The sequence below is a fragment of the Gastrolobium bilobum genome, unplaced genomic scaffold, assembly GCF_033153095.1.
Source record: "Gastrolobium bilobum isolate Gb01-03AN ecotype WA unplaced genomic scaffold, APGP_CSIRO_Gbil_v1 utg5066, whole genome shotgun sequence".
Classification (NCBI taxonomy): domain Eukaryota; kingdom Viridiplantae; phylum Streptophyta; class Magnoliopsida; order Fabales; family Fabaceae; genus Gastrolobium; species Gastrolobium bilobum.
The window spans coordinates 173,421-227,226 of NW_026896494.1; the positions used below are offsets into that span (position 1 = coordinate 173,421).

Here is a 53,806-nt window from a genome sequence, read left to right on the forward strand (position 1 = left end):
TCACACTTGGATTCCTCAACATCTCCCCATCAAGTGTGAGTCCAAGGCCTACATTCTTTTCCCCTCAAGGAGAAGCTTCGAGTATTCATGGGGTTCATCGATGCTTGGCTTCTCATGGCCTACATTCTTTTCGAGAAGCTTCGAGTATTCATGGGGTTCATCAATGCTTGACTTCTCATCAAACATTGGCTCTTCCATCAAGGCTTGGTTGCACTTATCAAGACCTTGACTTCCCACATCAAGACATACTCGAATCACCACATGCCAATCCACCATTAGCTCTGATATCAATTGTTGGGCCGTGCACGGGAAGCTCATGGCGGGGAGAGACCGCCAACCATAGGCCAAGTGAGCAGCAACATCAAGTGGGCTCGGAACACCACAATCAAACTCAAAACCTTAAGACATTAGGTGCATGGGTCCTTCCACTTATATGGTGCTCACTTAATCCATTCTTAATCAATGTAGAACTTTTTCACTCAATCACTCAGACTTGGATTCCTCATTCATCTCTAAGTTTTTAATGTGGCCAAATAGAACGACCCTGTTTTTTTAAAAACAGAAATTTACGTTAGGTAACATATCAAGATGGAAGGCTCGACAGCTTCTTTTCTTATACATATAGCAGCTAACATGACAAAAAAAAAAACATCTCAAATTAGTAAAAGTTTGATGTAATTCATAATTGTTTTTAAAAAAATACGATTTTGATCAAAATTCCCAAATATGCCAGTGTATATTCAACTCAATAATAATAATAATAATAATCAAATGTCATTGGTACAAGTAGTTACTTTTTGTAACAACAAATACAACTACTATTTCAATTATAATAAGCAATGACTAGGCTCCACAAATGTAGCCCAGGCCATATCCAAAGTCCAGTGGTGAATTCATAAAACTCGAATTGAACTGGGCTCGTAAATGTAGACAATCCCAATTGTGAATTTCAATTGTCTGTAGCCAATTTAGTTGGACCACAATAACAAGGCAAATACTATGAATTTTCGACTCGTATCTAGCACTACCAAAGTATCACGACCATTTGAGCAAAAAATAAAAATAAAATCCCAAAACCACATCCGTATTCTTATTCCTCCTAATGTTTCCAGTTTAATAATAACAAAAGAATAGGTACAAATTCAATAATCATTTCCCTCTTTTTTTTTTGTGTTTTCTAAATGTAAAGGTATCTTAGAGTCAAATTTTTCATTAATTAAAACTAAATATCTTTGTAGACAATAGTAAAAAATTGTATACTCCGTGTACTTAATGCATTTAGGTAAATCAATTTATTAGATAATTCTTTAAGTTCTGTGTATGTATCTATATATGTGCATCACATTAATTATTTTAAACTTATTCGTATGTCTTTTATAAAAATAATGTAAAAATAAATATATCTAAAGGAAAACTGTATTTAAGCTAAACAATTATTAAATGTTAAACTTGGGTCGTGGATATCTCTCCAAATCTTAAAAGCACGAAACTATAAAGTCATTAGTCAGTTCAATATTATAATTGTGTTAAAAAATTAAAAGTACACGCACTTCATTTTACTTTATTCTATTCTATTATTATATATAAATAACTTAAAAGTTGTGATCAACCCAAAGAAGTTATTTACTTAAAAAAAGAAAAACCCGTCCTTACTCGCATTGAGTCGTCTCTTCTTTCAATTGGTGAAATCATAGCTGAGACTGAATTTGTCAATTCAATTTGTGTATACTATACTAATCATTTGAAACATCTTATATATTATTATATACGTACAAATTGTGTTCGAAAATTATTATTAGTTGCGTATCAAAATTATAATAAAATTTAATTTTAATACATTATTAGAACATAAAGTTTTACATTATCGATACCGTTCGACGATATGTTACAACATCATTTAATAAATTTGACATTTCGTATTGATGCAGCTAAAACTTGGCCAGACATATGAAATCGAACATCAGTGTTCGTGGTTTGAATTGGATTGATTTTGAAGTAAAAATTATCTAATTCAATCTTTCGGTTTGATTATTTAATCATCTGTTTGGTTTGAATTTTTTTCCAAATCAAATATAATTTTATTTAGTTTAGATTGGATTAAATCAGTTTTTGATTTTTTAAAAAGCCTAAAATTTCAGTCATACAAATTATTAGTTATATCAAAATAAAACCATACAAAATTGCAAATCATGGAAAATTCAAGTCTTCAAACAAAAATAAGTCTCAAAACTCATGAAAAGTTAAAATAGAGTAATAGACAATAAAAAACAAAAATAAGATAGATTGCTACTAATAACATCTAAGATTGCAAGTCACCATCTTACTCTTCCATACTTCACTCTTTTAGCTTGCTGAATGTTTAATATGTGGTCTTCAAAACAACCAGCAAGATAGCAACTTTCATGAAAATAAGAGATTAAGAGAGGGTTCAAGTAATAACAAATTTAAAATAAATACATGAACAATTGAAATTAAAAAATAGCAACTTATATCATCAACTTTTAATTAGAATCTGCATTAGAATTATTATTAACTTATGTATTTGGAGAAATCTCTAAAATAATTATGGGGGGAGCCCCTAGATTCTGGGACAAAAATGGGTTCTTCAGACAAAAGAGACGCGATGCGGGTGGATATGAATTTAAGAATAGTCTACTCTAGTGTTTGAACTAAGGAAGTAACTTAGTAAGGGTTACTGAATTAGAGAAAATAGAGAAATTTTCAAAATAATAAATACATAATTCATTAGATCGATTTTGATTGAATCGATTTTTACCAATCAAATTGAAAATCAATCCAATTCAATCAAAATATGTGACTTTTTTTTTTATTTTTGACTTTTTGATTTTGGTTATCGATTTTTTGATTCGGTCACTACAGTTTATATTGATTTGGATCGGTTAATGAACATTCTTAAAAACGAGTATCTGAAAAAGAGTGAGGTTATATGCTTTTTTGCGATCGTTTGAATAGATTTTCATGATAATTTTTATTTTCAGTGATATTTTTATAATTTTAGTATATTTTTTATTTAGGAATGTTTGAGACGTGAATTATTAATAATTATATATTATACTATTTAATTGTTATTTATGAGGATAAAAATATTTCTTTATCAATCCTACTTATTACATTTAGATATAATTTTCTGTGAATTTCGATACTATATATATATATATATATATATATATATTGGTAATCATTTATTAAATAATGTACAATATAGAAATAAATAATAATAATTTATCACCATACACTCTCGTATATAATATATCATTATACTAGAAATAAGCGACAATGATAATCTTAATTACTGCGTAGCACACGCAATATACTTGGTCTATAATTAAATATAATATCCTTATTCTGCGATAATTTTGAGAAGTATGAATGATTTAACATAATTATTGAATTAGATAATCAAATTATTCTTAACCACGCCAGTTAGTTTTGTCTTGTTTCCTGCCTGAATTAATTTTCTTTTAAGATAAAGATTCTCATAATTATCATATATATTATGTATACTGCACTCTCTATTGAACACGAAACAATTTTATTTCCAAAAACTTCATTTTCTTTTCAATTGTTTAAGAATTCGTATGACATGTGTTCGTAGATTAGTATCTATAACAAATATAAAAAGAAAGACAAACATGTAAGAATCATTAAAATAATTTGCTTAGTGCTGGTATGGAAGGGTCAGTGCCTGCCATACGATGCATAAATATATGTTTTTTTTATTAGAAGTTAGGATTATTATGAATGATAAGTAAAGCCATCAAGAAATTAATATTAATTTGGGGACCATTCCAATTAAGACCAATCAAAGGAAGGGTACTTCATTGGACCGACTAACTATATAATTTTTCATAATAGTTTAGTGGATGATTAATACTCCTAATCAAGTTGGTTTTTATTCTATTATATATTTTGTAATATTATTTAAAGGGTCTAGAATGATAGCGTGGGATACATTCCATTTAAAAAATGTGACTAAAATTGGAAAGCAACTTAATGGAAATATTTTTTAAAAGCCACCCATCCTAACTTTAGCTAGGAGAATAATTCAAACCAAGTACAAAACATAGTCTTTTGGCAGGAACCACTTACTTAAAATAAAAACCATAATAAAAATTGTTTAATTAGTGAGCACTATATATCTTTTTCCCCCCCAAACAGATAAATATAAAATTATGCATGGCTATGTCTATAATCTAATAATTTTTATGGTTTAGGACCTCTCATTTAGATAAGTGGGTCATATATATAACCAAACGAAAACCCACGAATTGTATTGTGATCCAACATAAATATTAAATTTACAAAAAACAACCTTGACCCGTTTCATTTGTCCAAATTCCAAAAATTTAGAAACAAAAATCATAAAAAGAAATAAAATAAAATAATCAAAGAATCATTACTTTGGACGAATTTTCTGTGACTTTGAAATAGTTAAAAGCCGTCCACAAGTATTTAGCAAAAATATTACGTTGTGGGTAGGGGCCAAAATGTAGAAGTATACGTCCTTAAATTATGCCGTCATGAATTTAATATCAGTTAATTAATACAAAAATTATCATGAGAGTACTCTTACCAAAAAAAATAAAAAAATGAGTGAAAGGTTAGTACGTCTGTAACCATTCAAAATTTTTATTTAGTTTTTTTAAGTTCTCTACGAAAGGATGAAAAACAATAATTTACAGAGAATTTAAATTAAGAACAACAACTAGTAGTTTCTCACATCCTTTTACACCACGAACTCATACCAACCTTATTTATACATTAATATAAGCAGAAAATTATATGGTATTTTAGTTTGGAGTGTAATTTGACACATAAAGTTATTTTCTAAAATTGATTTTGACCAATATCAGAATAAAACAATTGTTTTATATAATTTTTATTAAAGCATGATATTTAAGATAAATTAAAAAATAAACATGCACCAACTTAATGCATACGTTTCAACAAATTACATAAAATAACAGTTTTGCGATTTAATATCGCTACTAATACAAATTGGTGATGTCAAATTATAATTATTTACTGACAATTCATATACGAGATATGGATATGACAAATTGAAAGGCTTTTTGACCTTTTTTTCTCTTCATTAATTAATTAATAATTATTTTATCCTTTATCCAAAATTATTTATCAATCTGTCCTTCTTTAATCGATTAACTTGAAGATTTAATCGATTAAATGGTCAAAACTGACAAAAATAGTTAACTTGAAGATTTTTTTAATCGATTAAATCTTCAAGTTAATTGATTTAATCTCCCGACAGGCAACAAAGGTCAAATCTCCTCCATAAACAAAATTAGATTCCATGCATATGAAGCAAATCAACAAGCATGGAATCCTCGGAACGATGACTTGAAGATTTAATCGATTAAATATCCCTCCTAATTGATTTAATCGATTAAATATGCTCATGTCATGGAATCTGCTTTTAGTTATCTATACTTGTTGATTTGCTTCATATGCATGAAATCTGGTTTTGTTTATGGAGGAGATTTGACATTTGTTATCTGATGGGAGATTTAATCGATTAACTTGAAGATTTAATCGATTATATCTTCAAGTCAATCATTTTTGTCAGTTTTGACCATTTAATTGATTAAATCTTCAAGTTAATCGATTAAAGAGGGACAAATTGATAGATAATTTTAAATAAGGGATAAAATAATTATTAATTAATTAATGAAGAGTAAAAAGGTCAAAAAAACTCAAATTGAAAAAATAATAAGATTCTATAATGTTAAACATTCTAGCCTGCAATAAAGCACTTATGAAAAGAGGCAAGAACATAATTAGCATGGGGCCCTCACCTTTAGATGTAAAGGAATCTTATAAGAAAAAATAAAAATAAAAAAATGTCCCATTTGGATCAACATAGCTACTTAATGATTTTATTTTTTAATTTTTGGTTTTGAGAGTACACGATCAAGGTGTAAATTTTTTCGAAAGCTTATCATAGAGAAAAATACACTAAAAAAATATATGGATATCATCTTGCAAAACAAAAAGATATTAAGCAGAGGTTGATGATTAGTTCATTTATTATTAGCGACTATTCTATATTTATTTATTTCGGTAATATATTCTCTATTTATTTTACTAATTCAATTGCTTGAGGTTGAAAGTACATCAAATTGAACTCCAATTCACATTGTCATTATTGGAAAAATTAAATGTGTATACTTTTATTGATTTTGGATAAACACTACATACGTCGATGCTCATTTTTAAATTATTAACATGAAAGAGTTTATATATATATATATATATGGCTTAATATTAGAAAATACAAATAATGATTTCAAATTTTAAATAGACAACTTTCATCTACCATATAGTTCTACCTCTCCCGCGTTTGCTTTGATACGAACTTAAATGCATATTCAATGAGTGTAACTCAGTTGATAACACGAGCTAAAACAATCTCGAAGAGAAGATGAGTTTTAACTGTGACTAAACCCTATCTCAGGATTAGTTTTTTTTTTTGATAACATCTCGGGATTAGTTTTAATCAACTCAAATAATTGAAGTTTGTGAAAGATACTAAAAGATCCGTCTCAAGGAGATAATTCAGGTCGCTATAAAAAAAAAACTTAAATGCATGAAAAGGGAACGTAAAAAATTGAATGAGAAGTTGAATAAAAGTGCCATAAAATTCTAAATTCATAATCGTCAAATTCTACGAAGTGTTTGTAGTTAGGTCCTTTTCCTCGTAGGGCCATATATTGCGTGTATTTTATTGAAATTTAATTAATCATATGTTGGAGGATATTGTAGTTTGACATATATTTATTATGTAGATGTTTTTTTTTGGGTAATGTATTATGTAGATGTTGCTGGGTGAGCTCTATTTTTATGAAAAATATTTTATTTTTAAAAATGACTTTACGATGCAGTACAAAACCTATCATTGTCATTGAAAAAAGAAAACAAATCTAAGGATTTGATTTGAATACTGTAAAAAAAATTTATACTTTCATTTAATTTTATATTATTAAATTATTAAAAATATGTGATTATATATCACTATCATTACTTAATAATAACTTTCCAATGATGTATTAATACATCATTAGATTGCAATGTTAAAAACTTTAAAAATTTAACTTTACATGCTACAAGTACAACCCATTTTGGTTCCCTGTTTATTTTTTCATCTTGAAAAATTATTAATCCTGCCTCTCAATTCTCTTGATTGGATTTTTAGTAAAAGAAAATGAAAAAGAGAAGGATCCATCATCTTTTTTCTTTTTGGATACAAGGATCCATCATCTTTTTAAACTTCTTTTCAAAATTATGTATATAGTCAGTGCTTGTAAACTTAACAGGACATAATTTTTATAGTTTGGTTTTCTAAAATGTGAAAAAATTGTAATACGAGAACCTTTCAGGCGATCACATAAATCCGTTTTAAGCATAAATATTTAAATATTATTAGAAAGAAGTGAGAGAATTGCAAATAAATAATAGCATTATTAAAGAGTTTCTTTCCATTATCATTAATAAATAACTCGGCAGTTGTTCATCCAAAAAAAAAAAACTGCTTTACAATCAAGCAATTAATTTTTTATTTTTTTTAGCCGGGAACAATTTTTTTATATAAATTAAATTCAACTATCCTGTATGTATTCTGTTGGAATATTCAAGTGTGATGAGTCTCATATTGATTGATAATGAGTTAAGTGAAATCTATATAAGCGGGAGGACCCATGTATGAATACAATACCTTAAAAATTTGGATTGAGACATGGTGTTGGAGCCACTTGGTATGATTGGCCTAGCTTAGCTCATTGGTGGTTATCCCCCGTCACGGGCTGCCTCCGGACTAGTCTGACTTTGGTATCAACGCTGGGTTGGGCTCGGACTACCCATGTGTTTGACAAGGAAGTGAGTTGAGTACTTTGGGTCTAGGTACTCGTCTGAGGGGGAGCATATCAATGTTGAGTTTCATACTTACGGAGAGATTGTTCAAGTCCAACATTGGAATATCAATGTTGGATTTCATACTTAGGGGGAAATTGTTGAAGTCCAACATTGGATGATAATGAGTTAAATGTAATGTATATAAGTGAAAACATTAAATAGATTAAGACTCATCTCATTTGAATATTCCAACATATTCAAATACATTTGAAAGAACAGACGTTATAGACTTTATTTCAATCTCCAAGGTTTTCATTAACATTCTCTTTAATTAATCAAAAACTTATAAATATTAAGAAATAGGGTTTTATTAATCTAAATTAAAGGAGATAAGTTATCTCATGTCATAAAGACAAACTTATAGGCTCCACCACCTGGAAAAATAAAAAGAAAAGAAAAGAAAAAAATGACACAGTTATCGAAGGATGTGTAAGGAGAAAAACTTATCTTATGTAACATGAGAATAGTTTTTTCTTAAGAAATGTGTGGCTGCTGATTATGAAATGGATTAAGAGAGCTTTATTTTGTCTTCTAGTGTTTGACAATAAGAAAATGTGTGTGATAGTGGGATATGTTATTTTATAGTTAAAAATAAATTATTACAGATAGAGTTAGGAGAGCGTCTTAGTATTTAATTTAAATGCTGACTAATTAAATTACGAATGTTATAGTTAATTGGTTTGTTCTGTAACAAACATGAATGCTGCCAAAATTTCATCGAGGCAAATACTCAAATCAAATTCTATAATAAAAGCTTAGACTCAGGTTTCTTGTTCTAGTGGCACATGGAACCTGAAAATAATGCATCTTGTTGATTTGCTCCACCCTATAGTAATAGCCCCAAATGCAATGAATCAGACTTTAAAAACACGTAAAATGTGTTTTAATATCAGCGAAGAGGAGGGATAAGACAAAAACACAATTTTTTATCACTTAGAAAACAATTAGAAATATCTGCCAAATGTGATGGACTTTATTACAATAAGAGTTTGCTTGTGATAGTTATTTGATGATGAATGGGGAGAAGAAGAAAGCATTAAAATATTAGGACATTTAAAAGGTACATATGGTAAGCCAAAAAGAGAATCCAATATGGGTTAGATGAGGATAAGCACCATGATAAAAAGAAAATGATATTTTAGAGCCTATCAAACACTAAAGTCAAATTAACAGTAAAACGAATGCAGTTTAAGTATTTTATTTCATATATTTTTCGTATTATCAAAGTCTATAGAACTATCTATAGGTAATCACTTCTTGGATATATCATGAAACGAAGTTGCCTACATGGTGCCAAAAAGGTAGATATGGTAAGCAAAATAGAGAAACCTATTGGTAGAAGATTTATCATTATATAAATTAAGCTACAAACTCTATTATAAATGGAGTTGACACCACATCTTAACCTAAAAATTTAAAGCATTGGCTCATGAATCTTTTTACTAATATGATTCTCACTTAACACATTTATAACTAACGTGGAACTTCACTACTCACACTAAGATTCATATTTCCAACAAAACCAATATAGTTTAGATGAGGATAAGCACTATGACAAAAAGAAAATGATATTTTAGAGCCTATCAAACAGTAATGTCAAATTAACAGTAAAACGAATGGAGTTCAAGTTTTTCATTTCATATTTTTCATAATATCAGAGTAAACAGAACTAAGTCATAAGGGTAACCTCTTTTTGGACATATGATGACATGAACTTGTCTACGAGATGCTTTTAGTAAGATTTTAACTCTTATACATGACTTATAATAATGGGGTGAATGAAAATTGGGAAGGGGATTCAAATTAAGTGTGATAAAAATGATTCTTGATGTTATAAAAGAGATTTATATGATAGTTTCTTTCCAAAATTACAATGCTTGAGACATTTGAAAGGTCGGGTATTGTTGGCTGAGTTTATTTGATGATTATTGTTGTATATATATTGTGACAGTTTGCAATAAGAGATTTGAGATTCACCACTGTGCCAAAACATTGTATTGAGCAATTTAATTTCATTCATTGGTAAACTTGTTTTTCTCAATTAAGCAATTTCACAAGGGAAATTATATCTGAAGTAAGATGAGATTAGGATATAGGTAATGATACAAGTACCTTGTCACCAAACATCAGAAATTTCACATAAAAGATCATTATTATAACAATTGTATTAGTCTTCATTATCCTCCTACCTCCTAACAACTCATGTAATAGAGAAACCAAATTTTTTATCCTAGGTATTATCTCATTGTTCCAGCTTGAAATATACCTATTTTTTGGATTGGATAGCCGTATATTTTCATTCAGTGTGCCTCATTCAGGTTCCCTTTGGAATTTGTTTCACACTCCCTTGACATGCAACATTGCAACTAGAAGAACTTTGGAACTGGGTAAATGTTCCTTTATGTAAACAGTACTCACTTTACCCTTTTCTCTCTGTGTCTCCATGATTGATCCTGTGAAGATAAATTTGTGTCTGACAAAAAGATAACTGAGAGAGTAAAGGAAAACGGTATCTGAGAAGCTTGTAAATGTGTTGAGAACGTAGAACACGTGTTCTATTTAATTGCCAATGGATATATGCTATAAATACACTATGATTTGTATATATTGTCTGAGCGATCATTTATCAGGATTCTTCAGTAATTGGCTCTGAAGTGGCCAGGGCCAGCCAACTCTAAATGAATTGTGAATTTTTTTTTTCTAACTTTTCTCATTTTCTTTTCCCATATGCTTGAGAATTGATACATTTAAATAATTCAAGGAAAACATAAAAACTGTTAATTAATCTATATGTCCTATACTAAATTAAGGCCTTCTTTGAGAGCTTCTTGTATTTGATTGCATGTTGAGGCCTAATTGAAGATCCAAAGCTTTACTATGGCTCTGGTTTGAAGCAGGGAAGTGACGAGACTTGAAGATGAAAGGCCTATTATCTGTAAAATTATCTGTATTGGAGAAAGCAAACATGCAAGTTTGTTGTTGGGGAGGAGTGTGGGATGGCAAAGAATACCAACTAGATTTCTGATCACCAGTACTAAAGTTGGTATCTTGATAATTTGAATTGAAGCTAATCTGAGACTCTTCACACAAGGTGAACTCAGAGTTATAGGAAGAGGGATCATAGAACCAAGGAGTATTAGAGCCATGGTAAGCAAAGCCATGGTTGCTTTGAAAAGGTTGTAGGTAGCAGTTTATGCTAGCTTTCCTAGCTTGAAGCTGCAATCTTTTCTTCTTCATTCTTTCTTTCTTGTGGGCATTTTGGTGGCCTCCTAATGCTTGTGAGTTTGCAAATTCTTTGAAACAGTATTGGCACTCAAACTTTCTCTCTTCTGGGTCTCTGGCTGTGCCCTTCTCCTCAGGAGTTTTCTCTCCTCCTGATGAAACTGAGTTAGAGGAGTTCACACTTTCATCTCCTTCAGCAGACTCTTTGATACATCCCTCGTTATTCTTAGAAGGGTTTAGCTCAAAGCCAAATAACCTGAGCCTTTTCTCCACAGAGTTTCCATTATCACCATCCCATGTAGGGGAAAGATCACACACATCCTTTTCCATCTCTATTAGGTAAGAGAAAGAAATATTTCGAGTTAGAAATGTACTGATTAGTTTTGCTAGACATCTCTTCCTTTTATAGTAAGCTCTTAGGTTCCAACATGCATTGTATCTATTAAAATAACTAGCTTTATATTACATGAACAGCATTAGGGAACCCAAGAGTCAATAGAATAAAGATTTAAAAGAAAAGTCATATAATAGAAAGCCGTCTCTCATGCAATGTTTGTCATATAAAAAACAAACTCTTTCGTATTGTAGTAGATACACCTCAAACTTTTCAATCAAAAGAGGATTCACTGTAATTTATTTAAGGTGGAATTAGATGGTATATAAGCACTTAATAATATTTATAGTTCCACTTGACTTTGTCTTTCATTAAAAAGAGATATATTCCATGCTTAAGACATGATTAAAGTTATTAAACTAACTGTAGCTGCAAAAAGTCAAAGAAAGAGGATGGGATCATCTGGAAGGAAGGGGGCACTAACTTTATAACATATCTACTACTGTACTAAAATGCATATCTAAGATTATTTTACTAACCAGCCAATGACTTTACGGCTTTATGTATTGTCCTCTACCTATACTTATCATATATTATATATAAAGATTGCCAAATTAATATTACTGTAACGGATGCTAAGCTATAGCCTAGTGCCATCTCCTAGACTTAATTCAATTTGAAGTAATTTATAAAATGCTAACATCTGTAGAAATGTGATTATTCAGCACTAAATAAAGCTTCTTTGTAATTATCCCTCCACCCACAATCAAATTAAAAGGGATATGATATTTTTCGTAGGAGATAATTTTATCTCTTACATATATATAAAAATATATGAGTTCCATGTAAGGTCATGTAAGAAGAAGAGAGATTAAAAAATAAATTGAATTTTATATACTTTTATATATGTATAAGAGATAATTTTATTTCTTACAAGATAAACACGTTAAATCCAATTAAAAAAGACCCTTGATCTGTTTTTCTTGACCATGTTTTACAAATGCTCTTTTAATAGAAAAGAAAGAGTAGTTGTAAAATAAGGAATATAAGAAAGTGGGCAATGATGTAAGCATATATACTAATAAGAGTCTTCCATAAGATCTGGGCATATCTTCTTAGAGCAGGCAAAGCCTATATTTTATACAACTTATATTTTCAGGTGAATCAAGTCATCAACTATTATATTATTCTACAAATAAACTGAGCATTTGCGTTGGACAGTTGTTCTAGTTGGACCCACACTATGATGCTTTTGGGACAATTTAGAAATCATAAGATTGTGTTTTATTCCATTGTCTCATAACTAGATCTTCCATTGGTTGACTTCTTCCACCAATAAATTTCTCGTGCCCATGAATTCCCACTCCTTTTCTCTATTTTCAATCTTATTCACTTTTTTTTTTCTTGCTTTAAGAGGAGAATTCCAAGTAGGCATGCTGTCATCTAGCAATTCACTATCCTAACATGTGGAATAAAAAGAGGCCATGAGGAAGGAGATTGGGTTATGGTGGTTAAGTAAGTGGGTGGTTTGGCTGATTGATTGATTTTAGCTAATTCCATTTCATTACACGTTGGTTTGAGAATATCAAATCAAACCGTGGTCCCTACCCATCAACTGGCCCAAAACCTTGCTCTCCCACCACTTGGTATTGCCTTCACTTTAGGATAAATCCAAAGTGGGGTTTCTAATATTTTATATGACCTCATAGAATGCCAAAACTGACCAAGGAAAAACTATATATATAATGGAATATGATAATGCAGTCATATGAAATAATGAAATGAAATAACAAAATATGTTACTTCGGAGAAAGAACATATTAAGTTGAAATGTCTGCTTATTCCTAATACTGACACATCAAACGCACTTGGGTATTAAAAGCTAATGTAGCAACTAGGAAGATTCAACCCTGTCTCTGTTGCTGATTTGCATGGTCGTAATTTGTAACGCTAATCCCTCAAGCCTCTAGCTGCAGTAGATCAAATAATTCATGGTCTAAAGTGTTTGGACTCAAATTTATAGGGTATTATGCAAAATATGACATCATAAACAATTGTGAATGAAAGTAGTACGGTAAAGAACATCAAGAAATTTAAGCCATGTAGGGGCTAAAATCGGCGGATAAGGCACTTTAAAATAATCTGGCTTGTTGGTAACGATATTCCTTCCTTTTAACCATTTTCAATTATGATTTAACCAGAGGCTAGCTTAGGTTAAAAAGCAATATGGAAATGAATTCTTTTGTATCTTGTTTTAATATGAGGCCGTGGTAGGTAGGTATGGAAAAACTATGCGTAACTATTAGAGATGACACACAGCTCTAAGCTCATGTTTTGTTTTCTCTTAGTACAATGGCTCTAATCTAACGCGGCCACTCGTTTCATGGACGAGTGAAGAAATCCTATAAGTGGGTTTATTAAAGGGTAATATTTTCGTCTTTCACATGACACAATCAATTTTCTTACAGACATATAAAGGTATGCGATCAATTCTTTTACTTTTTGTTTATTTTAAAAATAGTGGCCTTCACAATTGATTGTCTCTATGACATGACCAAATTTTTTTCTACAACATAATACTTTTTTTTCCTTTATTAAATTCTACTTTTATTTAGTAGCTCAAATTCTAACGAATGAAAAAGGCCAAAAACTATTGTAATATGTAAAAAAAAAAAATCTGAATTAATACAATTTGATTTACATTGAGAGGGGATATATATACAAGAGTAAATGAAAAAAAATGGAAATAAATTCAAATCCCTATTAACATAAAATTAAATCTCTAATTCATAGGCTATAAATCAGGGATATGATTGTATCCCAAATAAAAAAGAAAATATTCTAATCCTGATTTTTTACACCCCCTCTCAAGTTGGGAGGTAAATGTTGATCATTCTCAACTTGTCAATCAGGTCTTCAAATGTTGGTCGGTGTAAGCCTTTAGCGAGGATATCTGCAGTATGCTCTTTGATATAAATATATATCATATACACACTTCCATCATCTAATTTTTATTGGAAAAAGTTCAAATTTGCCTTTGAATCACTTATCCCCTTATGCTTTTTTTTATCATTTACCCTCGGTGCTTTTTTTCATCCAAGTCCCTCACTAACAGAGTTAGTTTCTAATTAATGTTACGATTTTAACTTTTTTACTAAAACACACTTTTTTTTTTTGTAAATACTAAAACACACTTTAGCGTTTCTAATTTCATCTTCTTTTCCAATCTCTGCAAGGATTTTGAACCATATCGAATTTCTCCAGTTTCACACAAAATTTATAAAGTTATTGTAATAAGGTAACAGATTTTCTTTCTTATTTCCTCTTTGATGAAATTTATTTTCTAGAATTAGTAGATACAGATACATATCCAAAATTTGTTTTTGTTCATAATCTTAATTGGATATGTGTGTTGTGTCTGAGTTATGATAACCCAAATGAATGTAGATGCTCATGCTTTATATACATATGTATTGTCACATTCATAACCCACATATTGAGATAAAAAAATGGTTGTTCCACATGATTGGTAACAGAAGCATCAAGCATAAGATGTGTGTAACAATGAATCTTCTGTCATTTAAAAACAATTGCAATAAGAATATGAGATAAAATTTACAAAAAAAAAAATAGTCAAATGTCAAAGGCCAAAACTGTAGATTTACTTGATGAATCTATATCACATTTTTATCTTGAAATGAGCCAAATGACAAAAGGAAAAACTAGAGATTTACAAAAGAGAGTCAAATACCAAATTGCAAAGGCATCAAGTATCATTTTATAATAATTACTAATACAATTTTTTTAGAAAATAATTAATCTACTTACGCACAACCAACGCACAGACAATGGCCAAGCAGAAAAAACAGTTTAGCTTCTAATCTAATTTATTTTTTGTTTTTAAAAATAAAATAAAAAACACTTAATCTTGTCACTGATTGAAATATACAATTCTTTGCAGATATTAAAAGACAACCAGAGCTCTTTGTATTAGGATAGATTCTATGCTCACTTTTTGTTTTATGACATCCACTAACCCATGCTCTCCTACCATTGTAGGATTATATAGTTTGAGTTTCACAGTTTATTATTCTTATTATTTTCTTCTCATTGCAATATCCACTGACCCTATTTCATGCCTTTGACATTTGATATATATAAATCTATAATTTTGGCCTAAGCCATTTGTATGATGTTTTATAATTTTTTGTGAGAAGGGTAAAATAGGCATATTAATTAAGTTCTTAACTTTGTTAGTGAGGGACTTGGATTGGAAAAAACACAGAGAGTAAATGATAAAAAAAAACACAGGAGGTAAGTGATTCAAAGGCAAACCACATGTGGTATTTGAACTTTTCCCATTTTTATTTGATGAAGTGGCTATCAACTTCCATGTTCTTTGTTTGATCATAGTGAATTGGATTTTGAGCAATGCTGACAGCTGTCTTGTTGTCACAATATATTTTTATTGGTAGGGAATATAAGATCTTCAACTCTTCAAGAAGTCTTCTCAACCAGATTCCCTCACAGACTCCATGGACTAAAACTCGAAATTCTGCTTAAGCACTGCTTCTTGCGACCACTGTTTAATTTTTTGCTTCTCCAAGTTACTAGATTTTCTCGCGTATAGGTGCAGTAGCCTGAGGTAGATCTTTTGTCCACTGATGAACCTGCCTAATCTGCATCAGTGTAGATTTCAATCGTCCTACTATACCCATTTTTGAAGAATAATTCTCTATCTGGGGAGTTCTTGAGGTATCTGAGCACACTATAGACTGCACTTAAATGTTCTCCTTAGGTGAGTGCATGAATTGACTAATCATACTCACCCCAAAGGTAATGTCAGGTCACGTGTGGGATAAGTATATTAGTTTGCCAACAGTCTCTGATATCGCTTTTTGTTCACTTGTTCCCATCTGCAATACCTAACTTGGTGTTAGGCTCCACAAGTGTCACAACAGGCTTACATCCTAAAATTCTTGTTTCCAGCAAGAGATCTAGAACATACTTCTTTTGTGTGTGAGTGATGCCTACCTTACTCCAAGCAACTGCCATACCAAGGAAATATTTAAGAGCTCCAATATCCTTTAGCTCGAACTGAGCTGCTAGATACTCCTTAAAGGAATTCAATTTCTCACTATCGTCACCTATAAGAACAATAACATCCACGTAAACAATAGAGTGTTTGTAGAAGAGAATATGATTAGTTTGTGCTTGGATGAAACCTCTTCTTTTGACAGCTTGTATGAATTTGCCGAACCATTTTCTAGAGGATTGTTTCAACCCATAGAGAGACTTCGTCAGTTTACACACCAATCCATTTCCTTTCTCAAAGCCAAGTGGACAATCCATATAGACCTCCTCATGTAAGTCGCCATTTAGGAATGAATTTTTCACATCTAACTATTGCAAAGGCTAATCTAGGTTGGCAGCAAGAGATAAGAGAACTCGGATGGTATTGACCTTAGCAACTGGAACAAAAGTTTCATGATAGTCTATCCCATAAGTTTGGGAGAACCCCTTGGCAACCAATCTTGCCTTGTATCTGCTGATGCTATTATCTGCATTGAATTTTATTGTAAACATCCATTTGCGTCTTACTGCCTATTTTCCTTCTGGAAGGTCACTGTCTCCCAAGTTCAATTTCTTTCCAGTTCATTCATTTCTTCAAGGACAACATCCCTCCATTTTGGATCATTGAGGGCCTCATGTATATTTCTAGGTATCTTTGTATTGTTCAACGTATTGTTGAAAGCACGAAACCCTAGGGACAACTTTGCATACGAAATATAGTTAGAAATAGGATGAGCAATACAAGATCGAGTACCTTTTCTAAGAGCAATGGGAAATTGTATCTTGGCACTCAAGTGTCGGGGTGCTGGAACTAGAACTCAGCTGACCAGGCAGTGTAGAGGCTCTAAGTTACTCACACTTTGAGGAGTCTTTCGCCTGCTATAAACTTGTACCCACTTTGAGGTGGCTCTCCCTGTCTTTGTAGCTCCCTCTGTCTCCAATAGTATAGGTAACATTGTGGAATCAGTAGGCTTCCATGATTGATCTTCATCTGCTCTTATAGACTCCCCCTGAAGAGAAGTCAAGGGAAAAAAGGGTTTGGTCTCAGAAAAGGTGACATCCATTGAGACAAAGACCTTACGAAGCGAGTGAATAACACTTATAGCCCTGTTGGGTAGGAGAATAAACAATGAAGACACACCGGAGAGACTTAGGATCATGTTTGGACCGTTGATGAGAGGGAATATGGACAAACACGACATAACCAAAAAGCTTGGGAGGTAGGGAGGAGATGCCTTGGAAGGAGGGGAAGGTGCGAAAAAGGCTAGAAACAGGAGATTGAAAGTTGAGAATACAAGAAGGAATTCGATTGATAAGATACAAGGCAGTGACGATAACTTCCCCCCAAAGGTATGTAGGGACACTCATAGTAAACATAAGAGCTCGAGCAACTTCAAGGAGATGTCGATTTTTTCTTTTAGAGACTCCATTTTGTTGGGGTGTGTCAGGACATGAGCTTTGGTGAAGAATGCCATATTAAGAGAGATATTCCCCAAAAACAGAGTTGAAATACTCTTTGCCATTGTTTGTATGAAGAATTCATATAGCATATTGGAATTGAGTTTGGACCATGGCATGAAATTTTTTGAAAATTGATGCAGCATCAGACTTATCCTTTAAAAGGTATACCCAACAAACCTGAGAGTGATCATCAATGAATGTAATGAACCATCAAGCACCTGAAATATTCTTTAGTCGGGTTGGGCCCCATATATCACTACGAATTAAAGTAAATAGTAAAGCTCTAGAGGGATAATGAACCATCGAGCACCTGAAATATTTTTTAGTTCAAATACTTGAGAAGTATTCTCTATATCAGACTAATTTTGCTAAACAACATCCCAAATCTCCTTGGAGGTGTCTAGAAACAAATAGGTTTGGGTGATCTGGGGTTCTATGGAATTGAGCAGCCACACTATTACCAAGGAGTTATCAATCTCCCAATCTTTATAATCAAGAGTTGGCAGGTTGTTTTGTCTTCCCATCGAGATAACCCATCTTACCCTTTGCCCGGATGACCAACTTAACAAACTGAAACAATTGCAGGAAATTCTTACCATTCAACCAGTGACTAGTGATTTGCATGACTAAGTTGTCTCCAGAGGATTGAGTATTGGGGGCAGATGGGAAAGCGGTAGAATTGAGTGAGGAAGCCATGAATGAAGAAAGAGGGTTTGACTGTAGACCCAAAAATAAAGTTATTCCTTCACAAATCTGACCACTGAACAGGTAGAGGAGTAGTCGACGAGTGGTTCTAGGAAAGTTGCAACGGTAAAAAGGGCCAATACGGTGGTGCGTGGACCACACGCACCAGAGAAAGGCCGCACATGTGGAGGCAGTGGGCAATCAAACAGCAGTGGGTCTGGCGACGGTCAACTCGTCGAAGCTTTCTAAGTTGAATGGCCACATCACCTTCTCGATTTGAGGCCTGTAGAGTTGTGATCAAGTTGGTTGGATGGTGTTTGTACGGTATGAGAACACTGATTTCAGCCTTAAGGATGGTTGATCTAGGGTAGGAATGAACTCGTTCTAATACCATATTGTAATAAATAAAAAAGGATTTTCTAAATTGATACAATTTGATGTACGCTGGCTATATATACAAGAGTAAATGAAAAAAAAAAACTCAAATCCCTATTAACAGAAAATTAAATCTCTAATTAATAGACTATAAATCAAGAACATGATTGTATCCTAAATAAAAACAGAAAGGTTTTAATCCTAATTTTCTACAAAAACAAATAAAGAAAACAAACTATCAATGGCTTTGTTCCTATTAGAGTAAAACCTGAGGTAGCTCACCCATTCTAATCATGGCAGCATGCAACTTTTTAAGTGAATCAATGGAAATTCCTATTAACCCAAGCCCTCTTTCTTAAGCAATTTAAAAAAAGATTTTTCAAGAAAAATAAACTTGCCCAAATTCATAGCCTAAAAAAATATAAGCAAAATAAAGCACGACGAGAGGAGCCAATTGTACAAAGCACAGAACAGTTTTTGAAATTGCATTTTGCTAAAGCAGCAGTTCAAGTGCTTAACGCATACAAAAGTAACCGAACAGCTAGGGCAATTAACTGAATCCAAATCCGTTAAATTTAACAATAAAGACATTGGTATTTAGAAATACCAAAATTTCACCCTAACCATAAAAAGTCACAAATGCCTTTCACACTAATCTTCCTCAACAAAAACGTTGTTTATACAAAGCATCTTAGCAACTAATGCATTCGGTGCACAAATGACTAATATGATCTATATTTATAGTTTATCAAGTGCACTATACAAATTTTATATTTATAGAACGCGGTGCTATATCCAAATCTTTCCCAATCGAATTCAAGAACGCACTAAATTTTATATAGTGCCGTAACATGTAACGCACCTAAAAAGACAAGCAAGACATTTATTCTAGAAACCACATGAAAAATAATTTTATAACGTGTAACAAACATTTTCTAAAGAAAGAAAAAAGATCCAACACATTTTGCCCACACAACGAAACTTTGCTCAATGCAAAGCACTTTCGTATAGAAAATGTTACCTATCGATAAACATTGGCTCGGGATAAATTCATCCCATTTCCTATTTCTTTCGATAAAAATAAAAGGGAAAACCATAGACATAATATATTACAGATCAATATTTCCACCTAGAAAAAAATTTAATCGATACTCGTTCTTGAATGCAAAATGCGACAGTGGATACAAGGGAAGCTTGAACCCCATACGGGAGAAAGCATGTTACACTGTAAGAATTCTCAGATGTGTACTTTACCATCACTCAAAATAAAAATAAAAAAACAAAAAAAAACCTGGTGATTTAACCAAGTGTCAGTTTCGGTATCAAGCAGGATAGATAGCAATCACTGTTGACGTTTGGTACGAGGTAAGAGAGCGAGAAGAATTTTTTTCCTTGGACCCTGCAACCCAAGCAGCCTCCATAAGACAGATAACACCATATAAACATTGTCCTCAGGACATGCACATGAATAACACACATTTTTTGGGTACACACACACCCTCGTCTTAATCTTGTCCTTCTTGTTACGGGCCACTGTTGGAGTAAAGTCACAAGAACATAAAAAGTGAAAGCAGCAAGAACAAGAAATAAAGACAAGCAGAATACCTAAACTATCAACTTTCATAAGGTTCAGATTGCAAAATTTACAGGATAAATTTAGTCTTGACTGAGAAATGAACTTTCATGCATTTTTGGTAGACTTTCTTAGACCGTGTAAGATTTAAAAAACATATTCACTGGCTAAATGTGTAAGTACGAGGAAAAATCCTGTCTTTCAGCAAAACAGCAATAAATAAACAAGTGAAAGAGAATTTGTTGATACAAAATTAAACACAATTTAACTGTAAATTATAGTTGAAATGGAACCAACAAGTGGGAGATGGATGGTACAGGACAAGACATGTTAAATCGCATCTGAGACACTATATGGTGTAATATTCAATTAAAACTGGAAGCCTCATTGAACAATACCTGAACATATGCCACAAATGAAAAGAAAGAAAATTACCATAGGAATTCCAAGCTCTTTGAGGTCATTTTCCCCCATCTGCTTCAATGCAGTCATATCCACCTGCATGGACATACCAGTGTATAAGATAACTGCCAGTGCCAAATTAGAAATAACCTAATTCATAGCAAGAACATATAACAATTTGTCAAAATCATACATTATTTTAATATGTAACTAATTCCTACTTATGCACTACTATATGATAATGTCATTAGAAAATATATGATCACTTTAGCACTCCACACAAACAAACACCACGATTTTATCTATATCAAGTTCAGTATGAGAGTATCGAACTTTGTAATTGTCAATTGAGGCTAAAATCTTATCAATTATTGCAGGAGAATAAGAAGTTTCCAACACCGTTATTGAAGAGATATGTTCTAATATGGGCAACATTCCTACCTCAGGTGGGGTTGAATGCCAACCTAAGGAAGAAGAGAATAAAGGTATTAAAAGTGATTACAAAATACAAGCATGATTCTTTTTAAGCAATGTTTCATCGGTTAACATTTTTCCTCCTGTTAACATTCATTTTTAAAAGCCTTCTATAAAACTAAGCCAAACATTAAAGCAAAATTTGTTAATGCTTAGAGTTTAACACTACAGATGCCATATAACAATAAAATTCAATTATGTAAACCCTAGGTTTAATCTAAAACTAATATGTAACCAATTTGAAGAACTAACAATCTCAGTCATGTCATCACTATATTAAACATTACACAAGTCACTAATTTCTCGAAACATATTTTCACAAACATGGAAACAGGACAGAGAGAGCACAGTAAAATTCATCCATCCATCAACATAAAAAAATCCAAACTAACTGAAACAAAAAGCAAGAATTAAGTCAAATGGCAAGATACTACTTAAAACTATCAGAGGATCAAACAATCAAAGGTTCCCTTGATTATAAATAGTCTTCTCCAATCATTTTCCAGGCAAGAATTCCTGTATCAACTAATGAGTAAATGATTTTGACATTTCATTAAACAAATCATGACACAAATCCACAATTTAAAATATATATATATATATATACATACCAGGACAATGTAATTTATCATTTACATAAATAAATGAGATACATACTTCCTCAGCCTTGAAGAGGATGGCATATTTTCCTAGTCCGAGTGCAGATAACAGGTCATCAACAGTTTGATGTGATTGCTGTTCGTCACCCTACATGATAACCAGCCAAGCCACATGTCAGGATGAACTTCTAAGATAATCTGTCCAGATAAATTAACAAGGGAAGTGGAAATTTATCTGCCTTAGTTTTACACCACAATCGTCCAAGATCAATTCATAGAGACTGATAATAAATATGACATAAATTTACATAAACTTCAGGTAGTTCAGAACTTTAATGTCCAGATAACATTATTAACTAAGATAATGTTGCTCCAATTGTTAAATTGTGAAACCAATAGGAAAACGCACAAATCAAGCATGTCAAAACCAGCATCAACATACAACAAATTTAAGATGCTTAACACCACTCGTTTCATCTATTGTAAAATGGTTGACTCTGACCCTGCTCATTTAATTGATTTACTTTCAGATTATCAAATATTCAATCAAAGTTCATAACACAATAAAGTCAAACTTAGAAACAAGCTTAGAATAAATAGCCAAAATATTCATATACCATAGTCATAAAGTCAGAGAGTCCTACTACATGGATGATAAGCAACCCACAACAGAAGATGGCAATTGAAAAAAGTAACAAAATGGAGAAAAGTTTAACGTTTGTGCAATTTCTATCAGTCTAAAATTATGAATTTAGGTTTTCTCATTCACTACAATTTTAAATTTTTATGGACTACGGAAAAATAGTCATTTCAGATGCAAATACTAAAAAGGGTAAACTATATACCCATTTAAATGAATAGATCAATTTCGGGTTGTAGGGTTCAGCCCAGATTCAACTCAATGTCTAGTGAGTTGAGCCTTTTTATTACCAAAACCCATATATGCTGTTCACAGTTGTGATTACCTGTAGAGCAAGAAATTTCCAACCCTACTATAAACTGCTAAGGCCAAGAAACAATAGTCAATTACCATCTCAGCAGAGTAGCTAGATTCACATACTCAAAAGCTCTTAGTTAGCATAAAGAAAGTAAAGAACATGACAACCACTACTACTATTACCAATTTCCGTAAGATCTTTACAAGTATTCTAGTGATTATAAGATTATAATTTGGTTGAAGAAAAAGAAAAATCACAACAGAAGACCTGATACCTACAAACATTACTTTGGAGGGAGAGGAAGAAGGTTAACTTTTTCATTTGAGCTTAGAAAATTATTATGTTTTATAAATTGAATATGGGATCAAGGTTACATGATAAGCTTGAATTTTATTCCTCTCTTTTAAGAAAGTCTTAAATAAGGACAACATCAACTTAAAATGAAAATTTTTCCCTCCCCACCATTCCGCTTTGAACTACTCCATCCAAACATACCCTAAATGTCCAGAATATCCTTCTTGAGGCAAACTAGAGTCTTTGCATGCATGTACATAGGTGTAATTTCTCTTTCTTCTTTTAAATTGAAGTATTGAACACCTATATCTTTAATTTTTATTTAAATATAATATTGACTGAGAAACTAGCATGCATTTTCCTACTGTATAGAAGTGTAAGGTGGTGGGTATTGAAATGACATTATTTCCCTCCATGTCAGTGACTGTAACAGGATAAGTGAGTTTTAAGGAATAAAAAAGTAAACATGACCTTTATATAGTAGTATACATGGACATTATTGATAAGCATCAAATATTAAACCATTGGAATCATGTGGAGGTTGTAAATGAAAAGTTACACCAACACGGATAAATAGAACATCATCCTTAAGTTCAAAAAATTGGACCGATCTGAAAAAAAGATTAAAAAGGTGGAACACGAGTAAAATAGAAACTAATCATGATCTGCAAATAAACTCGTCTTAAGTTTATGTTGTCATTCCTCTGAATCACCACAATGCCCACATAATGAATAACAAAACCAATTCTCATGAAATTAACAGAACCAATTATCTTGTCCAAGCCAGGCAACTCATCACTTACAGAGGCATTCATAACTAAACCAACATTCTAGCAAGAGAACAATGCAATACAATACAATCAATTGTTTGACCATTATTTCTTCAAGAAGGGGACTGAACTATAACCATCACCGGATTTAGTGCCCCAGAATCAGATTATCATATTTAAGCTTCAATTCCCATTGGTGTAAAGACCAAGAAAGAAACTTTTAGAGGAACATCTAAAATCAACTGATCATGATCAAAACAGCTACTTCAACTTTAGGCTAGTAGACCATCCACAGTCAGTTTTTGAGGCCAAATCATAGTAGTCAATCCTGCATAGTGGGCGGAGTGGCTGAACCCAAAAAAACTATTATCGGATGGTTGCTAGAGTTATAGCAGGATGGCCATTAGACCGATGATAAGAGATATAATGCAAATACACAATCATCATTAATCTAAGGCATAACTAACAAGTTAGTAGCAAAAGGGTCATCAACTTTTAACATAGATACTTCGGTAAAAAGTAGGGAGATAATAATACTGATTGGGACAATTACACCATACCACAAGCTCTGTGAACTGAGAAGAGGAAGACCTGAACAGGACAGAGGAAGGCAGAAACATTCCAGATGAAGGACAGCACAGCACTGTGAAGTGTGAACAGAGGCTAACAGAGGAAGGTCAGCACAGGAACAGCAAACTGAAGTGATGACCATGGCCGAAAAATGCACGGCTGTCCAGAAGAGCAACGGAAAACATGTGCGCTTAAGATTGAGGGAGATGGGCAAGTGGGTTTTGTTGAAGGTAAAGGGTTTCTAACGCTAAATTGGTTCTGAAGTAGAAGAGGATGTGCAATCATTAAAGTAACCCTAAAAAATGGCTTAGTGATGGAAGAAAGGAAGGGGCACAATAGGATTTTTGCCAGTTGATGGCAGAATGGCACCATCCTCTGCAATCCAGCAACAATTTTTGACACTATCTATGTGACGCTATGAAATCACTGTAGCAACCAGAAGCTGCGACACTCCGCCACAGCACAATAGTGACACTATATGCCGCTATTGACTACTCTAGGTCAAATACAGAGGAAAAACACGTTCACATTCAGCTATTCAAATTATTGAAAGTGAAATTTTAAAACATTTGGTATACTGTAACAAGTTAAATAATGTGACTCAATTTTACAAAACTAGTTTAAGTCACTCAAGCACTCACTTTTCATTGGAAACTAGGATTACAAGAAAGCAAGCTTCTGAACTATCACAATACGCAAATTGCAGAGAAATTCACACACACCACATTGAATTATAAGATATGATTAAACATCCAGAATTTATAAATATCAAGCCTCCAATAACAGTTCCCAAAGTGGTACATTTCGGGAATACTCTCATGTCAATAAGCTATATCTTTATAAACAATTCCTAATGCATGGTGTGGCCAAAAGGGCATAACAGAATCAAACAATATATCCATCAGATGGTCATGAGAAATGTTTCACCAAGTAACACCAAAAAGAAGAATTGAGAAAAAGGAGGATCTGGAGGTCAGAAGATAAGTAACATTCACCACATATGAAGCCCTTTGAGCAACACTGCTTGATGGAGGAAGTTGGCCAAGATGAGGCTTAGCAGTTACCGGAGGCAATGTGGATATCGTGGGGCGTGACATGAATGATGCAGTTGCAGTTGTTGGAGGCCTCGAAGCTTCAAGAACATCCCTAGTTACATATGAAACTGATCTGACGCCATCAAATGTCCTGTTTAATGGCCTTCTACGTAGGTCTTCGACATTTCTTGAGGGAGAAATCACCTGGGAAGTACTTGGAAACCCATCTGGTGATCTTCGCCTAATATGATCCAATGTCCAAGGAGAGTATGAGCTTCTCATGGATTCTACACGCATTAATTCATCAGAACTTCTAGCTGAGGGAATTTGCCTCAGCAAGCTTGTTTCCCTCGGTTCAGGTACGTGCTGCTTTGAATTAACACTGTTCGTCGGAGGGTGAACTGCCTTTGACAGTTTTTCACGGAGGTCCATTTGTCTCTTATTGCCATTGCTCTCAGCCCGCCTAAAAGCACTTTTTTGCATGAGCTTCAACCGGAGATCATCTTTGCCAATACGGCCATCTAAGTAAATTAAGAAAAATGTGATTAAAAATATAGAAACCATTGAGTAACATAAAAATGCAAGGGTAAATTCACAGCTGAGGGAGCTTACTACCATCCAGCCCATTTTGCACGCTCATATCTCCTCGCTGCCTGCAGAGAATAAGAACAAAATAATTAATGAAAGCTACTATTAATTGAATCATACAGAAAAAACAGGCAGCCTATTCTGCCTCTGTAAGAAAGAAACCACAAACACACCGTTTACTGCTGCTGAGTCCATTTCCATGCCACATGGAACTATCTGCATTATTTCCAATTCTGTCTCTTATAGAACGCTTAGTCCCAGCTGAGTGAACAGAAGAAGAAAAAGAAACATCTGCAGCAGATATATCCCTCTTCACAACCTAAACTCCAGTGCACAATAGCAGGTCATTGACATGAATCCACATATCCCATTCATCATAAACCAGAACCAAAAAACTCGACATTCCAATGCTCAAAACGTAAGGAGTGGCGAAAATTGAAAATTTTATTACGTTCCTTTTTTCCCAAAAAATAAAATTAACAAAAGAGTAACAGTACAAACAAAGTTATGCATAACGTAGAACTGGATGTCAATGACATAAGAGACCATTTGTAACATGTATATTTTATTGGAAAACAAACAGAAACTAAAAGACAAACAAAATGTCATATTCATTGATAATTGCCGCGATGGTAAATAATAAAATCGAAATGGTTGTCCATTATTTGATCAAGCAAGTAGAAACAAGTCAAATACCGCGAAAACAAAGTAGCACAAAGCACATAAAGAAGTTCCTTGAATAGAAAGCGCAAACTACAATCTCGAAACTAAAGAAAAAGAATAAAAAATTTAGAAGAGATTTCAAACTACCTGACCGCTCCGCCCAAGAGTAATGGTAACTCGACCCCTCGAAGTATTGGACATATCGATAACCAAAAACCTAAATTATCAATGAGCAAAAACTTCTACTGCCACGACAAGAATACACCAACTCGCACGCGAGGCATCAACAAAAATGATCGAGAATCGCGAAGAGCTACCCTAACCCTAATCCCATTGCCGCGACTCGGTGCAGAGATAGAGAACAACACCTTCTTTCGATAGAGAACAGAAACGCGTTTCGGAGATTCAAGTGTAGGATTCGGCTTCCAATTTGAGAGAGAGAGAGAGAGAGAGAGGGTTATAGCGCAGGTGAAAGCGCTCGGTGAATTCGCGTTGAAGTGGAAACGGTGGAGTCCCGAGGTGATAGTGGTGCTGTGCGCAGGGATTATGGTGGCTACTTGATCGAACCAGGACCGTCTGATCAGCAGACATTGGTGGTGGAGCCAAACTTGTGCGTTATTGTTTGATAGGTCTCGTGTTTTGGGCTATGAGAAAGCCCAGTCTAAGATTATGGGCCGAAATGTGGTTTCCATCCCAAAAAATGTTCTTGGGTCGACGAGTAATAAAGAAGTTATGAGGAGAAGACGTATAAGCTAAAATAGTATGTGTAAATTTATATTTACAAATATATGTGTAATAATTTTTTTAAAATAGTGCATATGATATGACTATATTCGCATAAAGCTGCAAACTTATTTTTTTAATTATTGAACGTTCATAACGATTGTGAGGTTTTTCCTTAAGTCCCAGAACTTTTATTTCTCTGAAAATTAGTCGTAATAAATTTTGATAAATATAATATATTTTTAAGTAAAAGATAGTGTTCATTTTTATCTTATCCAGTTTATAACGTACATCACCAAATATAGGATAGTATTATTTTATCTGATGCAAAATTTTATGCAATGTCACGCCAAATAGTAAATAATATTAAATTTTATATCGTCTTATATAGCCTTGTAGGTAGTGTTTTAAAATTCCACCCCACCCCCGGTTGACCCGGGTCAACCTGACCCCTCCCCTCTGAGGGTTGGGGACACAAGTTGGACCCTATATGCACATCGACCTCTCTGACCCCCAAAATCCAGCCGGGTTTCAGTGACTCCCGGGTCAAAGGGGTCGAAGGGGGTCATTGCATGTTTCCTTTTTACAAAAAAAAAAAAATTCATGAAACAACATCGTTTTATTAAAAAAATAAAATAAAAATACTTGCAAACCTAAAACTTATCGTTCTATTCTTTCCAAGCGACCTAGGCGTCTTCAATCTTCACCTCGTTGCCATAAATCTTCTAGAAAAGGTAAAAATTTACCCATTCAAATGAGATCTTTACGATTGTCGATGAAAAACAAAAATTCATTCTTACTTCCTTTAAATTTTCCTTTGTTAGAGACTTTCTCAAAAGAGGCAGAACCGGATCAGCGTAGTGATCCCATTAACTTGTGGTTGTAATTGGTGAATTATGTTAAGTATATTTTGAATCTTTGATGATTGGTGGTTTATTTTTTAATATTTTCATATAGGATATATATATTTATATATTTTTAATAGGGATAGGATATTGTGACACACAAGTAATGTTACGCACAATGTTACGCACAATCATCTTACCGTTCAATTGAAAATCTTATCCGACGGTCCTCGTTGGTCTCATAAATATCCCGTCTGATCGTTTCTCTCTCTCTTTTCCCTTTTCTCTCTCTCACTATACACAGTAGCTGCCGCTGGCCTAGCCTCTGTCTCCGACGCCGACGCTGCCGCCGCCACCCGCCTCCGTCGGACCAATATCCCCTCTGTCATCGTCTCTCTCTCCCCTTTCTCTCTCTTCCCTTTTTTCTCTCTCACTATACACAGTAGCCGCCGCCGCTGCCTAGCCTCTGTCTCCGACGCCGTCGCCGCCACCCGCCTCCGTCGCACCGCCGCCCACCTCCGTCGCGCAGAGAGCTTCGCTGAATACACGATAGTGAGGGACCGATTTTTAACAGGTTCTACTTTTACCATATTATTAGCAGCGTTGTTGATTTTACATAAAAATATTTCTGAATCTCAGAGCATTTCGCATTCCCACAGTAATTGTTAATTTTTTTAATAATGATTTTGTTTGTGTCATGTGAATAATCTGGTAAAATACCATTGAATCAGAATTATGTCTATTTGATTGAAAACATTTTATTATTTTTAATTTGTTGTCCTTGATGATTTTTTCACTTATCTATGATCATATATACCATTTAGCATATCAACCCTGATAGCATATCATATATACCATTTAGCTTCATAGTTGATTGCTCTTGAGACACGGCAGAATTTGCTTACTGTGTTTTACCATATTATTAGCAGGTTCTACTTTTACCATATTGAAAAAATTTCTTGCAGGTAAAATTTATAAAATATATAAAATTTCTTGGTAACTACTTTACTCTGGTAAAAATCTGGTAAAAGTCGAACCTGGTAATCATTCACATGGACTTTGAGTTGTGGTTGCTTATAGTTTTTTTTCATGTAAAGAAATTATTTGTTTATTGGTAACTACTTTACTCTGTTCATATTTTTTGGTTTATGTGAAGGATACAATTGATCTCTCGTGGGGACATTATATAGTTTCTGTCAACCGAGATATGGTTCCCTCTCCCCAGAATCGATACCTTCAATCTATTGTTGTGAGTTCAATTGTCTAAATATTTTTTTGGCATCTGTTTTGGTTTTGGAACAGTTACTAGAAAGTTCATATTGTCTAAATATTTTTTTAACTTTACGTGACATATGGCTAAATTCATTGTGATTATGCTTTACTAGAATTTTCCATGTGAAAAGGCCTTCTAATGCAAGAGAACCATGTTTTGCTAAACCTACAAGGAAACCAATTGTTAGGCGGAGCACACAGATTGGACGAGGAGACCAATTGCATGCTGAGAAAAAATAAGCTATCCCAAAATTGGTGGTAAGTGCTTTGAAATCTGAAAATTATTAGAAGTTATACTAGCTAAGTAGCTTACAAACAGAATTATATCTTTTTTTCTTTTGGTTGCAGGAAGTGAGTGGTCTCCAAGGATGGATGTTGTAGAATCAAAAAATAAATATATTATCACACCTTGCCAATATATTTCTCACCCCGAAAGGACAAGGATTGAGAAATCACACATTGCTTGATGATGTTATTGATGTAACAGCCACTGCATTAAGAATTTAAAAACTATTTAAGAGCCACAGTCCACCAAATAGTGATTGGTATTCTGTTAGTAAGTAAGTGATGTGTGCATTTGTTGCCACACACTTGCACGTTCCTTTTCTGTTAGGAAAGTTTTGTTATTAGCCTTTTTGTTTTGGCCCTCTTTTGGTTCTGGTTTTATAGCCTTGCTTTGTATCCTTTGTATTCAATTTTAATGAAAATGACAATTCAATTTTTCTCTTTCAAGTTGTGGTTCTCTGAAACTAATATCCAGTTCCACCCACACTTTTAGCTTGAAATTTTGGTGTAAAACTAACATGTGCTGATGAAGTAATTATAACAAGTTACAACTTCAAATTTTCAGAGTTCCTGCATGGAACAGTGTTACCACATCCGCAGGCACAAGCATTCACTAAATTCCATGGAATATTAAATTTGAAATTGCATATTAAAACCAATTATATCAGGATCAATTTAGATGTACCTCATTAAGTAAAAAATATATACAAAAAATAGACAAAATAAACCTCCTAAAGAACAGGTTGTTCAGTGTGCAAGTATGGAAGTCTGAAGTTGCCTGATTAGTGGCCAAATCAGCTATATTTGCTACTTTTATAACATGAAAAAAAAAATAGTCAAGCGAGTATTAATGTAACAAAAAAATAGAGTCATCTGAATAATTTTCCTAACACCGATAAAGCAGTTAGCACAAGTCAAATCCAAAACAGATGTTGAGAATACCTTGGAACAGGGATTAAGAAATGCAGTTTGTTGCTACTTACACTTTCTAGATATCGTAAAATCTTAAATCATGTCAAAATTCGCACAAATTCATATTTTACTATATTTCTAACAACATTCAAAGTTGTAGAATAATACAATACGTCTTATACCAACTAAAATAAATAATAAATTAAATAATAATCATGTAACAAATGTAATGTAACCCAAAATAAATAAAAAAACTAAAGTCAATGTAAATTTTTCTATCTACATGTACGCTTATTATGTCCTCGTTTCTTGCAATTTCCACAAATATTAGTATTCTTTGATGCTTCTTCAATCCCACTATGAATTCTACGTCCCTGTGAGATATTGTGTGACTCCCTTTTTCGACCTTTCGTTTGTGAAATGTTGGGATCATTCAATCTCATCATAGATGACTCTTCAGTTTGAGAACTCAAGTAATGTGAATCAAAATCCTCGAGACCAATACTTTCATCAGGTGTTGGAAATTTTTCTAAAGATTCAGTGAGAGAATCAAGACCATGACAAGCGAATTTAGCTGCTTCATTGGACCTATCTGCAAGCTTAATAAGTTTCGAAACTCTATGGCGTATTTCAAAGCCACGAAGGAGTCCTTCTCCATGAAAATTACAAATGTCTTTATTGGTACTAATTATATCATTTCCTTCCTTGCTCCAGCGTCGCAAAATCATATGTTCAGGGATCTGCTCAACATTTTCAACCGAAAAAACAGCAATAATATGTTCACATGGGATTCCCATGAACTCAAAAAATTGACAAGAACATCTAGTTTCTCTACTTTCCAACTTCTTCTTCACCGTTGCAGAATAATCCTTCTCTTTCCTATTAAAAACTCGATAGGTAACCCACTCACCATCATTTCCAAGTTTCTCCTTAGAGAGAGGAAAACTATGAGAAAGCACATCACTAAACTTTGTGAAAATTGCACGAGTGTAGACCTTAGCTGCATGCTCTTCCAATGGCATATTCAACGTTAAACGCCTTTCTTTATGCCTAGATTCAAAGTCTTGTTTTTTGAATGAATCATAACGAGCATCTACTGCTTGATTATATTTTTCTACAAACTCCTTTAAGGTTGTGCCAGATGTAACAAAACCATCAAAGAATGAATTGATGCTTTCACTACGCTGAGTGGTGTTCATACCGGCAAAGAAAATGGATCTGTTGAAGATTGGTATCCAAGACGATTTAATTGAATAAAGTGACTGCAACCACTCATTCTCATGAAGACCAAACTTATCAAGAATACGTTGCCATTTGTCTTCAAAATCTCGAGTGCTCTTTTTTGTATGGATACGGTTATTGAAATCACTCTTAAATGTGGCATGCTGCTGATAGACGTGAGACAATTTTTCCGGAAACTTTTTTGTGATGTGCCACATACAAAACCGATGCTTGCTTTTTGGGAAAACTTTGGATACTGCATTGGTAATTGACATGTCCTGTAAATTCAATGACATATGTAAGAATACAATGATTAATATAAGAAACAATTGAAAAGATGTACTTAAAATGATTATACCTGATCAGTAATTATGGCGCCTGGATGTTTCCAATTCATTCCTCGAAGCCATTCCTTAAATAGCCACACAAAAGTATCTTCTGTTTCGTCTTTCAATAAAGCACATCCGAACAAGATTGACTGTAAATGATTATTGACACCGACAAAAGGTCCAAATGGCATTGAATATTTATTAGTTCTGTATGTCGTGTCAAATGTGATGACATCACCAAATAGCTCATAAGCTTGCCTGGACCTTGCATCAATCCAGAAAAAGCTTTCCATGCGATCTTCATCGTCACATTTAATGGAAAAAAAGAAATTTGGATGCAATGATTGTTGTTTAACACAATAGTGTAACACAGCTTGTGCATCTCCTGTGTTATATATTCTTCTCCTCACACTTTTTAGATGATTATAACAATCTCGACTGTCAAATGATAACTCATCGCCTTTGAAGATGGTAGCTACTTTTCCTGTGGGCAAGCTTGCATCACTAAAGCGTTCAACCAATGATCTTGCAGCAGTAGACATTTTTTTTTGTGATCTGAGATAACGAACACTCTTTGGAGTCACAAGACCGTGATTATGGTTGTCGTTAAATTGTGTAATTCTCCACATTTTTGTGTTTTCACTTTTATAAGCACTTACATAAGCTTCACACCCAACGCGTATTGATGATGTCTTTTTTAATTTGGTCTGACAAACTTGAGCAACATCTTTATCCTTTTTTTGTGGTGGATGTCCCTGTCTAGCACAAACTAGCCTAAAGTAATTACCCCTCCTTGTTCGTATTCGGATTCCGAAATCTTTTACCTTGCCATATGTTGTATACAAGTCCAGTACATCCTTTTGTTCGGAAAATTCCATTCCAACCTCAATCAAAATATTAGAATTCTTTGTCGGTGTCAAGGGAATGACATTTGGAATGTTATCAGTTAAAGCATTCGATATGTCATCTCCTAAATTAAGAGGCATCTCTTCTATAATTTCATCATCACTGAAGTTGATGTAATCTATTGGATCATCATCTATATTCAATAACTCATCACCCAATTCAACATGTATGTCATTCCTAATTTCATCATTTAAGTTAATGTAGTCCGGATGCTCATCCATAATATACCTAAAAATTTAAAACCAATAAACATATAAATAACATTCAAATACTCTTAATCACAACAACAACAACAAAATGTATACTTACCGATTTTGATTATAAGCAATTTTTTATGAGGCAAATTATCTCAAATGAATAGACAAAAGTTGATCCAAGGATTCTGGACAAACCTCTTGCTCCTCAAATATGCCAAAGAGCTGATTGTCTAGCCGCCAAGCTACTTCATAATGAAAAAAAAAAGAAATGGTTATTTGTTTCTGAACTTGAAAAACAGATAAAAAAATATAACACAAAGACGAATTTCACTTTAAATTTTACCAGCTTCACAACTAAACCCTGAGCACAATGAAAAATACACACTACTCACTCTTTTCTATCGAGTCGATCATAATCACTATCCACATTCCACGAAATTGTACACTAGTTTGACAAAAAACCAGTAGGCATATTTAGAGTTATTGGAATAATTTTGCTGTGCATGAACGAAAATAGCATCTTTCAGGATAGTATTGGTGTAACTTCAAAACTTTCTTATTTGTTTATAATGGTCAGTGTAATTTAAATGGTTTTTTTTCCTCTTAGAGCAAGTGTATGGTGCCAGTATGTGCACTTTATAGTCTCTTGTAGCCTATAGAATTCATTTCTTTTTGTTTTCTGCTTGCATGTATCCATGACTGTCTAGTAGATCACAAGTTTAATGTTTATTTTAAAAGTTCTATTTTGTGCCATAATATCATTTAAAACACCAATATTAAGCATCCTTCCCCTTGCCCTTGCCCCTCCTTTTTACTTATTGCCAAACAATTTACGAAGCCATATCATCATGTAAGCTTTTTTATAATCAAAATTTCTTTTAAACTTAACCAGCTAATTTTGGAATTGCATATGCAGGCTTTAGCATCAATGTTGAAGGAGTTCAATACTTTACCCCATTAGTTGGTTCCTTGAAATTTATATTGGCATTGCTATACTGGAAATTCTTCTAAACATTCACTTAGCCAACAAAGGGTGTGCTTCTTAATTTGTGCTACCATGTCAATATTGGCTAAACTACGCTGTGTCACTATAGATGTTACTGGTACCCTAATGGCTTACAAAGGGGAGCTTGGTGACTATTATTGCATGGCAGCCAAAGCAGTTGGCCTTCCATGCCCAGACTACAAGCGTATGGATGAGGGCTTTAAGCTGGCATACAAGGACATGGCAAGGAAGTATCCATGTTTTGGGTATGCTGCCAAAATGCCAAACATTGTGTGGTGGAAAACTTGTGTGCGAGATTCTTTTGTCAGGGTAAGATATCTGTCAAAGTCATTACAGTGAGTTTATTACTTATCAAGATAGCTAAATTGGTATTTACATGGGCACACGACGAGGAAAGGTAGCATATTTAATTATTTAGTTTGGTTCTAAATTTATCTTGTGCAACAACGAATGCACAGAACCAACACATGTTTAACCCCCCTCCATTTGTGTTTAGTTGTATTATAAGCCATCAAAATCAAGCAGTGAATTACAGATTTATGAAGGAGAGTTTTGTTTTTCTGGCAGGCTGGATATGAGTATGATGAGGAGACATTTGAGAATACAACGAGCCCAAAAAACACAGTAAGCAAATTCTGCCGTGTCTCAAGAGCAATCAACTATGAAGCTAAATGGTATATATGATATGCTATCGGGGTTGATATGCTAAATGGTATATATGATCATAGATAAGTGAAAAAATCATCAAGGACAACAAATTAAAAATAATAAAATGTTTTCAATCAAATAGACATAATTCTGATTCAATGGTATTTTACCAGATTATTCACATGACACAAACAAAATCATTATTAAAAAAATTAACAATTACTGTGGGAATGCGAAATGCTCTGAGATTCAGAAATATTTTTATGTAAAATCAACAACGCTGCTAATAATATGGTAAAAGTAGAACCTGTTAAAAATCGGTCCCTCACTATCGTGTATTCAGCGAAGCTCTCTGCGCGACGGAGGTGGGCGGCGGTGCGACGGAGGCGGGTGGCGGCGACGGCGTCGGAGACAGAGGCTAGGGCAGTGGCGGCGGCTACTGTGTATAGTGAGAGAGAGAAAAGGGAAGAGAGAGAAAGGGGAGAGAGAGACGATGACAGAGGGGATATTGGTCCGACGGAGGCGGGTGGCGGCGGCAGCGTCGGCGTCGGAGATAGAGGCTAGGCCAGCGGCAGCTACTGTGTATAGTGAGAGAGAGAAAAGGGAAAAGAGAGAGAAAGGGGAGAGAGAAACGATCAGACGGGATATTTATGAGACCAACGAGGACCGTCGGATAAGATTTTCAATTGAACGGTAAGATGATTGTGCGTAACATTGTGCGTAACATTACTTGTGTGTCACAATATCCTATCCCTTTTTAATATATAAAACCAGGGTCAGCGTAGTGACCCCGTGACCCCTCGGTTGAACCTGTGACCCCATGACCCCTGACCTCGGCCGGGTTGATGGTCGGGCCGGATTTTTAAACACTACTTGTAGGCAATGGCAGATCTCTATGTCTGCAAGTATATCTGCAAGTGCACATACAAATTTTTTGAAAAAATAAAATATATTTTGGGTCATCAACACAAATTATGGGACCCAATTTAATCTCTTAAAAAAAATCGACTTGTAATTTCATTAAATTTTAAAATAGATCCATGTTAGTCCTTTTGAGGGACTAATGCGGATCTTCTTGAATTTCAGAGGACCATGATTTTGAATATCTGGATCTATTTTTGATTTCCAAGGGACCACAAGTCGACTTTTTTTTCCTAAGAGAATAAATTGGGGCCCGTAATTTTTGTTGAGGACCCAAAATATTCTATTGTAACAGTTTAGTTGACTCTTGACTACTTTTCTTTTATTAAGTTAAAGTTTTCTTTTCTTTTTTTGTTTATATTCTTTTGTATTTTAATATATTTAAAATTTTCTTTAATTTTTTTTCTTTATTGTTTTATTGTAAGTGTGTAGACATAAATAAAATTTTATAGGTCTGTTATTGCTTGTAGGTATAATTTAATAATGTATTATTTTGAATCCAATAGTATGTGTGATTATATACATATTTTTTTTTTTGGAAGATTGTGTGCTTATATGTTACATGTCATGTTTTTTTAGTAAAATGACGCATAATATTGCTTTCATCAATGAACCTATTCTGGAATGGGTTATTAAATGTTAATTAATTGTCCAATATACTCAGAAGAGTAGTTATAGTTAATTAGTTATTACACTGTATTGGGCCATATAAAAATTTAAGAATTAATCGTCAGTAAATAAAGTCACACTATCTGAGTTAAACTAAAGTGACACTTTAAGTGCCAAAGATATTATCTTGCATCCCGTGACAAAGATTTATAGTTATTTCCTACCATATATATCAGATGTACACACAAAATAGTAAAAGACGTCGAAGATTCTCTTTTATGTTTGTTTTATATATTAGAGTAAATACTCTTTTTAGTCCCTCACAATATTCACGAAGCCCTTTTCAGTTCCTAGCAATAAAAAAGGGACAAATTGGTCCCTGAAATAACAAAAAAGAGGTCATGTTCATCCTTCCGTTAACTCTCACCTAACGGCCCAACTAACGGTGCACAGTTGGCACGTTAGTTTGCTGACGTGGCTTGGATGTGGGACACCGTGGAAGACGAGACGACGACGTTTTGGTCCCTGTAAAACCACGAGGCCATTTTGGTCCCTGTCAAAATGCACGAGGAAGTTTTTAGTCCCTGACAAAAAGCACGGGGCCCTTATTGGTGCCTAACTAGAGAAAAATAGGCACATGACTTCATTGCTTTTCTATGCAGTCCAATTTTGTAAAACAGAAGTGCATTACATCAGAAACAAAGAGTGCAATCCATTTGTTCATCACAAAGTAATTAAACTAAATTTCATCACAAAGTAAAATACTCCTTCTTGGCATTTTATTTCAATGAAGTTTGTGTTTCTAACTGAAGTTTCGACCTTATTAACGATTATTCATTTCTTTTGCATTGCTAATTAAGCTTCCCACTTTGTTAAAAGGGATTCTTGACTCTTGCAAACAACTTCTACGATCCCTAGAATACTATGAATTGTTTTGATTCTCTTAGTCTGTTTAAGACATAGCGTTATGCGATTTACGAACAATATCTTCAGTAGTGTAGCATTACAATTATACTCTTTATTTTTCTATAAAAGATAATTGCATGATTGTTGATATTTAAATACAGAGAAAAATCAGAGAAGAAGCCAGGTAAATGATTGTTGATAATTGCAATGCATGACAGTTGACTGGACTGCAACAGTTGGTGGTTCTCAGCCACATGAAGGCAACTTGAGAGGAAGCAGTCCACCTCCATCAAATCCACAACAGGCAAATGAGTTGTTGAGTAATGAAACAATGAATGCAGCAACCAGTGGCACACGAAGCAGATTATTGGCCTTCATGAGCACACCTGGTTTTAGGCCACCAAGGCCTGCCTCAAGAAAATGACCTGCTGCTGTATATGACCTGGGAGTAGTGCATGAGCCAACTGAGAAGGGTTTATTATTATGTGATTGACTTTTTTTGAAAATTTTGGCCATTATGTATTTGGAGGCCTTATTATGTCAATATTTTTTTTGTAAATTCTAGTCATATTGTATTATAGGCCTTTCTTTTAATTCCTAGCAGTTGACTTTATTTTGTAATGCACTACTGTACATCCATGTCTTCAAATATAATGATACTCAAATCATGTTCCAGCTATTATGTTTCACAGGATTGATGAATGTTTAAGTTTACCATTTTTGATGTTTTTTAACTAATATATGTAGTTGTAGTTCTTGTACATCCATGTCTTCTGGTTTAACAAATTGGACTGCATACAAATCCAATTTAATGTCATGTTCCTGTTTTGCAAAATTGGATTGCACTCCTGTTTTTGATGTAATGCACTTCTGTTTTGCAAAATTGGACTGCATAGAAAGCAATGAAGTCATGTGCCTATTTTTCTCTGGTTAGGGACCAATAAGGGCCCCGTGCTTTTTGTCAGGGACTAAAAACGTCCTCGTGCATTTTGACAGGGACCAAAATGGCCCTCGTGATTTTGACAGGGACCAAAACGTAGTCGTCTCGTTTTTCACAGTGTCCCACATCCAAGCCGCGTCAGCAAACTAACGTGTCAACTGTGCACCGTTAGTTGGACCGTTAGGTGAGAGTTAACAGAAGGATGAACGTGGCCTCTTTTTTGTTATTTCAGGGACCAATTTGTCCCTTTTTTATTGCTAGGGACTGAAAAGGACTTCGTAGATATTGCGAGGGACTAAAAAGAGTATTTAATCTATATATTATTTACTCTTTTTAAGGTTGACATAAAAAATCCCAGGACCCATTGCTTTTTATACCATTATTCCAGTGGGCATTGGGTCCATTGATGATATCGTACCTAAATTGAAGTCAAATCATGCTTTACACTTTGTTTCATATATATAGTTTGCCTCCAAGCTAATTTATGGGTACAAAGTAAAAACCTCCAAATTGAAGAAGAGAAATGAAATAATTCACAAGCACAATAGATGCTGATGCATTAATTGCATGATATTGTGAACTATGCAAGCAAAACGGAGCACAGAAAAGAGCTGCCACAGCTGGTTATTTGTGTTCCCTTATTATTAGCCGTAAACACTGTGACTTTGCCTTTCTCGTTAGAACTTAATTTGCACATTAAGCATATCCACAACACAAGTGTTATTATAAATGAGAAACACATTAACACAACAAAGCTTAACAGATCAGCAAAACTGCTAAACATATAACGTAATATCCAAGCCAAAAACGCTAACGTTTCTCACAAGAAAGCCTTGCATCTACTTCGTTGAAATTCCTAGAATGACATGCATGCGTCGATACTCGGAACAAATCTTTTTTATAGTAATTATTAATGGACGTAATTCATATCGATTGAAAATATCGTTCGTAATTTGCTTCGTAAACATGAGTGCTAATTACACACACACAAATAACTGTCTAAATCACGCTCATACAGCAGTCAAGTAAGACAGACGTCCTTCAACTCTGTCACTGCATAGATCGCTGCCACACTAGATGACTAGAAATATTAGGGAAAGATAATATAAAATTATTGAAGGCCTTTCAAGTTTAAGTTTTTGGGTGATACGATTATTTTACATGGTATTAGAGCTTTGTTGACCATGGAGTCACAAGTTTCATTTTCTTTGTCCCACACTTTTTAATAAAATTAAGTCAACACAAGTAGAATAAAAAAATGGACATGTGTAATATTCATACTTCAAGTCCAAAGATCTCTTACACAAGGAGTGTGTGTTAGAGATATAATATAAAAACATTGAAAAATATTTGTGGGTTGAATTGATTCTTTATAAGAAAATAACATATTCAATTTATTGTTTTTAGATAACCAACATATTCATTCTCTATATAGGATATCAAGGCAAAAAAAGTAATTACGTGGCAAATTGTTTCTAAATGTGATTCTTTATAAACAGGATATTCCGATAAATTAATGCATATGAATGTAATAAAAAAGGCATATTAATAATTAAAAAATAAAAGAGCTTGAAGCAGCGATAAGGTTACTTATTGTCATCGGAATGTCCCTCGTACCCTTGCAACAAAGGGAGTTTGTACACCGGGGTTTGCCCTTTATATGGTTCTCTAAAGGGATTAAATTCAATTTAATCGTAATTTGAGTTATGTAGTGTCCACTTAGAAAATCCATTCATGTTTCTAAGCCATTGAACTTTTGTTTAATGATGAAAGATAGATTGATATTCAAAGAGACAGGAGCTAGAAACGGATGTTATACAATACCAAGAGTACGTGGTAAATGCCAAATCATTGTGTCTCTCTCTCTCTCTCTCTCTGTGTGTGTGTTGGGGGTATCAATTAATACTTCTTGTTCTCGCTGACCTATAGGAAATGTGTATAGACACCCTAAACAATTAATCTCTAAGTACAGATAGGAGAGATGACCGTTCACAAGAGCAAACACTCATTTTGTCACTTAATTATCTCTAATACTACTTACATGGGACACATATATACGTTTTTAACTTAATTATAGATGGGCAGGTAAATCTCAAGGATAAAATGTGTAACACAAGAAAACGAAGTTATTATGACTCCTATATTCATCACAAACCCTTTGGTGCTTAACAGCTCATGGTTTTTCTGTGAAACTGTACCTAACATAATAGCCCGCGATGGAAGGACACCGACATAGATAATTGGCTCCAAGTCTTGAAAAAAAGGGCAAATGTGGACTATGGCAACTCATGAGAATCATACTCGGACAAATTAATGTATTGGCATTAATTTGAACCCAATAAACCAGAAAGCAATGCATGGCATCAACCTCCCTTTCTAATTAAAATCACACGAGGGAAGCTATGTATTAGTTAATTATTTAGAGCAAGATGCAATAGGAGAAAACCCCCTTAAGGAAAATTCTAAAATTTGCATACAAATTATTAAGATATATATAAGTACATAAATTGCTGAGTTTTAAATAGAGGATGCTAAACAGAATTGTGGAAGATATCTTCTGTTATCAGAATTTATATGTGAATAAAAAAAAAAACTAATAGCTTGCTAGTTTTTGTATGATCTTAAACTCATCTAGTAATGAAATGAAAGATGAATATCGATCATAAAAATGTACTCCAGCAACCAAATTCATTTATTAATAAAGAATGTTTCATTGGCGATGGTGGTTGTGTATATATATGACTTACAGTATCTGTTTTCTTGTTCTTCTCGAGATTCAAAAAAATAAGTCCAGTGTAACTTTTTTTTTTTTTTACAAAAAAAAAAGAAGAAGACATGTCAGCACCCAAAAAAGGAATATTATTAAATGGAACCCTACTTCAAGAAAGGAACTGCAGAGAGCATGATGATGGCTTGGGGTCATGAACAATAATGTCTATACTCTATAGTACACAAAATATCATAGTTTGGAACAATCCAACTGCGCTATTATTCTGAAGAATAACATTTATTATCATACATAATATGGAAACCCAGATCTATACCTCCAACTGTCTTCATACACTTAAATTGAAGTAACAAACTCCTCTCTTCAAATCAAATTTACAAGTAAGGGAAACCATAAAGTAATAGTGCTGAACAACAAAACAGAAAGAACAAGAAAAAGTTTTCATCAACATGTTATCTAGAAACACCAAGCTCGAAAACCACGTACCACGCTATAGAATCGGATCCACATATATAATCTTCAATCACCTATTTAAATCAAACAAAATCTGACAAAGATGTAAAGATAAAGAAATCCATATATATAGAGAGGGAGAGAAAGAAAGTGGTGCAAAAAGATAATAGACAAATATAGGTTAATTTGCTTGATGTAAAGCAAACAATCGGACCATAACGCTTCAATTCCCGGAGAAGAGAAGAAAGTAGCATGAGAAGCATTGAAGAAGAAGATCACCCTTTTGAATCAAAACAATAGGACGTAGAGGGTGGGAAATGGAAGGAGGTAGGGTTTCTTCTTCTTGAGTGAAGCCATCTTCATCTTCTAACCCTTCTCTCTCTCCTTTCTCTTTCTTGTTTTGATGATCTTAGAGGTGGATGATGATGGCTTAGGTGCGGTTGGTGGGAGGTAAAAGATGCGGTGGTGGTGATGATGAAAGTGAGGGACTAATGATGAAGGGAAGGAGGGAGAGGACATGATGATTGCTGCGGTTTGTGTGTGTTTTTCGTTGAAGGAAGAGATAAAAATCCTAAAGTGTTGGGGTTTCCTAGCTAAGCCTAATTTTCTGAGAGAGAGAGAGAGAGAAAAAACTATATAGATGGTATTTTTGTACATTATTCCTTTTTGGTTCTTTCACATGGAGTTAATTAATAATTATCCTTTTGAAGCCACCATGTTAATTGGTACTGTCTTTTTCTCTCTCCTAACACACCAAAGAAAGGTTAAGAGCTCTAGCACAGCGCTTTTATTCGTGAGGTTTGACTATAAGAAAGAAAATGAGAGAGAGAGAGAGAGAGAGAGAGAGAGAGAGAGAGAGAGAGAGCGTGAGAGTTTTGTAAGGAGGTAATGGAGGTCAGCTATGTTACCTTTTGTCATTGAAAAGTTACGTTGGAGAATGGAGATTGTCATCAGATAATGAATCTAGAATGTATCTAGAATGACTGTGATAATGTATCTAGAATCTCATGGAAAAATGCGAGAGAGAAGATAAAAAAAAAGTCTATCCATGAACATGAAAGCCAATCCGTTTAACAATATAATCACCAGGTATCCTATTAATATTACGCAAGCTGTGTATATATATATGAAAAAGTATTTCTATAATGTACACTTTAAATATTATTATCTACAAATACAACTTTCATGTCTTACTGGTAAAACTTAGTTAAAAAAAAAAAGTAACCGTAGAAAATCTTATCTAAATTAGTTGTAGATATATCTTAAGAGACAAATAGTCTTTTATGAAAACAAACCTTTGGAAAAAATAGATTGGAAAAGAGTTTTTATATCGGATTTTCAGTAGTTTGTACAGTTCGAGTTACTTTGAATTTTAATTGTTTTATTTATAAAAAAGAAAAGCATTTTATCAGACACACATATATTATTTCAGGGTGATACTTACGTATTCTTGAAAATCAATGTATACTAAGTAATTCATTGATCTAAATATAGCTATTCGAGAAACATATCATCTTATGATGGATATATTAATCGAACAATTATGGGTCAAAAGCTTCGAATTTGCCGCAAATATCAAAAAAAGGAAAACTAAGAAAATTGCTTGTACTTCACTATTGCCCCTATGATTAAAGTTTGTGGCAATGGGGATACATACATGTGAATGATTTAAGAGTGAAGATAATCTCATTGTAATGATTAAGAAAGTGACTCAATTACAAATATGATTACGTTGATGAAATTTATAAAGCCCTTGCCCTTTGATTAATGGGTTGAATTTAAACTATGGTTAGTATGAACTAATTTCACATTCTCATCACTACGTGACCTCTTCCCCGGTGGTTACACCAGCCATCACTACTCTTTATACACTCATTACTTTAAACCTTTTAATTATAATTTTTTTGGCCATATGTTCACCCAAGGGCTTATTGCTGTGAGGGTAAATGTCATTTACCCAATATGTTTAGGTTTATTTGTTTCATAAATTTTATCTGAAATATGATCACTTTACATTAGTAATTATTACATACATTTTTTTTTAATGAATCTTAAAAGATGGTTATATATAACACTACCCTTGGAGCAAAAATGAATGTTCCATTAATTATCAACAAAAAAATAAGAGATGTAGCGCTTTCAAAACAAATAAAAAAAGGAAGTAGTTGATTACCAAAAAAAAAAAAAAAAGGAAGTAGTTAAACTAGGAAATACTAACCTCATCTCTATCTCCATATATATATTTTGACCTTATTGAAGGTACTATTTGTTAGGATCAATCCTTTTCCGATTCATTTTGAGTTCACCTCTTTCTAAGATAAGGTTTATAGGTTTATGTGTAGTGGCCAATTAAAAGGCGCATATCTTTGCCACCTAAGGAGTACTACCTCTGACATTTGATAAATCAAAAGCTACGCGAAAAGGGGGGGCACAAAGATCAGCCTTCCCTCCTCTTTTCAGCTGAGTGGACGCTTTGCCTATTTGTCTTTTTGATTCTTTTGGTGCTAATGCAATGCAGTGGTATTCATGAGCAAACCAAGAAACGAAAATATAAAAGACCATTTGTAAAAGTTATTTCCCACTTCCGAGTTTGAAAGGGGATCGTGTTGGAGAATCTGGAAATAGTAATCATTCAAAGTTCAAAGAATGGAAGAACAGTTTAAGCCTTTAAGGTGACCAGAAACATTTGATAGAAATAATAGATCAATGTCTTTATTAAGCTAGTTTTATATATATATACTTCCAATCACATATTTTTTAAAAATGAAAATACGATTAATTAATTTTGAAATTTTTAAAAATATAAAGAGTGTGAAGAGCCAGACCTTTTTGTCTTAAAATGTTATATTCCAATTTATTTATTAATTTATTTTTTGTTAAAACTTAGAAACAATTATTTAAATTTAATATACAGAAGGAATTAATCACATGAATGACTAGAAAACAGAAAATTTAATTGGTCAAACTAAAAATAATAATTTTTACACATAAGTAAAGTTGAAGAAATTTTTTATATATTTGTCAACAACAAAAATTATATTTTATTCAGAATTGGATACTAAGTTGTTTATGGTGGAACTTTTAAGTATGATTAAAAAAAACAGAAGTATTAATTTAATATCTCGTATATATATAGGAGTGGTGCTTGGGTATGTGATGATATGGTATTACTTTTCTGAATCTCAGCTTGCTCAATTCTTGGTCTTGTTACAACGTGGGAGGAAAAAGGATAATGTCAACTCATTTTCATATGGCCATAGTTATCAGGAGTTTAATTTTCTCATTTTTATATAAGAAAATTGTCTCATATTATATTCATAATACATGAATTAGGTCCACACAAAAATGAAAAGACAAAGAAATCAAGATGGGACCTATCTTTTAATTGTGAATGTAAAATGAGAAAAAATATTCATATAAAATAAAATAAAAAACTATTTCCCAAGTTATTATTGTGGTAACATTTTTTGGGAGCAATTTAAGTCACCATCTCCGTAATATATCAGTCACGAGAGGGCCAACTGCCACCACCCTATGGCTCCACTCTAAATAAATTTCCTTATAAGTGCCAACAATCAATACGGTGAAATTCAAATAATACAATATCTAATTATAGATTATAGATTCTCTATTCATAAAAGTCTTCCCTGCTCTTATTTCATAAAAGATCCCGCCATCTACGTTTGGGATTCTTTTATTTTTTGCTAATGTCATAATCATTTTAATGGTTTAGATCCTAAATAACTAAAATTGATATAAAAATTAATGTTATACGAAATATATATATATATATATATGATGAATAATTACTTAAAAAAATTATCGTCTCCCTAAAAGATTAAATGACATTATAGGACCCACTGGAAAGAATGTACAAAAAGAAAAAGAAATTTCTAATTATTATAGTGGTTTCATGTGGACCCCTTGGGTTATTGGGAGCATGGGTCCCATACATGACAATGACATAACGAGGAATTTACGCAGTGAGGAGAATGTTGGTTAAGGTTACGAAAACGTAACTCAAGGATGCTAAGTCAATGCACTTTAGTTGACTTCTGAAGCACATGCTTCCTTGCAATCTCGATTCAACGAGACAAAATGGTTTTAACTTTTGCAGTGGGATTTCTACCATTGTCAATATGAGTTTTGCCTGGGCCAACCTAGCTCAATCAATTAAAATGATAGGTAGGGTTATTTACAATGTAGTTCACAAAAAAGTTGAATCATGTGGACTTATCTTTTTTAATTCATGAGAATTAAATGGGTTTGAGCTGAGTTAGTATGTGAACTAAGTGAATTGTTTAAACATTTATTATTGTTGGGTCATGTTAAATTTGATTTATGATTTTTTATTTATGTTAATACATTTTTTTGGTGGAACATTTATGTTAATAATTACTACTTATAAATTATGATGAAATATAATTTTAAAGACCTTTACATGATTTTTAATATTTTGTAGGATAGATATAATGACTGTTTTAAAACATTTGATCTTTTTTATATATAAAAATTGATTTATTTTACTTCTTTATTTTTAACTTTTTGATGGGTTAATTTCGACTGATTAATTTTATGTCATCCTCTTAACTTATTAGCAGGGGAAATTAATTCTATGGTCCCCTCTCTCTTCCTTCTTCTTCGCTCTCTTTCTCTTTCTGTGACACTGCATTAGTTCTGAAGCACTACATATTTGCTCACCCATTTCAACCACTACACTAATGCTTTTTTGGTTCGTTTGCCGATCATTATGCGAAGCCAGTTTTAAGGTTCAAATTTTCATCTTGATAAAAACCAAAATCCAAATTTGTGTTTCATAATCAATTTTTATAAGAAGCGATTTAATAAAAGAAACAAAAATAATAGTTTCATGTTATAGGAAACTACTATTTTATACCATATATACTTCGATAATTATACTGTCATTTTTTTTAATAGTGGCCCCCATCATTTTATATCTTATGAATAACATATGTTATCTCCTACAAGAATAGCCTTAAAAAAAATTGAGAGCAATGCCAACCGAAAGCCCAAAACTCAGGCCTTTCAAATAATGCAAAACCAAACATGACACGTCCTGTTAAACCGCATGCAAGTTATACGAAGGGGACGATTTTTCATAAGTTTTATTTTGTTTTTTTAGTTGGGAAAGTTATATTTACAAATTCTTTATTTACAAACCCTTATAAGCTATATTATATACTCCCGAGAGTAGACTCGATTAAGAATATACTTCCGAAAATACATAGTACGTATAATTTATAAAATGTGTAAACAAAACATTTGTAAATATAATTTATTCCTTTTTTAATAGATGAATTTTTATAAGTTTGAATTAGATGAACTTATATTCGCTTAAAGAAATTATTTTGATAGAATTAAGATAAAATTTATTAACTTTGAAAGTGATATTTCAAAAGGTAATCAATTTTTTGTTTCAATGATAAAATAGAATCACTTTTAAAAGAATATAAAAATTTAGATATTTATTATTTTTTGCGTACGAATTATTTTCAAAACCTGTAAAATATGCTTCCAAAAAAGTCTTTAAATTATACAACTATTCTTATATTATTAATAGATTATGGTATTTTTTCCCCAAATCATTAATAGAAGACGATGTATGAGAAAAGATATGCATATAACATTGTTTCCATTACTTATTTAGACGGAAAGTCACATTAAAAGTGATTTGCACAATTTAATATGCATGTAAAAAAACAGTACATTACCAAAAAAAATAAATAATCTCTATTAATCAAAAGATCAATTCTCTTAAAAATGTCATGAATGTCTTCATATTTAATATAGGTATTTCCATGCGATAATCCTTATTTTCACTTTATCCTAACATTTAACTTTTATATAGATAAATACAGGAAGTAATGGTCTAATTCCTGATTGTGATACGGATATCCTTTTTTATTTATTTAAAGTGGACCTGAGGAATGAGGTGTCAACACACAAAGGGGATACAATGATCAATATATAGTGAGCTAGAGAGGTTGAAGTACGAAAAATAAGAGTTCAACTAGATTGGACTTAGGGTGCTTACGTCGGATTAGACTGAGTAGAGGTGAGATTTGTATATTGAGAGGTTGGTTCTGAGGAGTGTGTGCACAAACTTAGCAACAATGGTGAAGAAGGATGAAAACTGAAAAGCCCTCTCTGTTAGAGAGAAGGAGGCTTACACAAGGGTGAAAGACTCCCCTGATCATGTGCAATATTCTGTGACCTCAAAATTGTTATTCCTGTAGATCCCGCTCACATGTGTGAGGTCACTTAATTCCCCATGATAAGGTGATGAAGTGCATGAGAATGAGAGCAGAGAATTTATGGTGCGGTAAAGACCATAATCTTATGGTGAGGATAGGGGGAATGAGCCCAAGACTAGGCCTAATGCCTTGTGGTCTAGAACTAAATTATTGATCAATTATCTAAAAAGTTAAAATTACTAACTAAAGGCTCATGAAAAAGTTTACATATCTAATAAAAAAATAGGATTATTTTGTATGTAATATTAGGAAGTCTTACATTCAATATTAATTATTGATGTACTTGTGTATCTTACGATTTTAATTTTATTAAACACATGCAAGTAGAATCAACAACTAAAATTGAGAGCATAATTTATACAACTATAAAATAATCCTATCCTTAAAAAAAGTAATTTATGTATTAATCATTAATCATATCTAGCTCAATTTGATACCGAGGATCCACTACTGATTGGTACAATATTATCCAGTATTTCTAGTTGTTGAGACAGGGGAGGAGGAGCTATACAAACCCAAGTTGCCTTTCGGCTTATATATATATTAAGCGGGGCGGACTGAGCTTTTCAACCCATCTCAAAAGCGGAATTGTTGCACCCTATGCTTTAAAATATTTTAATGATGACACAATTGATATAATTAAATTACAAATCCTAACAACCTTATTTGTTGATCAAAAAACAGGATGATTTTTGTTGGGTGGTTACAGCATATCAAAAGGTTGTTGAGATTCCAAATCTGAAGATAAGATAAAGCTTGAAGTTGTTGCAGTTAATTGAAGATAAAGAGCAGAATCAAAATTTGAAATTAAGAGATAAGGATAAAGTCTAAACAGCATTATCATGGGAGCAAAAGTTTATGAAATTTTTTTTTACTATATATATACCCATGCTCCAATAGTCTCATAGTGAAGCAGCAAATGAGATCTAAATTTTTAGCCTAAGACTTGTGTTCTTTATTAACTTTTTTTACAAGCTTAGGTTTTAAGTGCTTCATCGTCACCTTTTAGATTTTCTAGAAGTATTAGTAAGGTGGTTCATTTTAAGTTGATTTTTCTCCGTGTGTGGAGACTTGCTATTGTTGGTAGTAACAATAGGTGTGGGCTTATCGGTGGATAAGTGTAAACTTTGATTTAAAGGGTTGAATCAAAGTAGTGTGCCTCAAGAGTAGATTAGGATCTACTTGTACTTGAGTATTTTGGCTCATTGAAATTAGTGAAGTTTTTTTTTAAATCCCATTGGATTGAAATCCAAGTGGGTCGTGGTTTTTTACTCCTATAGAGCCTAGTAGATTTTTCCACGTAGAAATCATTGTGTTTTTTTTTTATTTGTGCATCATTCTTGTGATTTCCTTTTATTAGCAAAAATTAGAAAATTATATTAAAAGTTATATTTGAATAAAAATAAAAAAGAGAGATAGGTGCTACTACTCAATTCAACCCCCCTTCTTGAGTACCACTGGGACTAACAATTGGTATCAAGAGCGTGGTTCTCTTTATTTTACAGGTAATTCCTGAAGAGTAGATCCAAGAATGGAGTCAATCCGAGAAGGGTACTCAACTCAAAGGCCACCGCTTTTTGAAGGAAAATTCTTCAATTACTGGAAGAATCGAATGGAGATTTTCATAAAAGCCGAGAATTATCAAGTCTGGAATGTAATCGAAAATGGTGATTTTGAAATCACTAAAATGAATGACAAGGGAGACTTGAAACCAAAGCCAATCAATGAATATATCGATGAAGACTGGAAAAAATTAGAATTCAACGCTCAAGCCAAAAGACTTCTTCATTGTGGTCTTGGCACACAAGAGTACAATAGAATTATGGGTTGTCGTACAGCAAGGGAGATGTGGAATTTATTGGAAGTTACCCATGAAGGAACAAATGAAGTCAAGCAGTCAAAAATTGATTTGTTGATGCATCAATATGAACTTTTTTCCATGAGCCCCAAAGAAAACATACGGAGCATGATAACACGATTTTCAAATATTGTCAATGAACTTGGTGCATTGGGAAAAATAATCCCAACTGATGAGCAAATTAGAAAAATACTACGCAGTCTACCTCATGAAGATTGGAGACCAAAAGTGATTGCTTTACAGGAGACAAAAGATTTTAAAATATTTACACTTGAGGAGTTGACTGGATCACTAATGACTTATGAGATGCAACTTTTATCTCATAATGAAACACTCAGAAAACACAACGACATTCAGCTCGCACTTAAGGCGGAAAAAAGGGGCAAAATAAAAAATCAATCTCAACGGAAAAAAGGAATAGCTCAAAAGTCAGAACGAGAGGAGGAAGATGAAACAGAAATCGATGAAGATGAAGATCTCGCTATGCTTGCTCGTCGATTCAAGAAATTTTTCAAGAAATCAAAAGGCGACTCAACAAAGAATCGCTCAGGAAGACAAAAACCTAGGGTTGATGAAAAATGCTTCAAATGTGGAAAATCAGATCACAAAATTAGGGATTGTCCTTTCCTGGAGAATGAATCGAAGAAGGAACAAAAAGAGCATACTAGGGAGAAACAAAAATATCAGAGAAGGGATTTCAAGAGAGCTATGGTGGCGGCATGGTCCGATTCAGAATCTGAAGAAGAAAAATCTGATGAAGATGCACAAGCGAATCTTTGCTTAATGGTGCATAGCGACTCAGAAACTGCTGATGAACCACAAGAGGTAAATCTTAAAATTCTTAAGTCTTCTTTGTGTTCTTTGTCTAAAAAGCATCTTGTTAAGCACATAGAAATTCTGATTGACGAATATGCGGCTATGTGTGATGAGAAAAATGTAAATTATTGATGAATATAGTGAATTAACAAAGGACCTGAAAAATGAAATCAAGATTAAAACATGTCTGAATGAAGAAAATAAGAAGCTCAAGTCAGAAATTATTTTGCTAAAAACTAAAATTTTAGATGATGAGAGATCTCTTGAATCACTAAATGAAGAATTAAAAAAAATTAATTCTAAACTAAATCATGTAAATATTGAGAATGCTAAGCTGAATTTAGAGAACCAAAGTCTGGCTGCTAAAGAAAATGCCTTGAAAAATGAAACCAGTAATACAAAAGAAGAAATTACTGTCGCTGATTGGTTTATTAAGAGTGTGAATAAAAATAAACAAGGCCTGGGATTTTTTGGTGTAGCAAGCAAAAATAAATGGAAACATGTTGATTTGTTTGACAAAAAGATATGTTTACATTGTGGGAGAGTTGGTCATCTTAAGATGGATTGTAGGAAAAGAATTGATGCTTATAGGAAGAACTGCACCTATTCACTTAAGAAACAACGTGAAATCTGTTTTAATTCTAAAATTAAAAATAAAATGACAATTCAACAGATATGGGTGAGAAAAACAAATGGAGTTAAGCCTGATATCAAGAAAAAGGAACCCAAACAGGTTTGGGTTCCTAAATCTAACCTTTAATTTTCTCTTTTGCAGGCAAAAGTGAGGGGGAACAACCTGTGGTATCTTGATAGTGGTTGTTCTAAACATATGACTGGAGATAAATCAAGATTTCTCTCACTAATGCCTTTTCAAGGAGGGAATGTGACATTTGGAGATGACAAAAAAGGTGAAATCATTGGAATTGGTAAGGTTGGCAAGTCACCTTCTCACTGTATTGATAATGTCTTCTTGGTCAAAGGTTTGAAACACAATCTTTTAAGCATTTCTCAATTTTGTGACAAAGGTAATAGAGTAGAATTTACTTCTGAAAATTGTTTAGTGAGAAAATTAAATTCAAATGAAGTAATTCTAGAAGGTAAAAGAGTAAGAAACACTTATCAAGTAGACTTAAATTATATTGCAAGTGTTTCTTTAACTTGTTTAAGTGTCCTAGATGATGATCCCTTGTTGTGGCATAGAAGATTAGGACATGCCAGTTTATCTACCTTGAAAAAACTAAGCTCGCTTGACTTAGTTGTTGGCTTACCATCAATTAAGGTTGAAGATAACCAACTGTGTGAAGCTTGTGCAAGAGGTAAGCATGTTAAGTCATCATTCAAATCCAAGAACATGGTAAGTACCTCTAAACCCCTTGAGCTAATTCATATGGATTTATGTGGACCCATGTCAACCCCTAGTAGATCCGGAAAGAATTATGCTTTTGTTATAGTTGACGATTTTTCTAGGTTCACTTGGGTTATTTTTCTAACTAGAAAAGATGAGACATATGCAGAATTTAATGCCTTTATTAAAAAAATTCAGAATAAAAGTGGTTATAAATTGCTTGCTATTAGGTCTGACAATGGAGGTGAATTTTCTAACCATAAATTTCTTGAGTTTTGCACAGTCCATGGTGTTGAGCATACATTTTCTGCATCTAGAACACCACAACAAAATGGTGTGGTTGAAAGGAAGAATAGGACACTAGAGGACATGACTAGAACTATGTTAATTGCTAGTAGCTTACCAAAGAATTTTTGGGCTGAAGCCTTAAACACAACTTGCTATATTATTAATAGGGCTATGATTAGACCAATTCTTAAGAAAACAGCCTATGAATTGTTTAAAGGTAGAAAGCCAAAGATTGAGCACTTTAGAACTTTTGGGTGTAAATGCTTTGTACATAATAATGGCAAAGACATATTAGGAAAGTTTGATGCGAGGAGTGATGAAGCCATTTTCCTTGGATACTCCTCAAATAAAAAGGCATATAGGGTATACAATAAAAGGACTATGTGTGTTGAAGAGAGTGTGCATGTGATATTTGATGAATCTAATGTTTTAGAGCAGGTTGAAGATGGCTTTGAGTTAGGATTGGTAAGATCTTCATCTAATTCAGAAACTATAAGAAGTGATCATGAAGATGAAAATACAGGAGTCCAACAACAAAAAGGAGGGAAAGAGGTAGGAACAGATGTTGTGCATTATCAACAACCCAGTACTCTGCCGTTGACAGTTACAGGTGCTACATTAGCCACTGAAGATGTTGTGGCAGCACCTAGAAATTATCATTTGGGAACAACAACAGCTAGACAAAATGATGAGCAGCCCCCCTCTCAGTTTGTGCATAGACCAGAAGCAAATTCAGAAGCAAGACAACATAAAGAAAGGCTTTTAATTCAAAATTCTGATACTGATGATGCTGACCAAAGGGATCTGAATGCTAGACATGGCGAAACAAATGCAGACCGAGGGAATATGTTATCTGACAGCCATTTTTTGCATGATGCTAATCCTGAAACAGTTGAGGAAGGAGACCAAGAATTCCACTTCAGGCGCTGGAAGCATCAAAGCTCTCATCCTATTGATCTTATCATGAGTGATCTTAAAAAGGGAGTGCAAACTAGATCACAACTAAAAAACTTTTGTGCTTTTCATGCTTACTTGTCTTTAATTGAACCTACTAACCATGTTGATGCTCTTAATGATTCAGACTGGGTTCAAGCAATGCAAGAGGAACTTCTTCAATTTGAGAGAAATAAAGTTTGGCACTTGGAGCCTAGGCCAAAGAATAGGACCATAATAGGACTAAAATGGGTGTTTAGGAATAAGTTAGAATTCCAAATGGATGTTAAAACAACATTTTTAAATGGATTAATAGAAGAGGAAGTCTTTGTAGAACAGCCACCTGGTTTTGAGGACCCTATGCTTAAGGATTATGTGTACAAACTTGA

At 33.3% G+C, this 53,806-nt stretch overlaps 4 protein-coding genes across 5 annotated transcripts; 1 reads left to right on the plus strand and 3 right to left on the minus strand.

The window, feature by feature from the left end:
- Nucleotides 1-10,604: 10,604 nt before the first annotated feature.
- Nucleotides 10,605-11,520, minus strand: LOC133300032 (zinc finger protein 5-like). Its single transcript, XM_061499520.1, has one exon. The coding sequence runs from the start codon at nucleotides 11,497-11,499 to the stop codon at nucleotides 10,753-10,755; it is 747 nt and encodes a 248-aa protein (XP_061355504.1). The 5' UTR covers nucleotides 11,500-11,520; the 3' UTR covers nucleotides 10,605-10,752.
- An 8,575-nt stretch (nucleotides 11,521-20,095) lies between these two features.
- On the minus strand, nucleotides 20,096-27,563 carry LOC133300027 (uncharacterized). 2 transcript variants are annotated; one of them, XM_061499515.1, is made up of 7 exons: nucleotides 27,149-27,563; nucleotides 26,512-26,657; nucleotides 26,363-26,403; nucleotides 25,712-26,271; nucleotides 22,203-22,292; nucleotides 21,105-21,167; nucleotides 20,096-20,495 (listed from the first exon to the last, which is right to left on the minus strand). In XM_061499515.1, the coding sequence occupies exons 1-7, from the start codon at nucleotides 27,200-27,202 to the stop codon at nucleotides 20,439-20,441; spliced, it is 1,011 nt and encodes a 336-aa protein (XP_061355499.1). In that variant the 5' UTR covers nucleotides 27,203-27,563; the 3' UTR covers nucleotides 20,096-20,438. The 2 variants fall into 2 exon arrangements, with proteins under 2 accessions (XP_061355499.1, XP_061355500.1); XM_061499516.1 differs by having other exon boundaries at nucleotides 20,100-20,495; nucleotides 26,366-26,403.
- A 3,750-nt stretch (nucleotides 27,564-31,313) lies between these two features.
- LOC133300030 (protein FAR1-RELATED SEQUENCE 5-like) lies at nucleotides 31,314-32,237 on the minus strand. The gene has a single exon (XM_061499518.1). It carries the CDS (start codon nucleotides 32,235-32,237, stop codon nucleotides 31,314-31,316), a length of 924 nt encoding a protein of 307 aa, XP_061355502.1.
- A 2,511-nt stretch (nucleotides 32,238-34,748) lies between these two features.
- On the plus strand, nucleotides 34,749-35,381 carry LOC133300031 (uncharacterized). The gene is made up of 2 exons (XM_061499519.1): nucleotides 34,749-35,006; nucleotides 35,265-35,381. The coding sequence occupies exons 1-2, from the start codon at nucleotides 34,749-34,751 to the stop codon at nucleotides 35,379-35,381; spliced, it is 375 nt and encodes a 124-aa protein (XP_061355503.1).
- Nucleotides 35,382-53,806: the final 18,425 nt, after the last annotated feature.

Bases quoted from the DNA above. Each gene is read 5' to 3' on its own strand.
- LOC133300032 (XM_061499520.1), bottom strand. From the start codon at position 11,499: ATGGAAAAGGATGTGTGTGATCTTTCCCCTACATGGGATGGTGATAAT.
- LOC133300027 (XM_061499515.1), bottom strand. From the start codon at position 27,202: ATGTCCAATACTTCGAGGGGTCGAGTTACCATTACTCTTGGGCGGAGC. The intron at 26,404-26,511 runs GTGTGTTTGTGG...TATTCTCTGCAG, and splicing joins GGACTCAGCAGCAGTAAACG to GCAGCGAGGAGATATGAGCG. The intron at 20,496-21,104 runs GTAATTTTCTTT...CTTGGGTTGCAG, and splicing joins AAGAGCTTGGAATTCCTATG to GGTCCAAGGAAAAAAATTCT.
- LOC133300030 (XM_061499518.1), bottom strand. From the start codon at position 32,237: ATGAACACCACTCAGCGTAGTGAAAGCATCAATTCATTCTTTGATGGT.
- LOC133300031 (XM_061499519.1), top strand. From the start codon at position 34,749: ATGTCAATATTGGCTAAACTACGCTGTGTCACTATAGATGTTACTGGT. The intron at 35,007-35,264 runs GTAAGATATCTG...TTTTTCTGGCAG, and splicing joins TGCGAGATTCTTTTGTCAGG to GCTGGATATGAGTATGATGA.